This window comes from Elgaria multicarinata, chromosome 1, assembly GCF_023053635.1.
Source record: "Elgaria multicarinata webbii isolate HBS135686 ecotype San Diego chromosome 1, rElgMul1.1.pri, whole genome shotgun sequence".
NCBI classification, from domain to species: Eukaryota; Metazoa; Chordata; class Lepidosauria; order Squamata; family Anguidae; genus Elgaria; species Elgaria multicarinata.
This window is the reverse complement of record NC_086171.1, coordinates 125,905,470-125,966,417: the sequence shown is the minus strand read 5'-3', so window position 1 is coordinate 125,966,417 and position 60,948 is coordinate 125,905,470. Positions and strand designations below refer to the sequence as shown.

General features: G+C 42.1%; 2 protein-coding genes and 1 non-coding gene across 4 annotated transcripts; 2 read left to right on the top strand and 1 right to left on the bottom strand.

The window, feature by feature from the left end:
- The first annotated feature begins 2,812 nt into the window (after positions 1 to 2,812).
- RPL5 (ribosomal protein L5) lies at positions 2,813 to 13,622 on the top strand. Its single transcript, XM_063136316.1, has 8 exons — positions 2,813 to 2,923; positions 5,572 to 5,641; positions 5,742 to 5,857; positions 8,721 to 8,855; positions 9,595 to 9,797; positions 10,553 to 10,730; positions 11,454 to 11,542; positions 13,464 to 13,622. The coding sequence occupies exons 1-8, from the start codon at positions 2,921 to 2,923 to the stop codon at positions 13,561 to 13,563; spliced, it is 894 nt and encodes a 297-aa protein (XP_062992386.1). The 5' UTR covers positions 2,813 to 2,920; the 3' UTR covers positions 13,564 to 13,622.
- LOC134413480 (small nucleolar RNA SNORD21) lies at positions 10,359 to 10,454 on the top strand. The gene has a single exon (XR_010026488.1). It is a non-coding gene; the product is annotated as a small nucleolar RNA SNORD21 (small nucleolar RNA).
- A 4,252-nt stretch (positions 13,623 to 17,874) lies between the features above and the next one.
- Positions 17,875 to 43,902, bottom strand: DIPK1A (divergent protein kinase domain 1A). Of its 2 annotated transcripts, XM_063136377.1 has the most exons (6): positions 43,777 to 43,902; positions 25,380 to 25,514; positions 24,246 to 24,353; positions 23,406 to 23,582; positions 22,034 to 22,177; positions 17,875 to 18,926 (listed from the first exon to the last, which is right to left on the bottom strand). In XM_063136377.1, the coding sequence occupies exons 1-6, from the start codon at positions 43,828 to 43,830 to the stop codon at positions 18,840 to 18,842; spliced, it is 705 nt and encodes a 234-aa protein (XP_062992447.1). In that variant the 5' UTR covers positions 43,831 to 43,902; the 3' UTR covers positions 17,875 to 18,839. The 2 variants fall into 2 exon arrangements, with proteins under 2 accessions (XP_062992447.1, XP_062992438.1); XM_063136368.1 differs by lacking the exon at positions 17,875 to 18,926 and having other exon boundaries at positions 19,834 to 22,177.
- Positions 43,903 to 60,948: the final 17,046 nt, after the last annotated feature.

The following is a 60,948-nucleotide window of genomic DNA, read 5'->3' as shown; positions in this document are numbered from 1 at the left end:
AATCTACACTAGCTGTTTATTCCTGCGGTGATCTCGGGATGACCCCTCAGTTATTCAGGAATATCACTGACTGCATTTGCCATGGTTTTTCTGGCTCTCTTGCTAGGGCCTTGACGTCTGCAGCTGGTGTGCCCCCCATTTCTGAAGCAGTTGCTGTTTGGCCGAGATCCCAGCTTGGCGAACAGCCAACCTGCTGTCGGGCGTGCCAGCGGTTTTGTATGTGTGTGTGGGAGTGGGCAGCTGCCATTTTCGGCACAGATTTTCATTGGCTATCGGCGTGTTTCAGCACCGACCATTTTTTTTTAACACAACCATATCAATGCGCGGGAGCACATCTTAGACACCTATCCCCCAGGTGTATTTGTGCTGGTGCACATCTCGGAGGAGTTATTAAAAAATAATAATTCCATGCCCCGTAGTCATCTACCCAGTCCCACCCACTTCTCCTGATACACCTTCGGAAGCACCAGCACAGGGCGCACGTCCCCCTTTACTCATGGGAAACGCCTCTCCTTTACTCACAGGAAACTTCCCTCACATGTGCCCTGTGAGGGACGATCGCAGAAGCAGGAAACCTCACAATTACCCCTCCTCTGTTGCAAAATGGCGGTAGGTGTAGGTTAGGCCTAAGTAGGGTGACCATATGACCAGGTCTGCCCAGATTTGTCCGGATTTTTGATGACAAATCCGGGACGGGGAGGGGAAATCCGGATTTTTCCAAAGAGCAGCTCTAATGGGAATTAACAAAAATGCTTATAACTCTGTCATTTTTTAAGATAAAGACATGAAACTTGGCACAATGGTAGCTCTTAGGAAGGGCTTTAGTCATACCAAATTTGAAACAGATCCGTTCATCCATTGATTTTTTTAGGATTTTTTTAAAAATTAAGGTTTTAAAATTATTTTTAAACTGTCATTTTTAAAGATAAAGAGCTGAAAGTTGGCACCATGATAGCTTTTAGGTAGAGCTTTAGCCATACCAAATTTGAAACAGATCTGTTCATCCATTGATTTTTAGGAATTTTTTAAAATTTGAGGATTTTAATTTTTTTAAAAAAATATTATTTTTAAAGATAAAGAGATGAAACTTGGCACCACGATTGCTCTTAACAAGGACTTTAGCTATGTCAAGTTTGAAACAGATCTGTCCATCCATTGAGTTTTAGGATTTTTTAAAAAAGTTTGAGGTTTTAAAATTATTTTTTAAAAATGACATTTTTAAAAGATAAAGGGCTGAAAGTTGGCACCATGACAGCTTTTAAGGAGATATTTAGCCATGCCAGGTTTGAATCAGATCTGTTCATCCTTTTTTTTTTTTAGGATTTTTTTAAAAGTTCAAAGTTTTAAAATTATTGTGTTTTAAAACTGCTGGAGCCATATCCTTCAAACTCAGGTTGTCAAACCTCCTCTTTGGGGTTTTGCATATTGAGTAGTTTCAGCCCTTGGATTCAGATGGGAAGTGGGGGCCCCAGCTGCGGATCTCCAGTCTTTAGGTAAACTGCCACAACACCCACCCTAATGTTAGAGTAGAGAAACTTGTGACACAAGCTTTTTAAAAAAATTGAAATTAAAAAAAGCCAGCCATCCGGCGGGCCAGTAGCAACAGCAGCTTGCAATGAGTAAAGATACAGTCAGAAAAGATATTTGAGGGAAGGGGAGACTGTATCACACAAAGCATAGCAAAAGCTTCAAAGTACAGCAAAACCTACAAAAGTAGGAGTGAGTGAAGTTAATTTCAGATACATTGAATCTCTCACTTGTTCTTTATTTCAGTGATTTTAACATTAAGATGTTATGTAGAACAGATTTGTCTTAAATGTGTGCTGTAAAATCAGACATGTGACCAAGGCTACGTTCAGGTGGGCACGCCCCCTTGGTGCTGGCCACGCCCCCTTGGGGGCAGACCATGTTGTCCTCCTTTTTGGTTTCCAAAATATGGTCACCCTAGGCCTAAGTGCTGTGAGAAAGAAAAACAAAAGGCGAAAGAAATAATAATATCCACCTCTCCCTCTGGATTGAGGCGGGGTACACCACAAATGCAAACACCATAAAATATATTTAATTAATTAAAACATTTAAAACTAATACATTATTAAAAAGGCATCTTAAAAGTCAACTGGGTAAGAGATAAGAGATCATAAAGAGATAAGTTTTTCTGGCTTTCTTAAACGTAAGAAGAATAGATAAATGATCTGTTTAAAAAGAGCATGTTTTTTGTTTGTTTTCACTTCTAATGATTTATTTGTAGTACATTTATTTAAAAGTGTACAGTCGCTCCATTTGCAAGGTAAACAGGCAAATCTATGGGCTTTACGCCAATGTATAAAGATGGGTTTGAAAGTACATTTATTTGTAGTACGTTTATTTAAAAGTGTACAGTCGCTCCATTTGCAAGGTAAACAGGCAAATCTATGGGCTTTACGCCAATGTATAAAGATGGGTTTGAAAGTACATTTATTTGTAGTACATTTATTTAAAAGTGTACAGTCGCTCCATTTGCAAGGTAAACAGGCAAATCTATGGGCTTTACGCCAATGTATAAAGATGGGTTTGAAAGCAGGTTAACTACGGAGACGCCGCTAGGTGGAAGCGGCTGGTTTTCCGCCGTGCCCAATAACGTTACAGCCGCAGCCCTGGAGGAGAGAGAGAACTCCTGCGGAGATGAGCTGACGTCAACGCCGGCGGAGCAGGAAGGGGCGGGGAAACGGCCGAGCGTGGCGGGTGCGCTCCCCTCCAGGCCTACAGAGGGCAGCCTTACCTTCTCGCGGAGCCGCTCTTGCGGCGCCGGACTCCGCCTCGTCGGCCACGTCACGTCTTGCGCCTGCGCGTCGGGCTCGGCCTTTTTCCCCAGCATTACGGGCGGCAGACGTTTCGCTGAGCGGCCCTCGGCCTAAAGCGAAAGGGGACTGAACCGAGAACCATGGTCAGTACCGGGTCCAAACGGGTCGCGATGGGGAAGGAGGGACCGGCTTGCCCTCCCCTAGCCTCGGCTGGCTCTTTGCTCGCCATCGGGCGGCCGGATGGATTCGGATGGGAAGTGGCGGGCCCAGCTGCGGAAGGAGGTTCCAGCGTGGCCTAATGGCTGCAGACCCGCCGCTAGCAAAGGGGCAGCGGCGTTTGCTTCTCCGGGCTCTTTCCCCCACATACGTAGCCCCTCAGGTCACTTCTTTGCTCTGGCTCTTCGGGGCAGCCCCCGTTCTCTTCCGAATAGTGGCCTCTTCGGCCATTCTCGGCGCCTCTTCTCTCAAACTTCCTCTCCTTCCCCCTGCAAAGAAAACAACCACCCAAAACTAAAATAAAAAACTCAGCCTTAAGGCCCCTGACAACGAGGAGAGGCAGGGAGAGAGCGCTCTGGGCCTGTAGTTGTCTGAAGGGCTTCCTCTGGCGGGTGCCCGCAGGGCGCCCGTCTGGCCTGAGGGACGGCGGCGTTGCCATCACTGCACGAGTTGGAGGGAGAGGAAGGGATCCGCTTCGCGTGGTGATCTAAAGGCACCGCAGGGAACTTGGGGAGAATAGCTCCTAAATGTAGGTCTTCTGCAAGGTAGGGTCTGCCCACCTGAAACGTGTTCTGTTACCTTAGTGCAGCTTTCTCCAACCTGGTGCCCTCCAGAGGTGTTGGACCACAACTCCCAGCATGCCCCAACCACCATGGCTGGCTGGGGCATGGTAGGAGTTGTGGTCTAAAACCTTCCTGAAAGGCACCGCACTCCTGTAGTGACTTTACAAAAACCTCTTGGGTTGCTGTGTCTTGTGACATTTTTGTGCTATGTTCTTTGCAGCATGTGCCACATAGGAGTCGTTTTGGCTGATTCACACTTTTATGTGTTTGGATGCATACCTAGGGTAGTTTAAGCATACACCTGAAAATGTAACACAAATAGCTGGGGATAAAGTTGTTTCCCCCCCAAATATCTGTGTGCTGACTATCTGTCAAGTGTACCCTTCACTGGCAAAACAGTGTTAATTTTATGTATTTGAATTATATTATATTGTACTAATGTTCCCTGCCACGATCCAAAGGGAGAGGCGGTTAAGAAATAATAATATTATTCAAGAGAAGGCTCCTGGAGATAGACTGTTACTGTTAGCCATAGAGATTCTTTCTTACCTTTCCTGTGAACAGCTTGTGGTCATGTCTGGCTGTTGCAACACCTCCAAGAATAATGTCTGGGATAATGTTGCTAAATGAAAAGTGGTCCTTCATGATGGCTGATTGAGGGGTGTGATGTGATGTTTCAGGCATAAAACACCTTTTTTCCCTTCCAAGGGAGAGCCTGTCAGAAACAAAAGCAAGTTGGGGAAAATATTGATTAAAAACTGCCTGTTCTCCCTTCTTGTGAATGGTCAACATAGGCCTGGAATTTTGGAAACCCTTAATTTCTAAATTGCTGTCACTTGTAGATTTCCTAACAGCTGATCCTTCAAAAGTTTGTGTTGCCTATTATTTTCCTCATCTGTGCCACTCCCACAATTTACAGTCTAGGGCTGAGTTCTAAGGATTGCAGCAAGGAAATCAAGCATCATGGCTGCTCCTCCTCTACACCATGACTGCCATTTGCATTATTACCAGTGCCACAGGATGGGTTAATATATCCAAACCTGGTGCAGAGAGAGGTGGGTCATACCCACCCTGCAATCTATTGTACGACCCTGTGCTGGGTTTGGATGACATGCCAACCTGTACTGCATCACGAGGAATAATGCAAATAATGTGGTTGTGCATGCAGGCACAGTGGTTGCTTCCCTTGTTGCGATCTTCCGAACCCAGTCTTCTTGTAGTTACTGGACTGTGGCAAGGCTTAGGCTGTCAATTGGAAAATCATGCTAATAAACGTTTATAAATACAGATAAATCTCTGCAAAAGTATGTGATTTGTGGATTGCAGATAGTTTGCTACCAAAAACAGCTTGGAGGACTGTTTGCTTTGCTGCATATGATTATTTCATGTCACTGCTTATTTTCAGTATCACAGTAATAATTAAGATACATCTAGTTGACCTGGTTTACATGATTAAACAACCACGGTTTGTTAACCATGGGTCGTTTGGGAGCGAGCTAATGTGCTGGCTCCCAACTGTTCGCCAGTGTGCTAAAGTATCCAGGGATGTCCCATCCTTTGGTTGTTCTCCCTGACATTTGAACCAAGAGCTCTTGGTTGTTGAGGGAAAAACAGTCCAGAGTTCAGCTTGGGTTCCAACTTTGGGTTGGTTCTCCTTCAACCACCCAGAGTTCCAGGTTTGCACATCCCAGAGAACAACCCAGGTATGGGCATCCCTGGGGTGTTTTAGTGTACTGGACACGGCTGAATGGTTGGAAGCTAGCACGTCCACTCCTGCTTGTTCCCAAACAACCCATGGTTAACAAACTGTTGTTTAATTGTGCAAACAGGGTCACTGTGTAATTTGCCTTTTTAGGCTACATGTCTAAATATATGTGAACTTTCCAAACAAATCTTCCATCTTTCCCCTTGTTGGCTTCTACATTAAAGGTATCTTAGTTCCTCCATCTTATCTTGCAAGACTGTCACGCAGACATTTTGACACTAATGATACTATGTTCCATATTTTCAAGGGGTTCGTCAAAGTTGTCAAGAATAAGGCCTACTTCAAGAGGTATCAAGTCAAATTCCGAAGAAGGAGAGGTATGCTTCACTTCTTTATAAGCTTTTACTAGACTAAGTGGATAAGGGCTTGTACCTGCAGTTTATAAATCTGTTCCAATCTCTCATCTCACTCTTTCAGAGGGAAAGACTGATTACTATGCTCGTAAGCGTTTGGTGATTCAAGATAAAAACAAGTACAACACCCCTAAATATAGGATGATAGTACGTGTCACCAACAGAGATATCATTTGCCAGGTAAGGTCACCTTTCCGTTCTTGACTGTGCCGGGAATGCCGCTTTGCACTTCACAAATATCCTTCTTAGATGTACGTTCCATGTAGGAATTTTATAATATGTAGCAGCCCTTAACTTATGAAAGAAGTGTGCTTAATTTTAAAAGAGAAAAAGTAGTATTTTTCTCCAAGAGTTTGATAATAGAGCAAAAACTCTTCTGAACTTGATAGGATAATTGTGTGACAATACTACTTCCTTTTGTATGGTTGCAGACTTGGCCATATGATCTATTCAATGCAGGCTTTGAGAAGGTAGCTAGAATCTTCTTTCTGGGAAGAAACATTTATAATAAATAAAAGAGGTCCTTGATATGACTAACTCAAACTTTAAAATCTTTTTCAAGCCTTTGCGCACCAGGAATTCTTTTCCAGGTATAGATGTTCAGATACAGATGTGCAAGTAAAATAGATGGTTTTATGTTGCTTCATGCCCAGATTTCTTATTTGGTTGCTTCTTGGAAAATGAATGCATTGGACAAAACAGGTGACTGTTATTGTTGTACAGTGCTGATTCCAAGCTCTGTTTTCTGCTATTTATTTTCATATGTATTTGATTAGGTCAAACAATTAGTTTTCTCTGTGCAAAGATGCATGTTGTTTTTAAAATTATTCTGCATACTTGAAGTAGAAACAAAAGAGCTACCAACCTGTAGAAAATACCAAGAGTGGAGTTGATAGTATGGCATTTTCTCAACTGCTCTACTTCCTAACATTCTTTCTCTTCTCTCCTCAACCCTCCCCATTTCTGAAAATCATACAGAAAACAGGCTAGGTCTGCAAATAGATTAGGCATTATACTCTGCTTTGTATTAGATTTTTGTAAAAGCTACAGTTTGTGGGTGAAGTGTAGAAATTGTTTATGAGTAGCTTTAGGGCAGTGGTTTGGAACTTCAGGTTTGAGGGCAAAATCTGGCCTTCCAGGTTTCCCCAGAAGGCCACGCCCCCTTCCCCAAGCCCTTTCTCCCAATTGGTGGCTTCCTAGCTTTTGTGCAACCCTCCCCCCCATTTTAAAAGGTTGAAAGGCCCTCTTAAGGCTTAGTTACTGATAGTAAGAGCTTTAAGCTAAAAGAGGGTGGTATTTTTTAGTGTTTTAGCTCTGCTCCTTTTGCCCTTGACCAATACTCCCTTTTGACCAGCTCTGCCCACCACTAGAATACAGCCCCCAAGAGCATCTCTTAAATGGAATTTGACCTTTGGGCTGGTATGTACCCCTACTGTAGGGGCTGCCGATACATTCCTCCCCAACTTGTGTAACTGTCATGGCTGCCAACAAACGTGCGCTAAAAATTGTAGTTCTGCAAAAGGGCTCACCCCTAATACAATTCTCAGCTCCCTCCCAAGCTAGAAATCCCATGGTTCTTTTGAATAAGCTATTAGTTAAGCTGGTGTGGTCATTTTTAAACTTGCAGATGTTTCCTTACTGAATTCAGTAAGGGCCAGCAGAAAGATTCTCAAGTTCCATTTTGAGTGTAACCATTGTTGAAGGGATGTGAGTGATTCTCAGAGCTACAGATATTTCATCCCATCTGTAGAGTACAGAATGATTATACTTATCAATCTGAGTCAGGGAGACAAGACTGAATTCCAATGAAACAACATTTTTTAAAAGCTGTCGAAGGTGCGCTTGGTGACTTGCTGCTATAGACACTTTCACCTAAAAATTGCCAGCTGTGCTCAGTAAGTTTTAAGTACAGTGAATTTGATTCTTTCTTCTGTGAAGGTGTGCAAAATGGGTTTTTTAAAAGATCTACACATCTCATTATTCTGATAACAGTGTTTAAAGTGGGCATTGTTTAGGTGGGCAACCTACAACCAATAGCCTAATCTCGTGTAACCTTCCTTCACTAGCCCGCTGGGTAAGAAGTTAGGGGAAAGAGAGTTAGACATTAGAATGTACTGGTAACTTGGGTTGCCAAAACATGAAAACCAAATACAGCTAAATATGCTTGTCCTCTCTGAAGGTCTGTTTCCCAAGTTCAATCATGATAGGGGTGTGCTTTGGCAAAGCAAGTCCATGCTTTGCAAAACCGATGCAAAGTATTAAGCATGAGTCATGCAGTTCTGAAGAACCCACTGGCCTAGGTGAGCAGCTGAGTGGCAAACTGCTCTCCTGCTGCAGCATTTGCTTTACTTTCTCTATTGCTGCTCCCACTCCGTTTAGTTGGATTAATAGAATGCAGGAGTCTCAACAGTCTATATATGTGGCCTTTCTGTCTCTGCTCAGGGTTGGAAGGACTGGTCACCCTTCCAAGCCAAGAGAGGGAGTTACTGTATGTGCAGCCAGGACAGGGAGAATGTATGTGCAGCACTATTGTAGAGTTGTGCTTTGATTTGATGCAGTCGAGGAAGGAAGTAGGAGCTGTGCTGTCAGGAGAAAGCAGGATCAGTGGAAATGGTATCTTGGTAGGAGTGACGTGGGAACGAAGCAAGTGAAGAAGGGAGAAAAACATCCAGTATTTATTTATTTATTTATTTATTACATTTTTATACCGCCCAATAGCCAAAGCTCTCTGGGCGGTTCACAAAAATTAAAAGTTCCTTATACGGCTTTCTTATCCAGCAAAGATCCAGCTATTACAGAGCTGCTTCTCATTGAGCACACCTGTGCCTTGGAGGTATATATGTAACATTTACGGACACTGGAGTGAGTTGGGGCTGTACACATCGTAGTTTGAAAGAAGCATGGGGAGGCTGGCTTTGAGGAGGTTCTATGTGCAGGACTGTTGGCTTTGATGGGACTCTCCCATGCAGGGGGCAGACAGTATTGAATGAAAATTAACAACCAGTTGGTTTGAGGTCACTCACTAACGCTGCTTTTGTTTCAGATTGCGTATGCCAGAATTGAAGGCGACATGATTGTCTGTGCTGCTTATGCTCATGAGCTGCCAAAGTACGGCGTGAAAGTAGGCTTGACCAACTACGCTGCTGCCTATTGCACGGGTCTGCTGCTGGCCCGCAGGGTACGTATCTGTTAAAGATCAGAATAATTTCTGCTTCCCGGTTTATTTGCCACACATTGGGAGACAAGACCTGCAAATCATTGCAATTGGGGAATTCATAACACGTGACTTAAAAGCCGGGGGTGGGTGGGGGCAGAGGAATTGCAAATCACTCACGCTGTTTATTTTAGTCCTCAAGTACGTATCCAGGACTTAGTGCTAAGCCAGAAGTTTTAGAAACAATCTAAATAAATCAACATTGGCCTAGAGAGAGAGTCCAGAACAATATACACAAGGATCTATTCTCCTGTTACTTCAGTGTGTCAACTACCCAATATTCCTGAGTGTTAGATAAAAGTAACATTACTTTTGTAGACTTCGTACATCAGTTGTGAGGAGCTTCTTGGAACAGGGCTGGAAAAATCCCAGGGTACTAGGCACCCATAATTCCTAAAAGTTTTCTGTTACTGCATTTCCAGCCCTTGTACAGAAGTAGTTCCTAAAAGATTGCTGGTATCTGTAAACTGAAGTGTTGTCCATCCCCACCCCCCTCTCAAATCCTGGCTTTAAAGAGTTTCTTGTTTTTCTTCAAATGTGTACTCTATCATTATGGCCACAACTGGCCTTTGGGTGGGGTTGCAAGCTGCCCATCCTGGTATCTGATGAATTGTGGAGCCTACCACTGAGAACCCTTTGTAGTCCTCTCTGCAACATTCCAGATCTGTTGGGAGGGAAACTTATGTGAATTGTTTGTTTGCAGCTTCTGAACAAATTTGGCCTTGACAAGACCTATGAAGGCCAAGTTGAAGTGACTGGTGATGAATATAATGTGGAAAGTGTGGATGGGCAGCCTGGCGCTTTTACGTGCTATCTGGATGCTGGTCTTGCTCGAACTACCACTGGGAACAAGGTCTTCGGTGCTCTGAAAGGAGCTGTTGATGGTGGCCTTTCGATTCCTCACAGGTAACACCCCCACCCCACCCCAAACCATCAGAGCAGACATCGTGGGAAACGTTGTTCTCTGCTTATTCAGTTTGGTTAGGTATCTAGCTGTTGAGCTCACTCATCCTGTGTGTGAGCTTGTAAACTTTTAAAAATAGCTGTTTTTGCTGCCTGGTATAGACATGACTGTATCTAGAGAAGCTGCTATTCTTTGCTTTTTATCTTGAGTGCAGTGCATTTGACTTTTGCCATATGTGGTGGTTTGCACAGTTGATAAGCAAACTAAGGTTGCTTATAAGACCTTAGTTGGCTTAGTCTTGTGGCGGAAGCGGAGCTTACTTATGCCCTCTCCTCTGCTACAGAGAACTTCTTGAACAAACTGGATGCTTCACATATACACCTAATTGCTCGGCGGTCTGGATTTCATGTGATAATTTCATTGTGTGTTACTTTAACTGCTGCAGTAGACTTTATAAATGATAGCCAATCAGAGTAGTAAAATGGTGATCTTTCTGTTACTCCGTAAATACGGATTGTAGAGTTCTCAAAGATCCACCTTTTTCTTTTGTCTTTAACTTGGCTGCTATGTGATGATATCCCACTGACTGAACATTCTGTAGTTGGTCCTTGGCATGTGTATGATGGATCTCAGTGTTTCAAGACGGGACTGATGGTGGCTAAAGTTCTTGACCTTGCGTTAAAAATTAAAATGCCAGTCCCAAATTTTACCAGGGTTTGCTCAAAACTGTATCTAATGCTCAACTTCTGTTTCACAGTACCAAGCGCTTCCCTGGTTATGATTCAGAGAGCAAAGAATTCAATGCGGAGGTCCATCGCAAGCACATCATGGGTCAAAACGTTGCAGATTACATGCGTTACTTGATGGAGGAGGATGAGGATGCGTACAAGAAACAGTTCTCCCACTACATAAAGAACAATGTGACGCCTGACATGGTAAATGCTTCCTGATTCATTCATTAGGGACTGAAAGTATGCTCTGCTTGGAATTGATACTGCTGGCAGCCTGCAGTTTTATTGGAAAATACTAACAAATAATCTCTTTGTAATCTAGAAAGTAATCTTCAAATTTTGGCTTGGCCTTTTTGCTGTTGAAAGGCCCCTAATTTTCAAGTGAGGGCGTACCTTGATTGTTGCTTTGGAGTAGGGAGCAGAGTGCAATAAGGATGGTATGGCATTTCAGGTGGACCTGAACAGATAGACAAGCAGAATCCCTTATGTCAGCCTTCCCTAACCAATAGCCATGCTGGCTCTGAAAGATAGGCGTTATACTCCAACACACAACTGGAGGGCATGTTCATTGCACATGAGGAAATAAATTAGAATCCCAGCTTTGCATGTAGCTTGCATCTGTCTGTCTGTGTCTCTCTCACACACTCACAGACATAAAGTGTGAATTTGCCCTAGGTTCCTCTGACTGCAGGCTTCTGATTTACTTTAAATGTTGGGGGGATACCTACCCTGCTTATTACTCTGTACTGAGTTGTTCTTGGGCTCATTGCCTTTATCTTAAGGATATGTTTTGGGTGTGTTGGTATGGAGACATTGCATCAGAATTCATTTTGAAACTTCATTTTCAGAATATCTTAAGTTCTCCCCCAGACAGATTTGCTGAATATGTATTAAATATAAACTGTTATCTAAATATCCTTATTTCAGATGGAAGAAATGTATAAAAAAGCTCATGCTGAAATACGTGAGAATCCAGTCCATGAAAAGAAACCCAAGAGGGAAGTCAAAAAGAAGAGGTGAGATGGTCTTTATTCTCCCACCAACCCCACCCTGTCCCAGATGAGATTCCATAAAGAAATGCCTGTTTGCTCAGAGTGCTGTGCCAGTGAAATCTAAAGATCTTTTTGGAGTACATTAACATTGAAAATGAAATAACCTGTTTTGGGAGATGCTAAAAGAGGATAATTCTTAGCTTAGATTCTCCAGCACAGAATTGGGAAACTCAAAACAAGCCTTGTATACTTTCAAAGCTTGGCTTGGTGTCGAAATTGCTATGGCTCTCGTTCCCCCCTGTGTTGCAGCCCTGTGACGGTTCACAAATGGCAATATCAGTGGCCTGAATATGAAAAAGAACAAAAGGTTCATTTCCCAGGTGCCTCAAAAGGATGACACTAACCATGTCCCCCCCCCCCGTCAAAAATGTTATCAGTAGGAATGTGTTTAATGGGCAGTTCTTAATTCAGTTCCAGAAATGAAAGTCTTGGTCCCACCTGTTAGAAGTTTTGATGATAATTCTACTCTTCGTCATGTAGTCATAGGATGGGAAGCTTGCTTGCTTGCCTCAGTGCCTTAAGCTTAACCTGTTATCAGTGTTACCTGGTATAATCAATTAGACCTGTTTTCCATTCTCCTTTGAGATTCGTTTACTCATGGGGGTTGGGTGGCAGCTTGGTTTTTCATTGAGGCCAATAGTTTTCAAATTATTAGAACGTTGTTTTGCTCTCAAGTGCAGTCTGTATCATCCAAACTTTTAAAATACCTTGCATCCCACAGCGAGTCCCCCACGAGCACTCCCAGACCATTCACTGTGCCCAATCCTATTAATTTCCTTATCTAGTTGTGAGTGGATACTGGATTTGACTAAGGGAGTCCGTGAGCAGACTGCCCAATCAGGGTTTGACGTCACTTAGCTAATCTGTTAGTGGACACTTAGTTGATGAGATGTGGCCCTTTCTCACTGAGGTTGCCTTGAAGGGTATGGTGTTGCAGGAGGAGAGAATCATACATACGTTGGCTGGGCAAGTGTGCACTACAGCTTCTGCCATAAAAAGTAATGATCTTGATGCTTTTGCGCAACGTAGGGTGACCATATGAAAAGGAGGACAGGGCTCCTGTATCTTTAACAGTTGTATTGAAAAGGGAATTTCAGCAGGTGTCATTTGTCTATGTTGGAGAACCTGTTGAAATTCTCTCTTCATCACAACAGTTAAAGCTGCAGGTGCCCTGCCCTCTTTTATATCTGGTCACTCTAGTTTAGCTCCTGCAGCTTTAACTGTTGTGATGAAGAGGGAATTTCACCAGGTTCTCTGTATATACAAATGACACCTGCTGAACTTCTCTTTTCTATGCAACTGTTAAAGATACAGGAGCCCTGTCCTCCTTTTCATATGGTCACCCTATACTGTATGTAATCTCCCTGCTCCTTTCCATGTTAAAAGACTTATGCCTAGTAGTTTTAGATACAGCTGGCAAGTTTACAATCACTGCAGAATTAATAACCTTAGAACTTGAGGGTGAGAGAGGAAGAGGCATGGCAGGTATATAGTGATGAGCTGTCTATATAATTCTAACTTGTTCTGGGGAAATAATATTTACTCCCCAGAATAAATACTGAATATTTTATTCTGTATTTAGCACTGGGGTTATAGCATACAGACACTTAAGAAATCTGACATTTGTGGGCAAAATGCCATTGCTTTTGAAAACCTGAGATAACACTTTGTGTAAAATAAGATGTGATATAACTTACTTGGGTGAGTAAAACTGAGATTAGCTGTGATAGACTGGTTAGCGGGTAGACAAATCTGTGGCAACTTATAGAATGGTATTTTGGTATCTGACAGTTTAAAAATGTTAGAGTGACTACTGTGTCAGTTATTTATTTATTAAAAAACTGATGTTTCAGCAATAGTAAAGTAACTCAAACTCTTTTTGCAGGTGGAACCGTCCCAAATTGTCCCTCGCCCAGAAGAAAGATCGTGTGGCTCAAAAGAAGGCTAGCTTCCTTAGGGCCCAGGAACGTGTGGCTGATAGCTAAGATGCCTTCCATAATTTTCTATGGAGATTTTGGAAAACAAAATAAACTTATTGAACCAATGTTGTCAGCATTGACTTACTGACACTGAATTATAGCTGCTATTGGATAACTGAACACCTGCTGCTTCCTTTTCCTTCACTTCATTCTTGTATAAAACGTTACAGATGAGAGGATGGAGCTCTTGGAGGCCTCTTTCCAGTGGTGGGTGGAGCTAAAGAGAAAAGGGGCAGGGGCAAAATGCCAAAGGTACCAGCACATTTTAGTTTAAGGCTCTTTCTGCCAGTAACAGCCTTAGGAGAGGTATTTCAGCCTTTTAGAATGGGTGAAAAACTTCAAGCAAATGATTGGTCATTGGGGGAAAGATGATAGGGCCAGAAGACATAGCCTGAGGAACCATGGAGGGCTGCATTGGGGCCCCAGGCCTGAGGTTCTGCACCCTGACATTGAAGGTGTGTTAATTAGTATCAGGGTGAATTCCTTGTTCCTTATGATTCCAGAGCAGTGGAAACACTCTGTCAGATGCTGGTGCATAGTGTGTGTGTTTCTTAAAAACAAAAACCTCTTGCAGGGCTGTTTGTATGTTGCAACTTCAATAAGTACACAGAATGTTTGCTACCTGTTTTCACCCTCCATGGCACTGTGTGAGGATAGTTCTGGCTGCATTTTAAAGAAATCTGATGAGAGGCAGAATGATAAGGAACTTTGAATTTTAATATAGAACTATTGCTAAGTCTTAATAGCCCTACCTACTTATGCGACTTGAAATACATTTATTCACTGACAATGAAGAGCTTTGAGCAAGAGCAAATTAAGACTAATAGGCCAGGTAGTATAAAGAATCTCTAAGGTAATTGTTAAATATGGGGAGTTCTATGTTAAATATGGAGAGGTTGGAAGGAGCCTCAAAGGTCATCTAGTCAACCTGCTGCTGGTGATGGAAACCCATTAATTGAATTAGTGGCCATCTAGTTTCTAATAACAGAGAAGCTCTTGTACCAGATTTAATTTATACAATATATAGTCAGTAGATATCTGCATGTGTAGTATGCAGTACCTTACCAGCAGGGTATATGGTAAAAATGTAATTACATCTTACACTCACAAATTAGGCTGCAGGACAGAATGAAACTCAATGGAAAAGAAACCCAATACGCAGAAGATACCACCATTCCAAAAGGTTATATTCCTAGTCACACAGGGTTTACACTTGTTATATAGTTGTTAAAACTAAAAGCATACAAAAACAAAGGTGCTGAAGAGATGGCAGATGCACACTTTAAATACATTTGGTCGATAGGGCCAGCTTTCATTTTTAGTATTTTGAATTTAAGAAAGTATTCAATTCCAGCATGGTATATAGTAGTTTAGAGGCAATTTTCATTACTGTCCCCCAAATGGGGGAAATGAGTTCATACAAATTAATTACTGTAAGAATATGCACAGAGTTGCTTCAGCTTAGTTCTGAAGGGACTTAAGTGATATACAAGACTTTAAAGCTAGTTTCATGCTGCCAAAACACTAGCAGTTTGTCAGCTGTTTAGCAAAAGGGTGCATTGTAATACGTAACACCATTCCTAGGGCTTGAGTTTTACTAAAGGTTAGGCTATCTGATATAAACTGGCCAATAGCATCAGATAGATTGGCGGTGTGTGGGGGGGGTGTCTTTTCTGTTGAAGAATGCACTCTCGGATAATTTGTTAGGGGCTGTATGCCAGTGGGTTTTTTCCCTCCTTGCCCTTACCCAGTAGCCTGCCAGAGATCTGAATTGATCACTTCCAAGATGCTTGCAGCAATTGGCATTCATTTCAGCTCTTCTGTTTCCCCTCCCTCCTTGCCAGAGATCTGTACTGATTGCTTACAGAAGACTCCCCACTACCTTTCCATTGCTCTGACAACTTCAGTTTTTCTTCCCATCCTCCTCTCTGTCAGGATCCTTCAGAATGAAACTAAGCCAGGGTTTCCATGTGAACCATAAAATAGATAAAATATTTGCCCATAGTTTTCCTTTGGCTTCTGATCACGGGAACACTTTGTGAAATCTTATTTACCTGTCCAAGTAACTAGACAGAAGAATTAATCTTTCTCTCAAAAGTGCCTGAGGGAGGCAGCCTTGCATGTGGGATAGCACCTCCTATTGGCTACAGGCAGGATGAAGTTGCTAGGATACCCAACCAGCTCTGCTAGGAGGTAACAGTTTGTAGGAACTAGTCTTTTATTCCCCCTCCCCCCCCCCTTTTTTTTTTGCAAGACCTGCAAAACAGTAACCAGCTTACCATCAATGGCAACCAGTACTTTCTTTGCTACACCTGTAGATCAAGTCCTCTTGGGAACCCACTACAGAAGCTGGATTCCTTAACCTAAAGGCTGACATCTAGCATAAGCAGAACCCTGGGGCTCACTTATGGGAATCCCTTTGCTAAATCTGCTTGGGAATAGCCAATGTAGTGCTAGCCAGCCAAATACCCTCCACAACTTCACTCTGGGGCCATGTGTGCTTTGCAATCTCAAACTGGAATGCAGAAGCCTCCAAAACCCCTTTCTGGGAACTAAGTAAATCATATCCAGTCAAGAGATCATACCTAGCAGTTGACCTAGTACCATAAGATCAATGTGTGCTCAAACTGCTTTCCAGTGCCTTCATCTTGAATGCTGTCATCAACATTGTTTCATGAGTCCATTATATTCACACTGCATGGGTAGAAGCAAGATCAAAGATATAGGGATGGTTTCCAAGGTAGGTCAAAGTAGCCCACTTTATCCCTGGCTTAGTCCTAAGAGAATGATCGTGGGATCACTGCTTGCTCATTAGATGAGTAGTTGTCTGCAATTTTGGAGGTGGTTATTCTCATAGGAAGACACAGACATACTCCAATAAGCTAAAATAACATTTGATAAGCATGAGCAATTGACCACATTCTAAGCAGCTGATTATAAGACCTACTATAGAGCTGACACTGCTTTTGTACATCTCAGTTGTGATGATAACATCCTTCCCAGTGCCTCATGATGTTGGGAAATTACAGGTAAGCAAAATTTCATGTTTACAGTGCCGGTGGGTGGAAGCAGTTGCCTTTTACTGTTTTTGGAATCATGCAGCTGAATTCTGAGACTCGAGGTTAGAAAGTTTCAACTCATAGCAATGTCCTATCATGTCAGTATTTCCCCCCCCCCCCAAGTGTTTTGATGCAAATAAATAAATAAATTGTGTTGGATATTCTGATAGGGTAGATGAGGTTTAGTCTGCTAAGGCTGGTATGTGGAAAGCTACATAGCTCCTCCCATACATAGCCCAGCAGTTTGACACTGCTTGTAACCAAGAGGAGGTGCTTCTGACTTTTCCAAGAAATACCTTTTTATTAGGGAGTCCCCTTGCTGATAAGAGGTAGATTATGCTTTCCTGTGCATTTGTTTGGGTGCCACCTGACCAAAGTTGAATACAGATTAGGAACTCAGAAACTGGGTTTAGATACATGTAAATACTTTAGTAACAACCAGTAAAAATACAAGAAGTGGATGTTGACACAAGTTTCATAACCCATGGTTTGAAGCTGGCTGATCACTGGTTCAGATGAAGCAGCATTAACTAAAACAAAGTAAAAGCTTCTGAAGTCCTGCTCCTCGGTAGGAGGGGTGAGTAGTGTGTAAGCCTGAGGCTCACTGCAGTTTGTTCATTTTTCACTAAATCCTGGTTTAACATGATGTCTGAATATAGCGTTAATTTGTTGCTCTAACCACTACACATGGCCTATGCTGCTGGCATTACATACAATTTCATGAGTTTTAATGCTTCTTCCCATGGAGTTTTATGCACAAGCTGGTTAAATGCAATACTACCCCAGCATGTTTCACTAGGGGACAGTATAAGCAAGCCATTAAAAGAATGGAGATCGATGCACTTGAGACAAGTGAGGCAAAGAAGCAGACAGTCTCCATGGACTTCAAGTATCCCATTCCTTAACTGTCAATTGCCACTTTGAAGCACTTAAGACTTTGGAAGTGAAGAAGAATCACCAGACCAGAGTATCTAATAAGATCACATATTGTACCACCCTTTGTGAAGCCAATATGCAAATACCAAGTAGAAATAAAAGGAAACTGATTTTCATAACTATGACCAGTAAGATTCTCTTACTCATTTAGTTCCTTGTATTTGGAGGATTCAACATACAAATATATGTTTTACAACAATCAAGTAAAGATCAAAGTGAGTGCTGCATAACTTTATGCCCAAGAATCTTTTACCATTTCCAATGTCTTATATTTAAAACTCAAATACTTTGTTTCCATTCCCTAGTAAACTGAGATGGTCCCCAACCCCACTCCACTAGATGTTTTTGTCCAATAAACAATACTATGAGAAAGGGGAAATAGTTTGTTTATTGTAAACAATTCATATTCAAAATGAAAACTCCTGAAGATGGCATAACAGCAATCAAAATGAAATACAGTACAAACTGCATTGCTAACAAGTTGTTATTCCAAAATTATTTCAAATATCTAGAAATATTTGGCTCAATATCTTTTTCCACTAAGTAATGACTGTAACAATATTGACATTCAGGTTTACCCAGCAGCATGGATATGCCTAGAAGATACAGGATTGTTTAGTGGTTTGAAAATATTAAATGCTGCCTCTTAAAGAGGATCTCAGTCAATTTAAAAACAAGGTGGACATTGTGCAAGAATATTGTTAGTAAAAATATTTACACAAGGCAAAAATGCGTAAAATCCTAGAGCAAATTATGAACACTTCACACACTGTACAACAAACAAAAATAGTTTTGCTTTGTAAGTGCATGTTTGTTATGTGAGGAGGGGGGGAACACACTTATTGACAAAAAATATTGTTAAATACAAAAAAAAAACCCCACCCCAGAACAAGAGAAACTTTAAAACAAAGGAAACTTTAAAATAAAGGGCTTATTCATCATCTTCTCCTTCTTGTGATAGAAATGCAAGGGAAGGGTGGAGAGTGAGTTAGTGTCAAGAGCAATGTGCATAAATGCTTCACAGGAGCTCTGCCAAACAATGACAAGTGTCATTTGAGCAGATAGCGAAGTGGCTGATGCACTGAACTCTGTAGTGTCAACAGTTGGGAGCCAAAGAGGGATTACCAAGACTATCCATGTGTGATAAAAGTTGCCATTTTTGTTCAAAATTGAAGACTATGCTGGGGGTGGGGGAATGCAAAATAGGTAATGTGAAGTTCCACACAGTTCTAAAAATTGAACCAGGTAGGGTGCTCTCAGACAGACATACCTTGCCATTGTCTTGCTTTACTTTGCTGTTTTGTAAGCAAAACTACAACTGAGAACCAATAGCATAAGGCAATCCTGCTTTGAAAGCCAGCTTGCCACATAGTCCTAGAACAAATGTAGACACTGCATATTATCTGTTCCAAACTTAACTTGAAAATACAATTCACCATTTCGAAGTGGCACATGAAATGTTTGGCCCACAAAACCAGAACTATTAACTCATTTGATTTCTGGATGAATGGCTTGGATTCAATAACTGGTTTATGGATTTGGCTGGGTGTTGGAAGAGTCTGATTCAGACACAGAAGACTCTTACTTAGGGCCTAGACAAGTTTTGGACTGCCAGGGTTCTGGAAGTTTGTCTCTGGCTGGTTTCACAGAAGACTGCAGCCAGGAGGAGGCAGCTACTTCTCCCCCTGTTACAGCCAGACCTAGCCTGAGAAGAAGCTTCTGAGTTGCCCCAGCCTAAAGAACATTCTTTGATAAGACGCCAGAAGGCAGATCCGGCCAAAGAAGGGGCATGTCCAAGACTATCTCCTAGGCAACGCCACCAGCTGAAAAGGCAAGAGGAAAAACAACCAGTCAAGCGGAGTTCTCAACTCCAGGCTGTTTTCCCATAGGGCTTGATTAACAAGTACATAAGGAACTCCTGTCGCCCTGCTCCTGCGTAAAAGCTGATGCACAGGCAAACAAGGTTTGTGGGTATAATGCTGCTGATCCTGGACACCCCTTTGCTGGACTATTCTTAAAACCTGAACTATTGCATGCTTTGAATCCCGTGGCGAATGTTGAATTATACTTCTGGACTTTTAAGACCCTGTTTCTGGCTCCTGTTTGGAATTATCTGGGTTCTTTTGAACTTCTTTTGAACTTCATCAGAGTCACAAAGGACTCTGATGAAGTGTTTGTGTTTGTGTCCTGTTGTAATAAAGGAGCTTGCTAGTTCTTTAACATGTGTTTGGCTGCTGACGTTGCAAAGGAGCTGGGCCTGACATGGGGCAAGATACAGCCAATATTAAGCATATTTTCCCTTTAATATCAACATCAACGCTTAACCACATTCAACAAGACACAGCCTGTATTTCTACACCCACATTTACTTGGGAGTCATTCCCATTGAACTGGAATAAAATTACTTCAGAACGAACGTGCTGGGAATTGGACTGTTGGATGTGGATACCTTTGGCCAGATTATGTCTTATGGTTTAAAATGTTTTACCATAAAGAGACTACTGTCTTTGGGTTATTAATTGCATTAAAGTTATGGATTTCACCTGTATTAAAGTCAGTTTAAGTGCCCTCCAATTTCTTGCTTTCATATTATGTAATACTTAATTCTTTGTTATAAATTTGCTTTCATTATGACTCAGATGACGACTGTAATTTATCAGTTTACTTTAGTGTCTTTAAATATTGCTAGTACAGTATGTATGTATGTGTAACATGCTCTGTTTAAATCCTCAACGGATAGCATGGAGCAATATCTACTTTTAACTAGGAATTTTCAGCAAACTTTGTAACATTCAATGTACGCATGAGGTAAATGTGTATACAAATGTAAAAATCTAACAAAAAAGTTCTGGTTCCAAAAACTTCCAGTTTGAAAATATTTTAATTGTCACACTAATTTTCTTTCTGAAAAATCACTAATGTGCAAATTCTGCCATGCTAAAATTAGTAAATAACCTCAAAAATATTCATTTTATTTATAAATAGTAGCTTGGATTCATTCTACCACGTTAATTTCTAGTAGTGGTGGATCTTCAGAATAACGCTTGTAAAGTTCTTTAATTAAAAAAACTGATTTCCAATTTTTTTAAAAAAAGCACGACACCCCAATTTGTAATTTTTTTGAGGTGTGGCAAGAGTAGAGGAAGAGAAAGGCGTAGAAATGAGGGGGGGGAGGAGAAGGTAACTTCTTATAGCACGGTTAAAGTTTACTTCAAGGCATTACTTAAGATTGCAGGTGGGATTCTCATTTCAGTACTCTTATACTTCAAAAACTCCCTGGCTTCAAAAACCTAACATATCAGGGAGAATAGGTTCCTTTCTTTGAAATGCTAGATTTTCTACATGCAGTGAGTTTTTGAGGTGAATAAACAAATCAAATGTGATCTCACAATTGCATTCTGAAATAGAACAGACCTCCTAGGACTGTTCAAAGTGCTTTTTCAGAACACGAAAGTTTGGCTCAAAAAGTTAAGTTAGTCTCTGTGGAAATACAGCGAATACTATCAAGAGAATGCCCTTCTTAAAATATCTTAATTTGACTAAGGGCAGGAGGAGAACATGGAACCTGTATTGTTTCCCAAATGGGAGTGTTATAGCCATATGGCTTCAGTAGTCTCTGCCAGGCAGATACTTAGAGAACATACATCATTTTCCAACTGGAAAAAAAAATCACTGTAGTGGCAGTGTTTGAAGGAGCACTGATGAAAGAGATGAGGCTAAATAAAGAATATTTTTAATATGTTGAAGCTATGTTGGAGAAAAAGTGGTCAGCTCCTACAGCAGCAACTGTGTTTTCTTCTGAGACAAAGAAACTACGAATCATTAGTATGAGATATTTTCTTCCACAGTAGGGTTTTCAGGTTGTTCAGTATTAAGGAATGTTCCATCTCCATCTGGTTTGCTGAAACTTTCAGAGCAATGCATGAGTACAGTTGTTTCTCTAATTCCTCATGTATTTCCAGAGGAGCCCCACGAAGCAGGTAGTCTTTAAGCAACTGGCACACCTTTGCTAAGTTTGGCTGAATTATTTCTGTGGTACATTTCATTCTACTTTGGTCACATACAGTTCTACAGTCTGATCCGTATACACAATCCAGGTCAGACTCACAGTGACGATCTTTAATTAGTTCTTTCAAGTTCATTTCTGGCACGATTTTTCTCATATCCACCATTTTTAAGTCATATTTATCATTGTAACCCAGGTTTTTGGCACTCGTATCACACATAAGAAAATTTCCGTATGGTCCATGGAAAATGTCTTCCACAAATTCTAGAAGCCCTATGGCTATTTTTGCCTTTCTAGGCCATGATGGAGTAAACCACTGATCTATGTTTCTTCTGAAACCAGAGGGAATGAAAAGTTCTACGATCCATGGAAGGCTTATTCCAAAAAGAGAGGTATATTCGACTTTTTCCATCACATAAAGATCCCCACAAAAGCCCAACAATTTGGGAGTATGTTCTTTATCCTGGAGAATTACCATGAGCAGGAATTCATTTAGTTGGAGAAGGGCCCATGCTGATTTCGCTTCTGGCAAGGAAACTCGACCATCTTTATTCCCATCAGCAACAGACAAGATGAGATTAACCAGTTCAGGAAGATTTCCCTGCTCACCTAGTTTTGCCTAGAAGGAAGCCGTATATAGAGTTAAATATCATATGCATATATTTTTTAAAAATATATTAACTGTTGCTTGATACTGACACTGAGCTACATAGGTGCTAACACACCTTTTAGGAATATAACGAGATCATGATCTCAGTGGTCAGGACACACAGACAACCATAGGGCACATGTCACAATCGCTTTTCCCAACACATATTAGTATCTGAGTCAGAAAAGCATATAATCAAAATGGTAAGCAAAAAAGATGAAGGAATATTAAAACAGCTCTTTCTCAGTTCTATAAACACCAGTCATGCAACTACTGGCACAAAGGTTTAACGCTCTTCAGACTACGGATAAGAGGATCAGGTAGCATTACTTGAGAGAGAAGGTATTTGACACATTTTGACACAAATATGCACCTTTTGTCCCACGTATTTCTTGCACTTCCAGTCAAGGTGGCAGTTGTCTGGCCATGTCCACGTCTGACTATGCACATTGATACCTCTCTCCTTCTCAGTCCCTACTAAATAGTGTAGTAATGTGAACATAATTTTATTGTTCTCTACTAATTGTGGTTATTTTCCTAGAATTACAAAAGTGTTTGAAAATATCAACTATTACTTTCAGACAGGTAATAGCATTTTATTTCATACCAGATATATCTATGCCAGTTTTGTTCAATTACTGATGACCCACCAAATGGACATTTTACCATTGATTTTAGTATTATATCACCTGTAGTTTTTCAGCTAAATCATAACTCCGGGCCTAACTGCATATTATGTTAAATTTGTCACTTCCAGCAATGTCACAGTGCTTCAAAAAAGATTAGTAAATATGGAGGATGTTTTTTAAATCAGGTCTGAAGCACAAAGGAAGAAAGGGTCTAAGCTTTCCACCCCTCCTTATTTCCAACAAACGTACAGTTCCCTGAACTGCAAATAGTAATGGGAGCTTCCTCCCCACATTGCTAATTGTAGCACAGGGGTGGCTGTTTTTGTTGGGATCACAGCAGGGGAAGGAAGACTTAAATCTCCCTTCCCAGTGTGCAGCAATCCCAATGAAAACCAGACACCATGCTAATAAATTTTTAAAATTCTGATGCTGCTGTAAACACATTTTAACATGTTCTTAAGCTCTCAACCTAGTACTGCAAAGCAATGCTTATAGTAAACATTGGAGGCTCATACATATCACCAGTTCTTTGAGCTCTCCAGCCACAACTAGAGAGCGAACATACTCACTTTAAAAAGCCCATAGACCATCTCCTTGAATTTCTGAACAGTAGTTCCTCTTGTTGGTTTATCAAACAGAATAGTTTCTTTCCTTGGTTCTAGTTCAGTTCTGAGATCAATAGGAGTATTTTCATCCATCTGGCATTTTATAACACCTTGTAGATTAGCCCAGGCTCCTAAATACATCTGTACAAGACAGAAGAGACAAAAATTATAGACAAAAATCTTTTTTGACACCAAGGCCTGTCCTATTAACAGGTGCTCTGTGTTTACTTGATTAAATTGTTGGCTTAACTGATGAAACTGTGAAAAGTGAGACAAACTCTGGTGATGGTAAAATTTCTTATTTTTTCACATCTGCATTGTGGTGTTCCCCCCTCTCTTTTCCACTTAATTGATGAAGCCCCTTTTCATTATGAAAGTGACCTAATTAAGTGGGCAGCAGATTAAAATAAATATAAATAAACTTATACAAGTACTTGCGGAAGTAGTGCAGCTGACAGGTGCCATCTTAGAAGAAGCCATTCTCCCGTTCTTTCAAACATAGGAGAGAATGGCACTGGTAAGGTAGTGTCTGTTAACGGGCTCAAACAGGCCAATTCCTCCCCACCCCCTTTATTCTCCCACCCCAAGTGATACCTTTGACCAAAGGTCTTAGAGGTCACATTGCAGTCTCCAAAATGTTAAACATCATGAGGCAGTTTATCTCATGGAAGATTGTGAATGTGTTTTCATCTATCTTTGATTTAAAAGTCTTTTGAAGCAATAAATTATATAGAAGTTGTTCAATTACAAGAGTTGCCACTTACAGCTGTTTCTGAACCATACAAAAATATAGAGCAGTCATACCTGATTGTTGGGTTTGGTTGACAAACATTTTCCAAAATAAAGTGTTTGTCTTGTACATAGGCTACTGCATGCTGATCCATCAATAACTCCAGTCTTGTACTTATCACACTGGGGAAAAATGGCAGAGAAGACCACCATCTGAGGATCACCACATTTTCACTAACATCACACTCATTGATTTGTGTCATATGTTTAAACGCAAATCCAATCCTGAAAACTGGTTTTACACAAAGATAATTAGACTACATATATATACACTAAAGCTTCAATATCTGAACAACAGTTTCAGGTTCTTCAGAACATATGGATACCACGGTTCAACCTCTACTAGTCCCTGTTTCAATCTGATACTATCATCAATGTAAATGCACTGAATACTATCACACTCTTCAATATCTATTACCGATATTTTTTACCCATGCCTAATCACACATCTCCTGTTTTCCTACCCCATAAGATCAAGGAGCTCCCTTCAACATGGATCCATATATTCTAGTCCACAGTGGGCCTGTTCGGAAGACACCTTAAACCCTGCTGGTTAAGACTTCTAGTTAAGCAGCAGGGTTTAAGGTGACTTGTGTGATGCGTTTTGCTAAACCATGCTCACTCACTAATCCCAGTCTGCTGCAGGGTTAGCGGTTAACTGTAGCATAAAGTGTTGTGCGCGACAGAATGGCTTCTCGTTACTGCTAACCCCAGAGAACCACGGTTTCGCTAACCACAGAGCCTGAAGTGTTGTCTGAACAGGCCCAATGAGGGTTCCTTTCGTCTAACTATTTCTCAGCTTACAGGTGTATGCTCATCCAAGATGTCTGAAGCAGCAGGTTGCAGTTCACAATCGCTTACTGTGAAATTAGGGAGTAAATGTATCACAATCTTTACCTTGCAATAATCTTTACTGCAAGAACTATTGGAGACTATTTTTAAGGTTGCAATCCCATGCATACTTGGAAGGAAGTACCATTTAACTCAAGGCTTATGTCTGAGTAAATGCAAGGTCAGTTGCAAAAGTGCTGCTTAAAAATGTATAATTACATTACATTGTTTCTATCAATGTTATTTAATTTTAAAAATGCTAAAGGCAGCATATAAAGAATACCAACAAATTATATATATAAAAACACTTATACTTACTATTATTTTCTTGCAGTCGTGTCCTCTGCAAAGTTCTGTGTAAGATGAGTACTGAACATAAATAATCCAGCTGCCAATAAATACTCCTAACCAAGAGAAGAAGAGATACTTCATCCGCATATAAGAGAAGCGAACCTTGAGGTAAAGGCACACAAAAGAGGCGGGGAGGGGGAGAGAAAGAGAGACATATATTATGTCATCTTTCATAACCTAGTTCCACTGTGCTAATGAAAATACAGTAATAAATAAAATCGAAACTGGATTTTACACTTGGATAACATTCTACTTGTGCAGTTGGCTTTCATTACAGCCACTTTCCAAATTCAGAGACGGTCATTCTTAGGGCATATTCTAATAGATCTAATATATGAGAAAATACACAGGAAGTTTTCTTGCTTCCAATTACCACACTAGAAAAAGTTCAGTCCAGACTGCTTCACTGGTAGTCCAGTTAGCTACATGGGAAGCACACTATGTGCCATCTGCTTTCTGCAGTGTGTGTGTGTGTGTGTGTGTGTGTGTGTGTCAGGGGGTGGGGATCCCAGGGACACTTTGTAAACTGGTTGAATGCTAGCAGATGGAACTTCTACTGACTCCCATCTGGAAGCAACACTTTTGGCTAAGTAGAAGAACTATTAGATTCAGCCTAAACGGGTTGTGCTTCCAGGGATGAACCAGAAAGTAGTTAAGGGCTCACCCACTGCTTTTGGCCTGAGGAGAGAGATGCCACAGCCTGAGAGAGCACTGTAGAAAAGACGTTGTTTGAATAAATCTTAAAAGTTTGTTTATAAAGCGTAGTGTCTGATTCTATAAAGTACAATCCAACAACTTTGAAACTTGATGGCAGCAGTGATTGAATCATAGACAGAAGAAGAATAAACTATGAGTTGGTCAAATCAACCAACAAACCAACAAAAAAACACATCAGAAAGAAATAGAGGATGAAAATGAACTCACCAAGCACATTAAATATGCTAGCTCAGAATTTAGCCAAGACGTGGGAAACCTGGAAAGAGGAGTATAATCTCTATCTGGATATTGCAATGGCAGATAATAATGATGCAAAAATGAAATTGTTTCTATATTTGATTGGAGAAAGGGGGAGAAGAATAAGTTAGACACTAAATGCAAACATTCCCCAAGCAGAGTGGACTATGGCTACAGTAATAGGTTGTTTTGAGGCCTGCTGCAGCCTTAGAAAGTATGAAACAGTGGAAAGATATAGGATTTTTCATGTGGAACCAAGTAATAGGGGAAGGCATTGAGGAACATTGCATCACTTTAAAGATGTTAGCAGCCAGTTGCAATTTTGGAGATATCAAAGACTCCTTAATAAGGGATTGGATAGTGTGTGAAATACAGGACACATGAGTACAAAAGAGAGTGCTGAGGGAAGCAGACTTGATCTTAGAGAGAATCTCGGAAATTTGTAGAGTCACTGAGTTATCCAAAGACAATATTAGAGAACTGAAAGGACAGACAGTGGAAGATGTCCATGTAGTACAGAAGAAATAAAGGGAGAACCTGGATGTAAGGACAACTGTGACATCACAGAGCAAGGCAAGTGCTGTGGGGTGGGGGCACACAAAGCACACTTTGCATGATATGGGATACCAAACTGTGTGTTCAAATAAAGGGCCCCAGTTTGTTGCAGCTAAATTCCAGAAATTCAGCAGGCAATAGGATTTTGAACACACTATTTCATCACCTGGGTATTCTCAAACTAATGGCAATGTAGAATCCACAAAAAACAGCTTAAAAAACTCTTGAGAAAAACAGCAGGGGCAGATCCATATCTAGATCATCAGAACACACCATTCCAAGACCTAAACTCAAGTCCAGTACTAAGGTTAATAAGTAGAAGAACAAAGACACTTTTACCAACAAGTGGGAGGCTAGTAGATTGGAGGTTACAGAAGTATCCTTTGGTGAGCTGAGAAGACAGCAGCAACAGACACAGGACTTGTATTACAACCGATCAGCCAGAGATCTTCCAGGCCAGGAGACACAGTGGCCATGTTTGGACATCACTTTAATGCCATGATGGCTTAATAAAATAGGCACAATAGTTCATTTTAGAATTAGTCCACAATGCCTCGCCACACAAACAAGCTAATAAGCCACTGTGCGTAATTTATTAGGCTACTGTGCCTAATCTGATAGAATCATAGAATAGCAGAGTTGGAAGGGGCCTACAAGGCCATCGAGCCCAATCCCCTGCTCAATGCAGGAATCCACCCTAAAGCATCACCGACAGATGCTTGTCCAGCTGTCTCTTGAAGGCCTCTAGTGTGAGAGAGCCCACAACCTCCCTAGGTAACTGATTCCATTGTCGCACTGCTCTAACAGTCAGGAAGTTTTTCCTGATGTCCAGCTGGAATCTGGCTTCTTTCCTCCTGCCCTGCTGCCGTTGTCCTACCCAAGCAGTGGCACTGTTTTTCCTGTTGATTATATCTCAGCAGGAGATACAAGGAACAAAATCCTGGTGGCAGCTAGAGGCTTGCAGGATAAGCCTCAAACTTTAAACACAGCCTCCCCTAGTCAGGAGGCACCTGATGCACCATCAAACCCCTGCACAAGTACTCACAAATGAGCTAAAATCCAGGGTGTGACTATAAAACCTTGGAGGTTTGCAGGAAAAGGACCAAACTTCATATAGAGCTGTAGGGTTCTTTCACTGATTCACTAAAGTGCTATAGTGTTCATTCGCTGAAGTGCTAAAGCACAATTGCTTCCTATAGACATTGCTGGCAGAGATGGTTTAATATGTTCCCAACCCCACAATTGTGAATTTGTGTATTTAAGTGATAGCAGTAGGACCTTCAACAAAAGGCTGCACGGAACAACCAGCCCCTAACAGTGCCCATTTTCAAGATTTCAGGAAGGAGAATAGAGGAAGATGCAAGGAAGGAACAAGCAGGTATGAGGGTGGGATCGGAGGGAGGGAAGGAAGGGAGCAAGGACTAGGTGGCATGGAGAAGACAGAGGGAGTCTGGAAAGAGAAAGGTGAAAAGTGTGTGTGTGTGTGTGTGTGTGTAAGTGGGGGGCTCTCTCCCTTTCTCTGCTCTGCAGATTCTGGGGTTGTCTTTCCATATAGTAGGGATTTGTGACTTTCTGCCCAAGAACTAACACGTGCACACAGACATGCACACGCACACACACACACACAAAGTTACAAGCAGAGTAGGTTAGGAAGCCCCATGCTAAACATCACCTCCTTCTATGCCACAATACAGAGAAGCTCAAGAGGAGCCATATCCCCCACTCATACACATGACCACACACTTGGGGTATCTGGAGAAGCACTTCTTGCCCAAATTGTTTAATCTTTTGGTAAGGCAGCCAGTAAACTTGTTTTTTTCTCTTTTCTCCCTCCCTCCCTCATCCCTCTATGTCACCTCCCCAACTTCTTCCCCCACCTTTCTCTCCTGGAGTAAAATTGTTCAAATAAGCTTAGGGTGGGGAAACTTCAATGGAAGTTTCTTTTCTAAGCTTGTCATACAAGGGTGGGACATCTGAGGGGGGGGGGGGCGGCAGCATGCAGGGAAGGGAGGGTTAGCCTTTCCCTCCCAAATTGCCTTGGAAATCCTCTCTGCATGGTAATTAAGGTTAGGGGGGAAAAACTCCCATTGGTGCCAATGGATACTTAACAGACCCAGGGCCCTGGGGAACAGATCTTGGGCCAGGATAACATGAGCCCAGGCCTAGCAATGCCCCTGCTTTCCTCTGAGCACCACAGTCCCAATCTGGCCCTGGCCCCTCAGTGGCTGCTTTATACGCAAGTTTAAGGAGATGGGGAATCCAACTATAGAACTCAATCTTGTCTAGTTTGGCCCCAAGACCTGCCAGCCTAAAACTGGAAGTAGACTGGAAGGCAGAATTGTGAAGGAGTAAATGAAAGGGAATAGATATTAATAGCAGATTCTGAGGTTTTAACGAGTCATTTACAACTTGTTTTTCGGAATAGGAATGAGATGGGATGGCTTTTGAAGTCTGGCCAAGATAATGAGCTGCGGGATGCAGCAGCTCCATAAATGAAATTCCAGGAGAGCATTCAGTCGATAGACAATTGGAATACAGGAAGTAGCGGTTCCTAAGAAAACCTTTCCTACATGGGTTTCAAAGCACAATACATGTATTCATAAGTCACACTGTTCCCATCTCTGCCTTCACTACAGAAAAAAATGGGTACTAGAACGTAGCAAAGAAGAAGAAAATTGTGGATTCACTGCCCGGCAATTCAGGGCCTTCCAGAATTATTCTGCCTGAAAAGTTGTAGCATGTAGTAGTATTCTCTTTTCCTCAGAAGACAGCCTGACTGAAGTGGTCTGTTCCACCACCACCCACTCTAAACAGCATGCATGTGTATTGTAAATACTGGAAGCTTGGAGCAGAAACAACATTAAACTCATTGGACCAAATTATGGTCCAATTTTTTTATTTTAAAAATACTAGTCTCCTCAGCATAGCCAGAAGGCACTGGGCAGGTATACCCAGGACAAAGTCTGGCAGGTCAGGGCACAGCCACAAGTTTAAAGCTTGTCCAAAAGGATCCAATTTTACTTTTTAGACCAGTAACACACTGGCTGGTTAACAACCCTAACTGAAGCAATTTTGTAGAACTCTGTCACTGGGGATGGATGGGGTGGGGGCAAGAAAACACTAAAAAAAAAAGTGTAAAATTTGCCAAACGTTTCTGCATAGTTGAGGAACAAGGAATAGGGAAGAACCCTGCTCTCCAGAATATAAAAATGCAAATCAAAGTTATTTATGATGCTGTGAGACAGCCATTTCATAGGGAATGTAGTTTCTTATGGTACAAATAAATCACTGTATCCTCTTATAGCAGCACTTCTATTATAGTAGTTAATTTTTCAGTAGCATTAGCAGGTACAAAACTTTACAACAGAGTCTCACTAAAGTCAACTAAATTATATTTATTAAATTTGCATCTTAACTCTCAGCAAAATACTAAACGTTTTGATTTTATTCTTATAATCACCATATGAAATAGGTAGGAGGGAAGATCAGGACTTACCAAGGGCTACTCTGTAAGTTTCATAGCTGAGTTGGCGATATGAACCCATATTTCCCCAATCAAGTCCAACACCAATGTAAGTAATGGGGGAAACTCCATATATGCTACTACAAACTCTTTGAAGGAAGGGTGGGATATAATTGTGACAGGAATTAAATTTATTTAACTAATTTTTAGCTGGAGCAATGTAAGTTGTTATTGTTGGTCCACAAGTTCTTGTCTGTGTCACAAAGCAGTACAAGGCAAAAAGAACTAAGACCTTTACTAGGTACTTAGGAAGTAATAATGAGAAAGAAATACTTGTCTAGAATTGTATTACCCAATATATGAAGTTAAGGATTTTACACTTACACACACACACACACCACTTTCTTCAGATATTTTAGAAACTAGCATACTAGATCATGCATTCAATATGGCCTGCCATTTAGACTAACCAAGTCATAGTGAAGATGTTTTAGAACAGCCTTCCTCAACCTGATGCCCTACATATGTTTGGGACTACAATTCCCAGCATTCCAAAGACTCAAGAATAGAGGATCAGCAATAATAATAATAATAATAATAATAATAATAATAATAATAATTTTATTACATTTTATACTGTACCATAGCCGAAGCTCTCTGGGCATTTTACATAAGATTAGAAGTCACATAAAAAATTATTAAGGCTGCATAACTCATCAGCAACCAGTTCTTACTGAGAAGAAAGCAGAGAGTGATAGGCAATCATCTATCCAAAGTATTCTGCTCACAACTCCTATTGCTGCAAACACTGCTCTTTCTCCTCTAGTGACAACCAATAAATGATTGTTGCAGTACCAAGCTTTCTTTTCTTCCTCACTTCATTGGCAACTAGAAAGACCGCTGCTTGAGATGCTCCAAGGAGTAGCCGCTAACCAGCTACTGTACAGTACTTGGTGTTGGTGGGTGGGTTTCTTTTCGCAAGAAAGATATATTATTGCTCAGTAGACAAAATCCAATTTAGGAAGGTACAGGACTGAAATACATGGAGGAATGGAGACCTAATTGCCTCTTACCATTAAAACATGGCAGCTCCAAAACAAAGTTTAGGTCTAAAAAGGGTCAGTATGGGAGATAGCTACATCACCAGGTGAAGATGGCAGCCACATCACCAGGTGAAGATGGCAGCCAACAGTGATAACTCTTCAACTCACTCTTAAACAGCAAGTATTAGAAGCATCTTGAACTGAAGGAAGCAGGATTTGTAAATATTCCTTGGCTCAAGTATGCAATACAGTTCCCAGGGAGTATGCTAGCAGGATTTAAAAACCTATTGGGATTGTAAAATCTAGCTGTCTATTGCAAAATGTCAGAAGATGAAGGAGGACTAAACATGCCCACCTCATGCAAGGGGGAGATTCAACAGTTAATTTTATACTGTTACATGAAATATCAGAGCAATTAAAGCAGCACTGCAAAGATCTTTCATCTGAATGGTCTGCAGCCTTCAAGTAATTAAAAAACAGAATATCTGAGAGGTCTGCAAAGTTAGCCAATTCCTCTGGAACAGCAAACAAAGTCCTTGAGATGGGGGTTAAAATACCTCCCAAAGCTAAGAGATTTATCCAGAACCATGGTGACTATGCAGTTCAAACTGGAAGACCTGGAGAACTATAACCAATGTTTAAATTTAGAGGTGCGCAAGATCACAGTCAGTGGGGAAAGCAGAATATGACTAATCTTCTCACATGGTGGTTTGTAGAACTCTTGCTTGTTCTGCCAATTTCGGCTGATGTCTTTGTGATGAATCTCTGGACACTATTGCCCAAACAACCTACCACAGCCAAACATCATTATGTTTCTCCTGCTATTCTGCAAAGGAAACCATCTTGAAAGGGCTTTGGGACATGAGGCATGATCCTGCAAGACCACAATCCTAAACTTCGTAACATAGACATGATATACAGAACAAAATTGGGAAGCTGGGATCACAGACAGACAGAATTCCTATTTTGGTTGGTGGTATCTTTCAATGAAACCACCCCAAACCTACCCAGAGTATCATGCTATCTTCCAACTTTGGCAATTACTTTCTCTATTACACAATGAAAAAGAATAAATCATAAGTGAACATGGAAATAATTAACAACTCAAATAGAGATCTGCAGTTCTCTCCTGTAGCACTTGGAACCACCTTTTATTTATTTATTTACAATATTTATATACTGCTCTCCATTCGGAATTTCAGAGTGGTGGACAAAATAAAATAGAATAAAAACACATTAAAAGTACATTTTAAAAGAAACAAAGTGTAAAATAAACCTCAGCTGGTTGTTAAGGAAAGGCTTCCTGGAACAACAACTTTTTCAAGAGGCGCCAGAAGGAATACAAAGCTGGTGCCTGCCTGACCTCCAGAGGCAGGGAATTCCATAGGACAGGGCCCACCACACTGAAGGCTCTTCCCCTGGTGGACTCCAATCGCACGATAGGTCTATGTGGAACCACCAGAGATGGAAACACCTTGGTGACTGAGCTGGTTGTTAGAAGAGAAGGCCCTCTCTCAGGTATCCTGGTCCCAAGTTGTTTAGGGCTTTGTATACTAGTACAAGAACCTTAAACCTGGCCCGGTAGCAAATAGGCAGCCAGTGCAGTTCCTTCAGCAAAGGAGTTATATGCTGGAAAGCGGCAGCTCCGTACAACAGCTAAGCTGCAGCATTCTGCACTAGCTCCATAGCTCCAGCTTCCAGAGCAGCTTTAAGGGCAGCCCCACATAGAGAGCATTGCAGAAATCCAAACTTGAGGCTACTAATACCTGTACCACCATGCCCAAGCTGTCCCAGTTCAGGAGAGGTGGTAACTGGCGAAGCTGGTAAAAGGCAGTCTGAGCTGCTATGGCCAATTGAGCCTCCAGCGACAGAGTTAGATCTGAGAGTACCCCCAAACTACGAACCTGATGTTTCAGGGGGGGTGTCACCCCATCCAGAGCAGGCAATACGCCTATCTCTCAGACTCGAGAACCACTTACCCACAGGGCTTCCATCTTGCCAGGATTCAGTTTATTGTCCCATTACTGAATCTAGGCACTGGTCCAGGACCTGCACAGCCTCACCAGATTCAGTTGTCACAGTGAGACAGAGCTGTGTGTCATCAGCATATTGATGACATTTAGCTCCAAATCCCCTAATGACTGCTCCCAGTGGCTTCACATAGGTGTTAAATAACGTTGGGGACGAGATAGTACCCTGTGGCACCCCACACCTCAATTGCCAAGGGCTCGAGGAATGGGCACCCAATGCTACTCTCTGAAACGACCCCATAGGTAGGACTGAAACCACTGTAGCACAGTGCTTCCAATACCCATCCCACAGAGTCGATCTAGGAGGATACCATGGTCGATGGATGGCATCAAAAGCTGATGAGAGATCGAGAAGAATTAACAGGGTTGCACTCCTCCTGTCCCTCTATTGATAAAGGTCATTCATCAGGGCAACCAAGGCTGATTCAGTCCCATAACCGGATTGAAACCAAGACTGGAATGGGTCTAGATAATCAGTATCCTCCAAGAGTGCCTGCAGTTGCCACAACTCTCTCAAGTACCTTCCCTAAAAAGGGGGTGTTTGAGACTGGACAGTAGTATCATCGGGTCCAGGGTGGGCTTCTTCAGGAGTGGTCGCACTACTGCCTCCTTAAGGTCAGCAGGGACCACCCCTTCCTGAAAGGAAGCATTTATCTCCCCTTAGACCAAACTACTCAAACCCCCTCAGCTTGTTTTTATAAGCTAGGAGGGACAGGGATCAAGAGGGCAAGTGGTTGGTTGTATTGTTGCAAGCACTTTGTCCACATCATCAGGCCACAATAATTGGAACTGATCCCACAAAACTGGGCAGATGGTGGCATCAGACACCTCAACTGGAGCTGCAGTAACAACAGCATCAAGTTCGCTGCAGAGAGGATTTTGTCCTCAAAGTGCGATGCAAAAAGGTCACAGTGGGTCCTTGACAGGGTCAGGGGCCCATTTGCTGGGAAGGGTGTTAGCAGCCCCCAGACCACCCAGAAGGGCTCCAGCCCCAGATCACCCCTGCCGATGGAGCCCTGCTGGGCTAGAGTGGCAGGGGTTCTGTTGCTCTTGCCTCACAACTCTGTCAACAGGGAAAATCATCAACAGAGCCTGCCAAACAACTCTGCAAACCATTGGTTATTTTTTCAAAATAACCAACTGTGGCGTGAGTTTTGCCCAACAGACAACATGTTAGTCAAAGGGACTATTTAAGCAACAACTGATTAAATAGTCCACCATTGATTAAAGTGGCGTCCAAACTGAGCCTTAGTGTCACACGTCCAAGAAGCGCATGGACTTCAAAATTGTGACAATGGCAAGCATAGTGATTAACTGAAAACTATACAGGGCAAGAAGAGAATATATTGCATAATGAGGATTAAGCATATAGGGAATTTAATGGTTGCCACTGTTACAATAGTTCATTCATTTATAACCCACTCTCCAGCATATACTTTTGAGACTCCCAACACTTTAAAAACTACAATACAAAACTAAAGAAAGGTTGCTTATCTGCAACTGTAGTTGTTCAAATTGCCATCTGTGCATTCACGCATTTGGGCTCTGAGTCTGTATGGAGCCCATTTTGGGAAAAGTCTAAAGTTGAGGAATTTTGCTAGGAAGCATTCCCCATCATCTCAGCATGTATGTTCCTAGTGGGTTCGTGCTTATTCACTCAGTTCATTGAGACCGACATTGTAGATTCTGAACTGAGAGGAATCATTAGCACTTGACATCAAACTGGAGTATGACAGTGAAGAGAGGACAGCCAGTGGGTTATGTGAATGCAATAGCTGACCACTCAAAGAATTACAATTCCAGGTAAGGAACCTGTCTTCTCTGCATCACACATATGGGTGAGTAGCAACCCGACTTACTGCAGGCAAGTCGGCGTTGTTTGTTGTTTATTCGTTCAGTCGTTTCCGACTCTTCGTGACTTCATGGACCAGCCCACGCCAGAGCTTTCTGTCGGCCGTTGCCACCCCCAGCTCCCCCAAGGTCAAGTCTGTCACCTCCAGAATATCATCCATGCATCTTGCCCTTGGTCGGCCCCTCTTCCTTTTGCCTTCCACTTTCCCTAGCATCAGCATCTTCTCCAGGGTATCCTGTCTTCTCATTATGTGGCCAAGGTACTTCAGTTTTGCCTTTAATACCATTCCCTCAAGTGAGCAGTCTGGCTTTATTTCCTGGAGTATGGACTGGTTTGATCTTCTTGCAGTCCACGGCACTCTCAGAATTTTTCTCCAACACCACAGTTCAAAAGCATCTATCTTCCTTCGCTCAGCTTTCCTTATGGTGTAGAATAAAGGATAGGACTGAACGACTGAAGGAGCAGTCAACTCTGACGCAAATATCTAGCCGACAGTGCTGATCAAATGTAGATGGTTTCAACCAGGTTGCAACACAACACAGGGCAGGGATGATACCTGCTCTGTCAAATGCGACCAACATCACCATTGCACCAGTAGAGTGAGCTTCCACTGGGGCAGACAGTTTGAGGTCAGTCACCTTACATGCCAGCTGAACTGCCTCGACAACCCACAAGGTGAAGCAGTGCATCAAGACTGGGGGCCCTTTCACTTGCCACCATAGCAGGGACTTTAAATGAATTAGGTGCTTCACTTTTAACAGTGCCTCACTTAACCCAGTCATTGAAATGTTCACTATAAAAAAATATTCAACTGTATATATTACAGAAAACTGCTTTGATACATTAACCAATAGGTGGTTATTTACACAAATATCCAAGTTTATTCTGTATCTGCTTCCCAGAAAGTTTTAAGCAGTCGTGACATGACAACTATGGTAAAAGAACAAGTATTTTGGGATGACTGCGACATTAGAATAAAATTGTTTCAGAGCCAGCACATGCTTTTCTTCACCCCCTTCTCATTCCCACTAAGCCTCTTGGAAATGAACCAGAAAACACAGAAAGAAAAAGCGCATGACGACACCTGACAAGGCACTTACAGAGTCAAAATTCTGCTAAATAGTGTGAACTGCATGGTAATTAGTTATTCACCATGCGGGATGCATCTCAAGCAGCACCATTTCTGGCATAAGTAGAAACTGGACAGGTTCCAGAGCACATTGATACTAGTTCCAGATCCAGACAGAGAATGAGATGAATTGTTGTGTACTGCTTTGAGCTATTGTATTTGAATATTCCTGGACTACAGAAGTTTAAAGCAGCCCTGTGACTTCATACAAGGGCTATTGCATACCACTGGCTTTGATTCCCTAAATCATTCACCATGCTCCATGAGCTTTGTCTTGCTGCCAGGTGCCGAAGGAAAAAAGTGCAATCAGAGGATCTCATAATTCTGCCCCCAGCCCCCCAAAAGGAGGGGATCACGACAGAGATCCCCGAATACTGCTAGTCTTGGCAGTTTCTCCGATGAAAAAATTATCCAACAATGATAGGCTCATGGGTGAGGAAAACATACAAGAATTCTCTAATGGTTGCCAGGAATAGTACAAGCAGGCAGATGGTAATGGGTTGGGACATGGGCGTGCATTTGCCACTCAGCTGCTCACTCGGGTGAAGGGAGTTGTTCTTGCCTTAGGCAGGGCTGAATTTAAGTAAAACATGTTTGATAAGTCCAAAAAAGTGTTTTATCACCTATACTACTTATGTTACAGAGAGCACAAACTAATTGTTAAATAATATTTAGCCACCTTGACTACTATTTCCTGGTAGAAAGGTAGGTTAAAATAAATAAATAAATTTCCAGCAATTAAATACATGAGGTTTAAAGGCCAGATTAAATGGGAACTTTACCCAGCATTAACTACAATTAAGCGTAGTGCCAACATATCCTTTAATTTAAGGCAGGAGAGAAATTTGATCCCCAAAGGGAAGCAGGTAGGGACAGGGAGTGCCCATTACCATGGCTAGCTCTCAAGCTTTTAAACATAGACCCTGTTCAGATGTCACAGTAAGCCATGATGGTTAAGAGTTTTGAGCTAACCATGGTGGCTTAGCGTGTTATGGGTTGGGTTTTCCCCCTAACAATGGTGGCTACATAAGCACGGTTTAACCACCCTCACTAACCTTGCACTGCAAACGGGTTAGTCGCACTAACAATGGCCTAGCATATCAACTGTTAGCCTCCTATAGTTAATCAAATGCTGCATGGAGATCGGTGGGACTTGCATCTGAAAGCGGTGGTGCTGCTCCTGTTACTGTGGGAGATCTCCAAGAAGCGCATGGAGCACAAATATGTAGGGACAAGCAAACTCACCCATTCCTACCTTGTGCCCAGCTTTTCTTTCAAATTTGTCAGTTGTTTGCTTGTTTCAAGTTTCCTAATTTGCACATCTGTGCAATTGCGCAAATTCCCCCAAATGTATATTTTCTCTTTTTAGCCTGTAGGGGAAATGCACATTTTGGCCAGATTTTGTATATTTTTGAATAGAATAATAATAAAAGTGCTGCCCCTGTAATGGCCACCTACAGTCAGCTGTGTAATGGCCACCCGCAGCTGGCTAAGGTGCTGCTGAGGCCGCTGGGAAGCATGACCGACTGGTCAGAGGACTGCAGACTTCTGCAGGGCAGTAGCTGTTTAGGGAGTAGTTAGGGTAACCAGACTGTGGAGCATGGTTCCATGGTCTGGCGGGAGCACTCAGTGTGATTAGTGCTAACCACCATGCACTGTGGTTAGCCTAACCCCCTTTCCCCAAGCTACCTCTGAACAGAGCCATAGTTAACAGGGTACCAGTGTTGTGTCTGCAACAGCCCTCCTACAAAGACCCCATTATTAATCCAAGAACATAGAAAGCACCATAAGACTTAAAGTGTGTAATAGTCTTTATTTTAAAATACATACCATTTGAGAAGAAACATATCACACAGAATCCAACAGGACACTTATACCCCCGCTGATTCTCTTGTGCCCTGCAGATTCTGTTGTGCAAATAGTGGGTCCTGCTGATACTTTTGCATGAGAGGGACTCACCACTTGTACAACAGAAATTTAGCTTGTCTCTCAATTGGGAGAGGTCGGCAGAGCTCCCTTATGCAAGCTCCACTGACCTGAAATTAGCATTTTCGTTCCTTTCCAAGTTGCCTTGGAAGCGCTAAACTTCCATTCCGCAAACAGTGAGTGCTGCTTGCAGATGGGAATTGGTGGGGCATAAGAGAATTGGCAGAAGCAGAAGCGTCCCATTGGATTCTGCTCATTTCTAGGGTGACCATATGAAAAGGAGGACAGGGCTCCTGTATCTTTAACAGTTGCATAGAAAAGGGAATTTCAGCAAGTGTCATTTGTATATATGGAGAACCTGGTGAAATTTCCTCTTCATCACAACAGTTAAAGCTGCAGGTGCCCTGCCCTCTTTTAAATCTGGTTACTCTAGTATAGCTTCTGCACTTTAACTGTTGTGATGAAGAGGGGATTTCACCAGGTTCTCCATATATACAAATTACACCTGCTGAAATTCCCTTTTCTATGCAACTGTTAGAGATACAGGAGCCCTGTCCTCCTTTTCATATGGTGACACTACTCATTTCCCTTATTAAAGAAATAGGTAACACTATCTATCCTCCTTTCTTGGTGAAGAGGCATGGTAGCATTTATCAAACTTGGAATTTAATTTACTTAATCCTCACCTATAAACAAAGGTCACTCCTAAAATTGAACATGTTAGATATTCAACACCAAATGAACAATTGCAAACTTTAGTATTTTCTACATAATTCTGTAGTCAAAAAAGATGTCAAAACTATATCACTATTATCGATCCTCTTATCATCTCCATACAGAAGAAATGCAAAAAAGCTGTAGCGTTATGTCTTTGTGGAAGCAAAATACTTAAGAGCAGGTCTGTGTTGTTTGAAAGTTTGCATACCCTATTCAAAAATATTTCACATTTATACTACATTCTTTCTTTTTGATCTTGCAACAGAACTCTATCCCAAGTAAAGTGAGATTAAAATACTAGCTAGATACTTCAGAAATTTCTGATGTCATTAAATAGCTAATCAATGTGGCAGCAATTGCCAATTATAAATCTAATAGGGCTTTTCTTTTAAATTGTTTAAATATGGAAGCATATGCAAGTCTAGGATCTGATCAGAAATGTAAATGAGCATGAATGATTGTGGCAATGCTCCATTGAATTAGTGGGCTTTTAGAAGTATTTGTGGAGGAGGAGAAATAAGGGGACTGAAACTGTTCCAAAGATATGAAGATTTGAGAACAAGCTTGGAGAACGGGAAGAGATTCAATTATATTAGATGTCCATAGTGGGGAAAAATACTTCGAATTTATGCTGTGAGAATAAAAACAAGCCATAATACAAAATAGGACAATAGCATGACCAGGGGAAAAACACCTATAATTTGCCACTGTGTTGTTTCATCAAAATAATCTTATCAACTTTTCATAGATAACAGTTGATATTTCTGCTTTTAACATGACGGGAAAATATATAGTTATAAAATGACTGAACTTACCCATCTACAAGCCTTCCTGCCTACACCATATGCAAATATATGTGAAAACACACACTGAGTGAGAAGGATCTGATACAGAAACAAGATATAGTACTTGCCCAGAGCAAAATATAGATCTCCATTAATGCTGTTTATTTTTAGGACAGACTTAAAATATATTGAAGTATCTTGCTTCTAAACAGAGAGTTACATTTGCTTGACCTTCCATATAACTGCAACACCCTGTTTAGTAGAGTGTTTGCACTCGTCTCTACTGGTTGAAATGTTTTATGATGCTGATTTTAACATCATCTTGATTTCTTTGTAAACAAACCTTGAATTTTTATTTTAAGTTGAATGTCAAGAGTATACAATTTAAATAATAAATAAATAATATAGGGAGCCAATGATTTTCCTCTGCATCATCCAAAAATCATACCCATTTTTGTCCTCTCATTACTCCTGATAGTGGTCTTCAAAAACATACAAGACAAATTCTGAGGGCATAGGCTGCATTGCTCTTTTCCTGCTTTGGACTCTTAATAAAATTCTTCCTAGAGTTAATACATTTTCCTGGGGAGGGGAAAAGAGCACAAGACTGTTTCACAGCTAACAATGTATTCAATTGCCATCTGTCAAGCAGAAATACTGACATGAACACCAACAGGTCCAGTTAACTAAGAAAGTATTAAAATACTTGAATAGTTGGAATGATTTCAAGTACTGGAGCCAATTAGCTAGAATGGGGAAGGTTTAAGTCATGGAATGGAAACATAAGATTATCAGTAGTAGCCAATGATGTATCTTTCTTTGATGTACGTTGGGGGAAGGGGTAATACAGGGGGGGCAGCACCTGGGGTGTGTGTGTACTAGGATAGATCAGATTCCTGGATCTGAGGCTGGAGACAGCAGTCCGTGCTCCCTGCCTCTCCCCTTTGTAGCCACTGCGGAGAACCGCACAGGCAACCTCAAAGGGGAGGGAAAGGGGGTGGCTCTGTGGGCAGGGAGGGGACTGAGAAGACCATCTTATGAAGTATCCTCTGGCCTCCCCAGCTTCCTTCCCTCCCGCTCCACAAAGCCCAAGCTAATCAGCTGAAAAAGTCTGTCTAGCCGAAATGCAGACCAGGAGAAGTGTGGAGGCGAAGATTGTCTTTGCACACCTCTCGCTCTGCATCGGATGCCCATCAGCCTCCAGGTTGGGAGGCTGACCAGCATCTTGAAAGAATTGCGCCCTAAGCATAATGCTTTGTGAGGCTTCGGCAAGACTTTAATTTAGACCTTAGGGCCTTTCCAAGTGACCTTTCTAGCACTAACAATGCTCTTGGGATATTTAGTTGTTGCATGAATCCAAATGGCTTCCCTCAATTAGCACAGTTGTTAGTGCTTGTGATCCAGATATGCTTCCTAAAGGCAGCGTTTCCTATAATTCAAACATCAAAAGTAAGAGGGGACTCTAGACCCTACCATTTAATTGACTTTCTCTCTCTTATGTGTAGGATTGGGTGGGGAGTGTACAGATTTACTTCTCCATTGTTGTTGGCCCTATCTCATCTGAATAAATACAAGAGTGCACATAGACATGACTATAAATACTTTGTAAATTTCACCCCCCCCACACTATATCCTATCTCACTGTAGCCTGATGTAGCAATATGAGAGGTTTTTTTACATAATTCCTACAAGTCCCAATTCAGTATTACTCTATCCATATGTAATAGAGCAGATATACAGCTGGTTAAAGAAGGATAGCTGAGGCCTTGCTTAACATCCCCCCTTTAAAACCTAGCTTGATGTGTACAAAAGAGGAAATACACAGCCTCAAGAAAATAAAAATGCAAAAGATTCACAAAGTAATAAGAATATGAACCAAGAGGGCAGACAGCTTTGCTTCTCCCTACCACACCTTAAAAAACAAACATTTCTGAATGAGCACTAGAGCACCAGGCTTGTACAGTAGGAAGTATATAACTACTGAAGACTTTTTAGAAGTTTTAAAGTTAAAGATCAGAATAAGAATCATTGGGTTCAAGTTACAAAAGTGCTAGTTGGGTTATTGCTATGAAAATGTTTTTGATCATTTTGATCTACAGGCTGCTAGAACAACCTGTAGAATACTTTTTCTTGAGGATTTCTGAATAAGTCCTAGATAGGCCTTTAAGAAGTTTGGGCCTCTAAAGAAACATTCATACCTCAGCACAGGGACTGTTGTATGTGACCAGTGAGGTTCTTTTTAATCCTAACATTCAGTGATTCTGGTAATAATAGTTCAATGTGTTGGCACATGCTTATTCCTTGCTCTAATCTCTGAAAGCACCAATTGTTTAGCACTTCAGTGTTTGGCAAGATGAGTGATGAGAAATGGTGTGATATAAAACATAATGAATAGAAGATATATTTCCTTCATAGTTATTCTGACACAGGTGTATGTATAACATTTTATTTATTTTATTTATTACATTTCTATACCGCCCAATAGCCGAAGCTCTCTGGGTGGTTCACAAAAATTAAAACCATAATAAAACAACCAACATGTTAAAAGTACAATTACAAAATACAGTATGAAAAACACAACCAGGATAAAACCACGCAACAAAATTGATATAAGATTAAAATAGAGTTATAACAGTAAAATTTAAATTTAAGTTAAAATTAAGTGTTAAAATACTGAGAGAATAAAAAGGTCTTCAGTTGGCGATGAAAGCAGTACAGTGTAGGCGCCAGGCGGACCTCTCTGGGGAGCTCATTCCACAACCAGGGTGCCACAGCGGAGAAAGCCCTCCTTCTAGTAGCCACCTGCCTCACTTCCTTTGGCAGGGGCTCATGGAGAAGGGCTCCTGTAGATGACCTTAAGGTCCGGGCAGGTACATATGGGAGGAGGCGTTCCTTCAAATAACCTGGCCCCAAACCTTTTAGGGCTTTAAATGTCAATACCAGCACTTTGAATCAGGCCCGGACATATATAGACAGGGACAGATAAACCAGAGTGCAACTAGTACATCTGACCATTTCTGCACTAACCTCTCTACAAGATTAATACTTTCCAAAGTATGTTTTTCTGCCTTTTAATACTGCTCTTTAGTCTTATCCTGCAGCCTGTCAGATCAATATATCTTCAAATCGCTGAACTGCAGAGGGACAAGCAATCCAGCACAGGCAAATCCATATAAATCCATTGCCCAAACACTGCAAAATGCAAGTTACACGGCTACCCAATAGAGAAACCAAGCAGAAGCACTTTTAAGGGGAGGTATCACCAGATTAAATCACTCCCAAATAGCCAGAACCAGGAAGAAAATGGGGAAGGACGGAGAAGTAGAAGTGTTGGAAGAAAGATAAGGGGAAACGAGTGGAAGAAGTTTAGAATGTCAGCCTCTTTGATCTCCTTCCCAGGGCCTATTAAGAGGCGAAACAACCCACGATTTACCCACCCAAAGTCATCCTCCTCCCATTGTAATGTCTGGAAGGCTTGTAAGGAATTAAAAGGAAGACAAAACTAAAACAGGAGGAGAGAGATGTTGAGCGGATGGTGACACATACTACACGCTCTTACGCGAGTGGCGGGACCCCAATCTCGTGGGCTGTTTCCCACGGTAACGTGTGGAACCACACCTGAGCGTGCACAGGCATCAGCCCCAATTGCAACACACCCGCCTCCTCGTTCGTGTCCCTGCCGACCTCGCCGCTCGCTGCCTCCTCTCCCTTCCCCACCCAGGGTCCTCCTGCCGTGTGGCCGACGCCTATATTCTTGCAACCGCAGTGCCTGCCAGCCCGCCTCCTTCGCCGCAGCTCCTTCCAACCCGGCGCCAGTCCAGCCGGCCCGCCTGCCTCCTTGCCCTGCGAGGGTACCTTTAAAGAGAACGCCAAGTGCCCAGCCAAGCTGCCTGCCTGCTTGCACGCTTACCTGGCCGTAGTAGGGCTTCCTGAGCCAGGCCCCCGCGAAGAGCCTCCTCGCCATGGCAATGGCACATCCCCGCAGCGGGCTGCAGCAGACAGACGCTGCGAAGGGACGCGGTCCCGCCTAGCCGGCCTCAGGGCATACAGGCCACCTGGCTGCCTCCGAGGCGGCGCGCACTGCCGAGGGGAAGGCAGCTCAACGTGCCCAAGCGAGGCGGGCGGGCGGGCGGCTTCCCTCTTTCCCCCTCGCTCAGCCCCGCCCCGCTTGGCAACTGTCAGAAAGGGGGTGGGAGAAGGGCGGCTCTCCCCTCCTCGCCTCAGCCTGAAAAGGAGAGAGGGGAAGGCGAGGGGACGCGGGACGGGCTGCGCCTTGACCTGCGGGGATGCTTGGAGGCACCTCCGTGGCTTCTGCCGACACAGGGCGTCTCTGCGCTCCCGCCTGCGCCTCGGCTTTCTTCTTCCCCCTCTTTCTCCTCCTCAGCTGAAAGGGGAGGTTTCCGGTTCTGGAGGGCGGCGACGTGGCGCGCAGCCCAGACTCTCTCTCCCGCCGCCAAGCAAGCACCACCACCAGCAGCGTCGTCTCAGGGGGCTGAAGGGTTGGGGGATGGAGCCGCTTTCCCCACGGTAGTACTGCAGGGATGAGTGGAACACGCCACGTCCTGGTAGTTCCCATATGGCACAGGAATCTCCTCAGGCCAAGGGGTTAATCTAACCAGGCAATCCTGCAAAACGGGACTGGCTTTATATGGATTTTAACCCACCCATATAATCCAGGTTATAGTGGGGTGGAAGTGGAAAACTTGGTTAGGAATGAATAAACATGACTGTATCAGCACACTTGAAACTAAACCATTGGTCATCTGGCTGGACTCTACAAGCTAGTTAATGTGAGGAATGTGTATTTAAGATGCTTTTACTCCACTGCTTTCCATAAGACTCAGTCTCTCAGGTTAGTAGTTTGTCTTGAGCCTACCAAACTTGGCAGGATATGCTACAATGTTCACAGAATGTAATTGGAAGGGCTAGTTCCAGGCTTGAGTGGGCCCTGGGTAAAGGGTCCTGGTGGAGTCTCTCCATCAAGTGGGTCCTGGCAGGCATGCTGCCATTTAAATTTCCCACAATCCTAGCTATTGCTGCAGCACACTGGCCTGGTTCAGACAACACGCTAAACCATGCTGCTTAATCACAAAAATGGTTGTTGTTAAGCAACATGGTTTAGCGTGTTGTCTGAACCAGGCCACTGTGGAAAATTTAAATGGTGGCTAGACCCAGCTGCTTGTTACTGCTTGGAGCACAGGGCCAGAAATTTCATTTAAAGGAGGACCATAGGCATGCACAGCACATTTCATTAAGGTGTACATCCAGGGAATTGTATTATTTTATTTTCAAAGGGGAACATTTATTGAATACTCAACCATAAAGGACATTATTTTTATTTATTTATAAAACTTTGCAGATGCTGGTGCCCAACTCTGCATTTGGCTTGCCTGACCACAGGAGGGCCGTTGCAGGTAATGGGGAGGGGGGAATGAGGAGACACTCCTCAAGCCCCACATTGGTGGAGCTTTGTAGTGACACTGGCTTGAGGAGGGGCTTACGAGGCTATATTACCCTTTGGGGGGGCCTCCTCCTGGCAGAGAGACTCCTGGCAGAGCAATTCCTTTTGCTCCTTCTGCTGGGAGCAACGGTGCTCTCTTGGGGGCAGTGGTTCTTTGGTGTGGTGACAGAGCAGTTGGAGGGCAGCCAGAGGATTGTTCTGCTGTGTTAGGATCCCCACTCAATGCCCCCCCCTCAATTTGGTGCTTATTGCTTGAGACATTAGTGTGTGCCTGGGCACACCTGGCACACCCCTTGCACACGCCTATGCAGATATCCATGGTGGTGGACTATGTTGGGCTCCCAGCAGCTGCCCAAGGATGCTTGGTGGTGCCAATACCAACACTGGCCATTGTAATACTTGCTGTTGAAATATGTAATTCCTATGCTTTGCCTCTATTTATTTATGGGACTTCTATCTAACGCATCCCAAGGGACAGGGCATGGCACAATACATCAGTTATTGCTAATTCTAACTTTTGAGGGAGAAAGTGCAATGGTACAGAGACAGGCATGCAGATCTTGTTATATTTTGTTTTGTTCAGAGAGATTAAACTGGAGGAAGTCTTCAAATTAAATGGGTTTTATTCTAAGTGCTAGGTGTAACTGTTGTGATCCAGCAAAGCCTTCTCCTGGCTCTTCTAACTAGGTCTGGCTGGAACTGGTTCTCTGTGTTACTGTAAGTTATCCTTCTTTATATTAATGGGACATCTTCCTTTCCCAGAAGGCCACAGTCAAGCTTATGAGATCTTCTGATTGTTTTCAGGACAATCTGTGCCACTTCTGCCACCTCTGTAAAGGTTGATCACCCATGCCATAAACCAGTGGTCTTCAACTAGTCCAGACCTGAGACCCACCTTGGACTTCCAACCTGCAACATAGGACCTACTTTGTTTGAATTATACTTAATAGTATAACGCTGCAACCCATCTGGACTGACCAGTTGAAAACTACTGCCATAAACCAACCAGAGTTTGGTTTAGATTTAATCTTATTTAGTTTTATCAAAGTAAAAGGAAAAAGTCCTTCAGTATAGATGTTTATATGTTGACTTATATAAATTGGTTAAATCCCAGCCATTAGCCCACTCTTAAGTAGCTTCCATGGTTCCATGTGGGTCTCTGGTTTGCCTCCTTTTGAATGGATTGACTGAATCTGCTGGACATCTGTCATCTATGCTTTCAAAGTAGCTCTGATGCAAATCCTAAATAGCTGCATTCTTTTGAAAGCAGATGTGGGCTTTTCCTTTCACTCCAGCAATTCTCCATTAATAATAGACATTAGGATGATTAGTCACAATGAACAACAGAGAGAAACAATAAGAGGTTTACTGATGAGTGAATAAAATCACACTTTTATCTTCCTACGTGTCACAGCACAAGCCTCTTACATCACCAGTAAATACAATCGAGCTGGCGGTTCATGACAGGCTTTATGTAACCATAAGTGAATTAGCAAGCTACCAGTGTGGTTTCACACCTCATTTGTAAATCCAACAGTGAAGTTCAATGTAAAATGTGACTTCTTTTCAATAATGCTATGTCAAAGGAGAAATATGTTCATGTAAGTTTAAGGAACTTTAAAGCATAAATTAAAGCTTAATGTTAATTTAAAGGTATATTTAATCCTATGCTCACTTACCTGGAAATAGGTTCTACTGAATTCATTGAGATTTACTTCTGAGGCAACATGTATAAGGTTAGCCTGACTGATAGCCAGATTGCACCAATATAATCAAACAGTATAGCTTTACTATTACATAGTGATTTCACTTTGATGGTACAAGTCCTACAGAGGGAATGAGATGCTTAGGAGTAAATATACATCCTCTTAAGAGGCAGACCGGCAGTAGTACTTTTTCCTGCTAGAATTCATATGAGATAGCAATATAATAAAACATACATGAAATATACTGTGCCTCATTGTTTCACTGAATCTCTCAGACCACTACAAGCAAGCCCCAAAGAGAAATGCAACATTAATGTATGAAATCTCTCATGCATACATGCAGCTTTTCCTTACATGTGAAACTACAGGTAAAATATTCACCACACCTTGATTAAAATTTGGTATGGTCAGTGAGCTTTCTCTCCTCTAAATTTCTACTAGAAGTACCTAGAGTGGCATGCAACGTAACAATACAACCAGACACCATAATCAAAAAATTCAAGTACAATACTGTAGAAGGCAAAACAAGTATGTGCAGTTTCACCACCTTTTTAAATTATAAAATGAATATTGTTAATTATTTCTGTTTGCAAATATAGAAAAAGTTAAGATCTTAGCTATATTTTTATTTTTCTGCTTATCCTAAATCTGTTACCTGGAGGATAAAAGATGCATGGTTCACCAAGGGAAAGGTCCCTTGCATTCTGTTTTGAGCCTTTAAAGGCACAATCATATGCATGTTTAGCCAGAAAAAAGTCCTACAACTGCCAGCATTCCCTAGCCAGCTGCCTGGAGAATGCTAGGAGTTGTAGGACTTTTTTTCTGCTTAATCATGCATAAGATTGCATCTTAAATTAATAAGCTATGTAACATTAGGAAAATATAACTCTATATTGTAATAATGATTAGCCCCCATCTATTTGGATGTAATGGTTTTTTTGCATTCACAAAATCTAAGGATGGGGAATGGGTACCCCTCCAGATGTTGGACTGCAGCTCCAATTATTCATCGCCATTGGCTATGGTGGCTAGGGCTGATAAGGATTGCAGTCCAACAACATCTGGATGGCCACATGTTCCCTATCCCTGCCAAAATCTTTAGTTCTCACTTCATTAATTTAGTTTAATCTATATTAGATTGTAATGGTAGTGCTAAAGCCTCTGACCCCTAGTGGCTGATCTGGTGTGATGGCATGGAATGTGTATCAACATTCCAACTAATTAAACTGGTTTCTGTGAGGGGAAAGTAAAGTTGTCAGTTAAGCTGGCACTGAAACCTCACTCAGGCCCTAGGGGATCCATAACCAAGGTGGCTGAAGAAAGTTCTGGTCGTCACATCTCAAAAAGAATGTTGTAGAGCTGGAAAAAGGGTGGAAAGGGGCAATTAAAATGATCAAGGTGCTGGAGCAACTCCTCCATGAGGAAAGAGTATATCATTTGGGGGTCTTTAGCTTAGAAAAAAAGAGGAGTTAAGGGTGACATAGTGGTATATACATTTATGCAGAATACTAAAACCCAAAATCATCTAATTAAGCTGAGTCGTGTGAGATTTAGGACAGACGAGTGGAAGTACTTCATCATGGAATTTGCTATCACAATATGTAGTGATGGCCACCAACCTAGATGGCTTTAAAAAGGGGTTAGACAAATCCATGGAGTTTAAGGCCACTAGTCATGATGTCTGTATGCCAGTTGCTGGGGAACATAAGCAGGAAGTTGCTAAGATGCTTGTATCCTGCTTCTGGGATTCCCGTAGGCATCTGGTTGGCCATGGTGGGAACAGAATTCTGGGCTTGATAAGGCTTTGGTCTGATTCATAAGCGGCAACATATTTTAGTTCTGTAAGAGGAGTCTTATGTGCATATGCATGGGCAAGAATCAGAAATGGTGCATCACGAGTAATTCCATTTGTACCCCCAAGTGTAAAAAAAATGTGTAAATGTGGAGTAAAAAAAGATTGAGATCTAGTACAATACAATCCATATCTACTGCCAATGTAGAGAGTGTTTCAATATAGTAAAATATATGCCTTGACTAAATGACAAAACAAGATGATTATTTATTTACTGGAGGGAAATGAAAGCCAAAAGAAAGCAAGGCTTGTGTACATTTACTGAGAGGCATGTCCCATTGAACGTATTGGAAAAAAAACTCTGGGTAAATGTGCCTAGCATCAAGATGCGAGGCTGCATTCCTACTCACCCATACTTATGAGTAAATCCTATTAAACTCAATGGGGTTTACTTCTGACTGTAAATTGCAATCCTATGCAGTCTAACCTGGGATTAAGCCTGGTGAACATAATGGGATGTAATTCCCAGTAAACATGCCTAGGCTCAGGATGCCAGGCTTATGATGGACTTCCATTGAAAATAAAATGAATTTTATTAAAAATGAAAAGGCTAGGATTGTTATAATATGCCTGATTTTCATTATGAAATTGGCTGCCATTCAGATAAAACCAATTCTCAGAGTGAATGGAGAATGCCCTTGTAGCAAAATGCTCTCTTAGGGAAATCACTAGAATTTAAGTACCATTGTGAAGACACCGAGTCCAAAGATTCTGCTGAATATACAGTCCCTTGTATTGATTAGGAACACTGTATGAAGACTGTGAGAGTGCAGTCACTGCTGGAATTCCTCAGGAGCAAAGTAATCAGAATTTATGAATAAAGTTCAGACCTAGTAAAAAAATATTCTGCTTTGGCAATAGCAAATGTGCTGCTGTTGAGGATGTTCTTTTCCTATATCAGCATGTCCAGATGGGCTTGTTTTCTGCTTCCACTCTTAACTTGTCTCCTTCTTCTGTCCCTTTGTAGAAATGCAAGGGGAATGTGGGCTACAGTGCAGCGTAAGAGTAAGGTAGCAAGGCAATCTTTTAAAATGGTGGTTTATGTAAATTTCCTCCTTTTTTGTTTCAATTAAATAATATAATAATACAATCATTTAACTATATCATTCATATACCATGCCATATATTTATAAATTCCCATAATAAATATCAATAACCTATGAATACTATAACATTTTACAGTAAACATATGCAAAATTTCTTATCAGATGAAATTATACGCAACAATGACTATGGATTTATCACCGCCTGAACTTTGTTATTCCACAATCGTATTTTAAAAAATCCAGTTTCTTTTAAATTTATTCTCCTGTTGTCTCCCTTCCCTAGCCCATACCAAATTTGTCAACTTGATCATATGGACTAGTGGCCAAATGCCACTTTGGAGAAGCTGTCAGGGGCTGCATTCCAGTGGTGGGTTGCCAAGTCTCCCAGTCCCTCAGGCAATCACACATTCTGGCAAATTGGCAAGGAACACCCAAATCAGTGAGACTTCTTTATTGCAGGAAATCTCACAGCAAAAGCTTAATGGTTACACACTTCAGAAATCATGTAGCTTACGGTCAGTAGCTAGAGGCTCCAAGAAATTCCAGAACAGACAAAAACTAATCACTACTACTTTGACTGAGATCCTCATCAATGTGGTTTCTCTGTTGCCATCCCCACGGTTCTGAACACAAGGGAATGGTCAATTCATACACAGGTTCCAAACCAGGACTAGGAATGGGGATGATTCCTGACATAATCCCTCAGGCAATCAAGGGGCAAATCTTTGAAAGGCCTAACAAACCACCCCAAAGAGAGCTAGTCATTTGTTGGTAAATCCAAGCTACATGGTCAAGGCCTAAACAAGATCAAGTGGAGGGTAAACCCACAGACTCAAGAAGTTCCATGCCACTGCTTTTGCATTGGCAACTCCATGCTGCATTAGTCCAGGCAGAGGAACTTGTAGATCAAAGTTGTAGCTCAAACCCATTCTGCTAGTACCTTGAGCTGACAACAAACAAAGACAGACAATGAGTTCAAGTCCATGAAAAGCCTCACAGTATTTTTCAAGGCAAGTCCTTAGCAATGCAAAGTTCCAATTTGGAGAGTCCATGTGCAGAGTGCCACCAGAGGGCCAGACGATGATGGGTCCAAACAGGAAGGGGTTTTGGGCAATACAAATAAGATATTCCTAGCAAAGGCTCCTCACTTTTGCATCAGCTTAAAAAGCAGGGCAGGTGGGAGTCACTGAGCGGCTGGGAACGCTCTGTGAGAACCTGACAGATGGGGAGGAGTTTGCAGAAGAGTCACTCAGATCGAAGCATCATCCTGGAGGGCTGAGCTGTGACATCCTGTTTGGACAGGGGCCCAAAAGCCCTTGCCTGTTAAGTAGTCCAGAGGAGGTGGCTAACAGTCACTCCTCCCTTTTTAAGCTTATACAAAAATGAGGAGCCTTTGCTGGGAACATCTCATTTGTATTGCCTGAATCCTTCTAGACTACTTCAAATTAAATCTTAGCTACAAACTAACAAGGCCCACTGCAATGCTGAAACTATTCCCTGACATAGGTGGAGCGAAAGGCTGTTTCCACACCTGTCTTTTTCCCTGGGATTGTCCTGGGATCATCCCTGTGCATAAAATGACACACAGGGGATCCCTGGAGCAGGCAGGGATTATCCCTCCATTTTCCTGGGATAATCCTAAAATGTAGAAAGGGCCAAAGACAAAAGGAACAGGGACAAAAATATCAGCATAATTTAGCCTAATACTATTACTGCCAGTAAATAAGCCTTGAGAGAGGCATTTTAACTTTTTAAAATAGAGATGGGGAGGGGAGAACTGCACAAACACTGAGAAAACACCAAATGGTCAGATATAAACCATGTTCCACATTTTATTAATCAATTTAGCAATCAACGGGAAATTGAACTTTTTCCAATTATAGAAAACAGCCATACGAGCATCCATTAGTACATAAGCCATCAGTTTTGTGAAATATTTCCTTAAGACAATGGATCTATTTTCCCATCATATCCTTAATCTCTTTTACAATTGCTATCCATTTGTACTCAATCTTACAAAATCAGGTTATTTCCAAACCCAACCCATGAAAATCTTTCTAAAAATCAGATTTGATGCCACAATTGTGGGGCATCTATTAAAACTATATGTATATCAGAAGATAACTTATACTATGGCATATTATTTGTCTAATTTTGTCTATTGTGACTGGCAGTGGCTCTCCAGGAGAAATCTTTCATGTTACCTGCTACTAGAAATTACAGATTAAAACCTGGGGCTCTCTGCATATAAAGTGTATGTTCTACCACTGAACTATGTTTCCTTCCTGTCCAGAGCTAAACATTATGGCTTAGTGTGTCGTGTGAACCATTCCTAACCAAGGTGACTGCATAACCACTCTTTAAACACGCTCACTAACCATTTGCTGCAAAAGGATTAGCGTCCTAACCATGGCTTAGCATGTTGTCTGAACAGGCCCATTGGAGGATATAGGCGGCACATATGTAGATCCTAAACCATTATTTATTAATCTGCTTCAATGTTTCACAGTTCTCAAACCCTTTTATGGAGGTATGTGATAGTTGCTAAAGGAAGAATGAGCTGCTCCTACTAGATCAGTTTTGGGGGTTTGAACACACCTTGACTTGGCCAGTGCTTCTATCTGTGCCCTCCAGTCCATATCATGCAGATGCAGCAGATTATGAGCTGCAGCCTTCTCCAGCCTGGTGCCTTCCAGTTGTTTTGGATTACAGGTCCCATCAGATCCAGCCAGCGTGGCCAATCGTCAGTGATGATGAGACTTGCAACCCAAAACACCCGGAGGGCACCAGGTTGGATAAGGCTGTGATTCCCCCTTCTGACGTTTGTCAGAGACTGCTGGGAATACAACAGAATTCCTCCTTCGGGGAATTTAAACTATGTCACGGATCTGCATTTCTTCTCCCTGGCTTTGACTTTTATCCTCCGACCTCAAGGCATGGAGCAAGAGTGAACACCACCAGCCAGCTAAGCGATCTGTCTTAGTTTTATCTGTTAGAAAAGCTCAAACAGATTTTTATTTTTCACTTGGCCCAAAGCTTATCTACGTCATGAATCAGTGCAAATCTGAACTTGAGTTGATTTTAACTAGTTGCTGAATTGCTAAATGAATCTCTATGTGGAAAAATACCTGAGAGTTGGTGGAAGTGCCAGTATAAGTTTGGATGGCAAGTTGGAAGTTGCTCTGCATTAAAGAAAATGTTCCTGCTCAGGTTTGCTCAGGAGCCAGGGTTTACTTGGGAGGAGGGAAAAGTCCCAGCAGCTACAAACAACGAGGAAGCCCACCTGACAGCAACTGCTGTACCAAGAATAGGGTGACCATATGAAAAGGAGGACAGGGCTCCTGTATCTTTAACAGTTGTATTGAAAGGGATAATTTCACCAGGTGTCATAGCACCAGGTGGAATTCCCTCTTTATCACAACAGTTAAAGCTGCAGCAGCTATACCAGAGTGACCAGATACAAAAGAGGGCAGGGCTCCTGTAGCTTTAACTGTTGTGATGAAGAGGGAATTTCACCAGGTGCTGCATGCATACAAATGACACCTGCTGAAATTCCCTTTTCTATGCAACTGTTAAAGATACAGGAGTCCTGTCCTCCTTTTCATATGGCCACCCTAACCAAGAAGAGCGGTACTGGCAGCATGAATATAACCCCTCAGTCTCCTCCTGTATCTTTGATATGTTAACTGATCCCTTTGATCTGTTACCTCCAGCATATGTGTACAACCTGTTTGTACAGAAGCATCCATCTCATCCAAAAGGTTATTTCCTTTTAAAGAAAACATTGTGCTCTCCAAGGCTGTTTTAGAAAGGCTAATACAAAGTCAATCAAAGCATGAGGACAGTGCAACACAACAGCAGCTACTTCCTCTGGAGGGTTGTTTAAAAAAAGCAGAAGGTCAATGAAGGATAGGTGTCAATACAGTGGCAGAGGATCTGTGCTTGCATCATGGGCTTAACTTGATGTCACCTGCATGGGTGTTTAAACCTCTAGCAACTGTTTGTAATAAGGAAAAACCGATTCTCAGAAGCTGTGTTTTGAGTGGAGTAGCAGCAGGGGGGAGGGAATTCTTAACTCCCCAGAGGTACTTTCCCTTAGCACTCTGCAGGAAGAAAAGAACGAGGGGTGATTTGGAGCAGAAAAAGATTGGAGGGGGGAAATGTTAAGTATGCCTTCCTGCCACGTCTCAGCTCCAAACAGTTGTCTCCTTATTAGAAGCAGATGTCGATTTAAAACACACACTTGAGTGTAATATCTAGTTAAGTGCTGTGATTACAGAAGGGGAAAATAGGGAGTCACCCCAACCAAGGACTCATCTTTATCCTAGTCTCCGTCAGTATGCTATTAGAACTGCTCCAATATCTATATATATTTTTAAAAAATATTGACCGGTCCATTCTTTACTCCCAGTGTTCTTCCTCCAGGTTGCTGATCAGGTCTGTACCTGCCTATTTTAAATGACACTGCAGTACCAGATTTTCCTTTGCTGTACTGTTCCAATATTAAAGGAATTAAGGTAATTTCAAGGGCAAAATAATTTAATTTAACAGATGCCAGGGCTGCAAAGGCTGTTCCCGGATTTCAGTATATGTCATGACTATCAAAACTACTTAATAGGTATTGCAGTGGCTGCATTTGCATGACACAGAAAGCCAGCTGTAGGCAACTTGTGGCCTTCCAGATTTTGTTGGACTGCAAATCTCAGCCCTATCCAGTATAGCCAATGATGAGGGATGATGGGAATTGCACTCTCACAACATCTGGAAGGTCACAAGCTGCCTATCCCTGCAGTAAGCCCCAAATCCTGCTTTAATCAGCCAGGATGTGTAAGAATGAGGTGTCCCTGCATGCAGCCCTTTCCTACCATTTTGCCCGTCCCTTAAGCTTAATGGCAATACAAGCCTGGATTTTGCTTTTAAGGATAGCTTCCCAAAACATAACCAGAGTTTAAAGTTGGTTTATGAATTCTGGCTGGTTTGGAAGCACATAATCACAGTTCCTGGTTCATACATCATGGGAAATTCTTTTACGGGCAGAATCCCTGCATGTTAGCTTGGTCATGTGAAGGGAACACTGAAGCTGGGTACACACCACTTGTTCACATCCTGATTTATTAAACCAAGCTTTTTGGCTTAGTGAGACATGCAAACCAGGTTATTGCAGGTGCTCTTACCCTAAGAAGTATTCCATAAACAGTTAAGAATGTAAGACAAGCCATACTGGATTAGACCAAAGGCCCATTAAGCCCAGCATTCTGTTTCTATTGTGGCCAACCAGTGCCCCAATGGGAAGACCGCAAGCAGGATATGAGTGCAATAGCAACCTGCCATTTGGGTTCCCTAGTAGCAACTGGCATTGAGAGGCATATTGATTCTGATACTGGAGGTAATATATAGCAATCATGACTAGTAGCCATTGATTGCCTTATCTTCCAGGAATTTGCCTAATCTCCTTTTATAGCTATTGATATTGGTGGCCATCACTACATTTTGTGGTAGCAAATTTTATAGTTTAACTAAGCATTGTATGAAGAAGTAATTCCTTTTTTCTGTCCTGAATCTCCCACCATTCAGCTTCACTGGATGACCTTGGGTTCTAGTCGAAGAGGGGAAGAAGCTTATTCCTAGCCACTTTTCCCACACACACACACACCCTCTATCATGTCTCCCTTTACTCACCTTTTTACTAAGCTAAGCTGTCATAGGCCTTAGCTAGACCTAAGGTTTATCCCAGGATTGTCCCAGGGTCATCCCTGTTCATGTAAATGACACACAGGATATCCCGAGAGTAGGCAGGGACGACCCCGGGACGACCCCGGGATAAACCTTAGGTCTAGCTAAGGCCTTAGACATTATAACTTTTCTTTGTAGGGGAGTTGATCTAGCCCCTTGATCATTTTGGTTATCCTTTTCTGCACCTTTTCCATCACTACATCCTTTCTGAGGTGGATTGACTGGGCCTGTACACAGTATTCCAAGCATGGTCACACCATAGATTTCTCTTAACAGAGTTAAATACAATATCTTACAATTTAGGGGTGGGGAACCTGTGGCATTCCAGATATTGGACTACAAATCCCACCACCACTGGCCATGCTCTCAGGGGTTGATGGAAGTTGGAGTCTAAGAACATCTGGAGGACCACAGGTTCCCCACTCTTCTCTTACATAGTGAATCATCTAGATTATACTTACGGCATAGTAGAATGAGCTGCTAGAACCTATATCTCCAAAGGAATGTGGAAACTATTAACATAAGCAAGAAATAATATTGAAGGCTCCTTAAATGCTAACAGATTTATTCTGGCATCAAGTGACTAGATATCATTTCATCAGATGCATGAAGTGTTATTTGGCGTATATGTCAATATACTTATAGGTATAGATTTATAATAATATATGGCTACCTCTCTGGAAATCGTTAATATAAGCACTTGATTACATACAGAGAGATTATTAGCCTCACAGGAGTCCCATGTCTTTTGCGTCGTCAGGACATTCCTGGAAAGATATTGGAAAAACTGCAAAGGTTTCAAAGAAGAGCAATGGAAAATATTGATTAAATGTAAAACCCACTATATTATGAGACACTAGAAGAACTCAATAAGCAGCTTATCAAAAGAAGGTTAAAAGGTGATTCATTAATTGCGCACAGGGAAAAAGCTATCTCATAGTACATAACTCTTTAATTTACAAAACAAAGGACAGGAACATTCTCTCAAGGGTACTTACATAACATGACTTATTTATCACATTTATATTTTACGGTTCCTTCACAGAGCTTAGGGTGGGGTGGCATACATGGGTCTATCCCGTGGTATCTTCACAACAACTCTGTGAGGTAGCTTAGCCTGAGAATGACTGGCTTGTTCCAGGCCATCTAGTATGCTTCACAGCTAATGAGTTTTTCCAGCCTATGGGCCAAACTAGATGAAATAGTGGCAATCCATGATCAGATTTTCCATATCTCTGTGTATGTTTCTAAAGCAACCTGGGTGAAACAGGAGCAATTTGGAGATGTACCACAACACAGGTGGAGGGGGTAGCTCTTGGCCAAGCCCATTTCCCAAAGTAAAGGGGGCCACTCTAACTGCCGTTAGCCAGTTCAGTGTATATCTGTGATAGGAGGTTGGTTGGTTCTTTGGCTGTGTAAGACAAAATAAATCTTTTGTAAATTAGCTCCCTCTTTGGGGCCTATTCTATGCCTATAGCAGATTTAAGTAGTATCACTACATCAGGGTTCAGATTACATTTTTATAGGGTGGGCCCTGTTTCTTATTTTACAAAGGACAATCCTCTGTTTGAAGGGATGTCAAAAGATGGTCCTCACTTTGCAATCACCCTCTGTTTCAGGGCTAAGCAATCTGGTACCCTCCAGATGTTTTGGACTACAACTCCTGTAAACCTTGACCATTGACCTTGCTGGGTGGGACTTATGGGAGCTGTAGTTCTAAATAACCAGAGGGCACCAGTTGCTTATCCCTTCTCTGTTTGAAGGACTGTCCAGTTTAAGTCTGGTTTAAATATCAAGAACCATGAGGAGGGACACCAGGGGCCATGTCGTTGCCCGTCCACAGTGACCATCTGGACAGCAGACTGAAGAAGGCACACATGTCACCTGGTGCCTTCTTCAAATACTTAAAAGGTTGTCACACAGAGGAGGGCCAAGATCAATTCTCGATCCTCCCAGAGTGCAGGACACGGAATAACGGGCTCAAGTTAAAGGAAGCCAGATTCCAGCTGGACAGCAGGAAAAACTTCCTGACTGTTAGAGCAGTACGACAATGGAATCAGTTACCTAAGGAGGTTGTGGGATCTCCCACACTAGAGGCCTTCAAGAGGCAGCTGGACAAGCATCTGTCAGGGATGCTTTAGGGTGGATTCCTGCATTGAGCAGGGGATTGGCCTTGATGGCCTTGTTAGGCCCTTCCAACTCTGCTATTCTATGATTCTATGGTCACAGACTTCCTCGCTTTGATGAGGTGCATTGCATTTCTATTTAAATTATAATAATTGTTTCTAAATTTGCATCTATATATATATGAATTAACACATGCAATGTTTATGCAAATTGGCATCCTCTTTTGTCCTCTTTTTTGTTTTGTTTTGGCAATGTGCAAGTGGCCACCCTACATTTTTTAAATGCGCTGCTGCAATAAAAACCTTCCTGCAAGAGAGCCAGTGTGGTGTAGTGGCTAAAGTGTTGGACTGGGAGTCGGGAGATCCGGGTTCTAGTCCCCACTCAGCCATGGAAACCCGCTGGGTGACTTTGGGCCAGTCACAGACTCTCAGCCCAATACACCTCACAGGGCTGTTGTTGTGAGGATAAAATGGAGAGGAGGAAGAGGATTATGTACGCCGCCTTGGGTTCCTAGGAGGAAAAAAGGCGGGATATAAATGCAATAATAAATAAATTAAATAAGTAGAGAGCTGACACAGCATGGAGAGGGGTACGTAGATGCTTTCTCTGTGATGTGCTACACTTCTGCTTGGAGGAAGCATTTTATGTGGGGAAGCTTTCGAATGATGGCATCCCCCTTCAGGCAACCTGAAGTGATAAAATCCATCCCCTCATTCCACTGGATGAAGATCAGGCCTTGTAAATCAGCAGGAGGAGGAATGAAACGGGACCTTGAAATTCCCTGCCAGAGAGATCCTTCAAATGATCCAAATGAAAACAATCCTTTTCTAGGAGAACCTTTGAAGCATTTAAGGCTTTTGCAAATGTCCATTGTTTGTGAAAACCTAAGGAAGTTTAGTTTCACCCCATGGGGAGTTGTTCCAACGGAATTCTTTTGCTGTTCATGAGAGAGTTCAGTCTGATACATGATCATTGTTCCCTAAATGCTTAATTGAACACAACATGCTTGTAGCAAACTCTACCAGAGAGGTCTGCTTTGCTCTAAGAAATATAGATTAAGCCTGTGTGTGTGTGTGTGTGTGTGTGTGTGTGTGTGTGTGTGTTTTAAAGAAAAAGAATCCTGGTCTAGGTAAAGTTCATGCATGGTTTCTTTGTACAGGACGTACAGGTAGAATTGAAGAGCGTTATACTCGATTTGTTTCCCCATGAGACACTGTCCTTAATTTGGTGCCAGGGACACTGGCACCATGCTCCTCATTACCTCACTGGTGTGGCAGCAGGTGCAGCGGTGGCAGGAGCCAGTTGGCAGCGCTAGCCCAAGGGCCCACTGGGATCCGGCCCTGGGCCTGGCTTGCCCACATGATGCTCCTCTAGATCAGCTGACTGGGTCCTGGCTAAAGGATAAATCAATTAAAGGTGCGATTGCGTTTAACAGCCACAGCGGAGCTGATCAGCCATGGGACTGCAATGCATGGGTTTGTTTTTTAACCCTTTCCTCCCTGTGTCACAATCCTGGTGAAAATTGTTGCCCCACTCCCACCACAAGGTGTTGTCATGCCATACTCAGGGTAGAGGGTGCAAGAAATCAGTCTGTTTCTGGTCTGGGTCATGTGAGCTCAAAAATCCATTCTATCCTGTTTCTGCATTCACCTGCGATTATTTTTTTAAAAAATATCCTCATGAAATTAGCATTTAAATGTGTATTAAATATTCATATTTTACATAATTTTACCTCAAAATACTATTTTTAAATGTATTTTTTGTCTAAACATGTATTTCTAAACATAGTTTATGACAAAATATGCATTTCATAAATGTATGTTTTATTTTTTCATCCAGGAACTGTGCTGTAATATTCACATTCAGATACTGTGATGGATAGTCGTGTTCGTTCCTCAAGCATCCCTATGCCAGAGCAATCTCTGGTCTGTGGCATATGAGTACATGAAGCTGCCTTATACCGAATTACAGCATTGGTCCAGCTAGTCCAGTACTGCCTAATGCGATTGGCAGGAGCTCTCAAAGGCTTCAGGCAGAGGCCAATCCACCTACATGAGAACTTTTAAATTGGAGCAGCTCCTCCTAGCGCTGTCCAAATCTGTTCACACACAGCACACGGTCCCAATTAGGATTATGAGTGGTGCGTGAGGCCAAGGATTCAGTCGATACGTGGAGGAGCCACTCTTCCAAATGCTGGCGAAGTCCTTTCCTCCATGCAGAGAGAGGCACAGAGCTCCATGCAGAAAGAAACATGGAGCTCTATGGAGAGAGAGGCATGATGCTTGGTGGAGAGAGACACGGTGTTCAATGTCTCTCTTTGTACAGAGAGAAGTAAAATAGGGGTGGGAGGCATGATAATGTTAGGTATGACTGGATTATGTAAACAGGGGCGCAGGGGTTTGGGACCCACCCTGATGTTATCTCAGCCATCAAATTGGTCCAGGGTGTGTGTGGGGGGAACTCAACCCCTGGATCAATTATGTTTCAACACTTCTGTGCTACAAGGTTGTGCCTTTAGCCCCATTTCCAGGACTGCCCAGCTTCTCCCGTCCTCACCATCCATGCATTAGCGTGAACGTCTGAGGCAGGGAAGCCTTGGCGTGTAGACCTCTACTCATGAAGTCTTCCCCAAATCCTGGAAACCTGATCATGCAGGGTTTCAGGATCCAGTGAAGATTCCATACACAGAAGTCTACGCACAAAGGCTTCCCTGGCACAGATGACCAAACTAACACATGAATGGTGCAGGGCAAAAACCGGGAGGAGTGGCGCGATGCTTGTGGGCACTGCTAAAGGTGTGGCCTCCGCAATGCCTTTCAATACACCTTGTCCTTCATGCAATTCACATGTGAAAGGAGCTGATGTCTGCATTTGTTTTCCCAATATATTTAGCAGACTGGAATCGTCCTTTAAAAAACAAAAAGGCTGTATGTTGCTGCCACAATATAAATGTTGCATTCTTCCCGAGAGGTTGGCTCACTTTATTCATCAATTACTTAATTCCCAGACACATAATTTAAAGCACCTCTGGGCTAATTTGGCACAGAAGAGGAAATAAATATAAAATATTAATAGAGTGATTACAAATTTATGAGGCACGGTGCTGCTACATTACCTAGTATAACCAGTATTAATGTTAAAATTATGAAGGAATTAT

Coding starts and splice junctions, on each gene's coding strand:
- DIPK1A (XM_063136368.1), bottom strand. CDS start 43,830: ATGGCGAGGAGGCTCTTCGCGGGGGCCTGGCTCAGGAAGCCCTACTAC. Junction 25,515..43,776: donor GGAAGCCCTACTACGGCCAG/GTAAGCGTGCAA, acceptor CTTTACCTCAAG/GTTCGCTTCTCTTATATGCG. Junction 24,354..25,379: donor ACGACTGCAAGAAAATAATA/GTAAGTATAAGT, acceptor ATTTTTCCCCAG/TGTGATAAGTACAAGACTGG.
- RPL5 (XM_063136316.1), top strand. Junction 5,858..8,720: donor ACAGAGATATCATTTGCCAG/GTAAGGTCACCT, acceptor CTTTTGTTTCAG/ATTGCGTATGCCAGAATTGA. Junction 10,731..11,453: donor ACAATGTGACGCCTGACATG/GTAAATGCTTCC, acceptor TCCTTATTTCAG/ATGGAAGAAATGTATAAAAA.